The sequence below is a fragment of the Pristiophorus japonicus genome, chromosome 15 (genome assembly GCF_044704955.1).
Source record: "Pristiophorus japonicus isolate sPriJap1 chromosome 15, sPriJap1.hap1, whole genome shotgun sequence".
NCBI lineage: Eukaryota > Metazoa > Chordata > Chondrichthyes > Pristiophoridae > Pristiophorus > Pristiophorus japonicus.
Window position 1 is genome coordinate 18,682,013 of NC_091991.1, and position 72,089 is coordinate 18,754,101.

Consider the following 72,089-nt stretch of genomic DNA (forward strand, 5'->3'; position numbering starts at 1 on the left):
TAGCAATGCTGCACAAAAGGGACCCCAGCAAGTTACTGCCATCCAGCAAGTAACTGCCATCCAGCATTGCTATGCCAGGCACGGGGGGCATTTACATTTTAAAAGGCAGTCAGAAGAGCTGAGGCAGGGGTGGAGTTGGGCAATGTTACAAAGGTGGAAGTAGGTGTTCTTGGTGATAGTGCAGTAATGTGGTCGGAAGCTCCCTAAACCTCTCCGCCTTGCTACCTCCCTCTCTCGGCCTTTAAGATGCCCCTTAAAACTTACCTCTTTGACCAAGCTTTTGGTCATCTGTCCTAATACCTCCTTATGTGGATCGGTGTCAAATTTTGTTTGCTAACGCTCCTGTAAAGCACCTTGGGACATTTTACTATATTAAAGGCTCTATATAAATACAAGTTGTTATTGTTGTTGTTGAAATTGTATAAACACAGTTAAGAGATACTGGTTCACAAATAGAAATGACTTGTATGACAGCTGCCGTAACTTATTTATATCTGTGCCACTCATGACTTATATGGCCACATAACTTGTTTTTAATAAAGCACTGCTGATGCGCATGGTCTATGAGAATGCAAAAGAAATACTTTTACCTCTGTAAAGTAGAAAACTGTATAATGAATACCAGTACTGCCACATACAGAATTCACCTCTTATGTTTGCATAATTATTATTTATTGCTGAGATCTGCTTGACTTAAACTGACATGAATTGAAATTTTCAAATTGTTTTTCTGTACTCGTCTGTATCCGATTTCATTCTGTTTTTACTGTTGATGGAGACTATTGCCTGAAGTGAGGATTATAGTTTTTTGCTTCGGTAATTTTTCTAATTTTCGAGTGATCTCATCTTCCAGAGATCAGTCTTTATGAAATGCCTGACTTTACTGATGGCTGAGGCATTTTGCAGTGTGGAGTTGATTGTTTACTCCTAAATCCTTCAACATGTACCAGCAAACCAATCAAAGTATATCAAGAAATGAATTCACACACATTTGACTTTAAAACAAGAGTGACTAATCTCATTTTACACTTTTTAGTAACTTTTTCATTGCTCCTTTTCCCCTCTTCTTGAAGGCAGTGACATGCGCTGGGATAAGGGTCTAACATGGGCTGCTGGTACTTGTACAATGTGTTCTCGGGCAGTAATTTGCACAGGTTGTTCTACCAAACAAGTATCAAATGGGCTGAGCCGAGCCAAGCACCAGGAGGGCACCAATCATCACACACACCTCGCACACACAGGCACACTCATCAGCGGGGTTATCAGGATATTCATACTTGAATTCTTGAATATTATTAACTAAAAACGATTCACGGAAGCAGATTTTAATTAGTTCCTGCAGCGTTGATCAGTTACCGTCTTATACTGCCAAGTGGAGATCGGAAAGGATCCAGCGTGTATCTAAACAGGGGCTGCACTCAACCTTGATGGAACTGAGCTCATCGATCGTATCAGCAATGGATAAATAGAACTTGTGTGTTCTATCCACATAGCACCATTCACAACCGCAGGATGTTCCACAGCGCCTTACAGCCAATGAACTGCTTTTGAAGTGTAGTTATTTACAATGTACGGACATGGAAGTTAATTTTGGCACAGCAAGGTCACACAAAGAGCAATGAGATAAATGACAAGATAATTCTTTTCCATTCATTCCTGGGATGCGGGCGTCACTGGCAAGGCCAGCATTTATTGCCCATCCATAATTGCCCTTGAGAAGGTGGTGGTGAGCCCCCTTCTTGAACCGCTGCAGTCCGTGTGAAGGCACTCCCACAGTGTTGCCAGGGACGGAACTCCAGAATCCCGATCCAGGCACAATGAAGGAACGGTGATACATTTCCAAGTGTGTAATCTGGAGGGGAACTTGGAGATGGTGGTGTTCCCATGCGCCTGTTGCCCTTGTCCTGTTAGGTGGTAGAGGTCGCGGGTTTGGGAGGTGCTGCCGAAGAAGCCTTGGCGAGTTGCTGCAGTGCATCTTGTAGATGGTACACACTACAGCCACGGTGCGCCAGTGGTGCAGGGAGTGAATGTTTAAGTGCAGAGAGCGAATGCTTGGAGGTGGTGCGCTGCCTTCATAGAATTCTAGAAATATACAGCACGGAAGGAGACCATTTCGGCCCATTGTGTCCGCGCCGGCTGACAAAGAGCTATTCAGCCTAATCCCACTTTCCAGATTTTGGTCCGTAGCCCTGTAGGTTACGGCACTTCAAGTGCACATCCAAGTACTTTTTAAATGTGGTGAGGGTTTCTGCCTCTACCACCCTTTCAGGCAGTGAGTTCCAGACCCCACCATCCTCTGGGTGAAAAAATTACCCCTCAAATCCCCTCTAAACCTCCTACTAATTACTTTAAATCTAAGCCCTCTGGTTGTTGACTTCTCTGCTCAGGCAAATAGATCCTTCCTATCCACCCTATCTAGGCACCTCAATAAAGTTCACGGGGTTGGGGGTGATATATTAGCATAGATAGAGGATTGGCTAATGAACATAAAACAGAGAGTAGGGATAAATGGTTCATTCTCGGGTTGGCAATCAATAATTAGTGGGGTGCCGCAGGGTCAGTGCTGGGACCCCAACTATTTACAATCTATTTTAACGTCTTGGAAGAAGGGAACGAGTGTAACGTAGCCAAGTTTGTTGACGATACAAAGATGGGAGGAAAAGCAATGTGTGAAGAGGACACAAAAAAATCTGCAAAAGGGCATAGACAAGCTAAGTGAGTAGGCAAAAATTTGGCAGATGGAGTATAATGTTGGAAAGTGTGAGGTCATGCACTTTGGCAGAAAAAAATCAAAGAGCAAGTTATTATTTAAATGGAGAAAGATTGCAAAGTGCGGCAGTACAGCGAGACCTGGGGGTACTTGTGCATGAAACACAAATGGTTAGTATGCAGGTACAGCAAGTGATCAGGAAGGCCAATGGTATCTTTGCCTTTATTGCAAAAGGAATGGAGTATAAAAGCAGGGAAGTCTTGCTACAGTTATACAGGGTATTGGTGAGGCCACACCTGGAATACTGCATGCAGTTTTGGTTTCCATATTTACAAAAGAATAAACTTGCTTTGGAGGCAGTTCAGAGAAGGTTCACTAGGTTGATTCCGGAGATGAGGGGTTTGGCTTATGAGGAAAGGTTGAGTAGTTTGGGCCTCTACTCATTGGAATTCAGAAGAATGAGAGGTGATCTTATCGAAAAGTATAAGATTATGAGGGGGCTTGACAAAGTGGATGCAGAGAGGATGTTTCCAGAGATTGGGGAGATGAGAACTAGAGGGCATAATCTTAGAATAAGGGGCTGCCCATTTAAAACTGAGATGAGGAGAAATTTCTTCTCTCAGAGGGTTGTAAATCTGTGGAATTTGCTGTCTCAGAGAGCTGTGGAAGCCGGGTCATTGAATAAATTTAAGACTGAAATAGACAGTTTCTTAAACGATAAGGAAATAAGGGGTTATGGGGAGCAGGCAGGGAAGTGGACCTGAGTCCATGATCGGATCAGCCATGATCATATTAAATGTTGGAGCAAGCTCGAGGGGCCGTATGGCCTACTCCTGCTCCTATTTCTTATGTTCTTATGTTCTTATAAGGTTCCCCCTCAGCCTCCTCTGTTCCAAAGAAAACAACCCCAGTCTATTCAATCTTTCCTCATGGCTAAAATTCTCCAGTCCATGTAACATCCTCGTAAATCTCCTCTGTAACCTCTCTAGTGCAATCACATCTTTCCTGTAATGTGGTGACCAGAACTGCACGCAGCCTTCTTGAACCACTCCAGTCCGTGAGGTGAAGGTACTCCCACGGTGAGTTTGTCGTGGTTTGGTACAACTGAGTGCCCATTTCAGAGGACAGGTAAGCGTCAACCACATTGTTGTTGGATTGGAGTCACATGTAGGCCAGATCGGGTAAGGACGGCAGATTTCCTTCCCTAAAGGACAATAGTTATTACAACAATCCGGTAGTTTCATGGTCACCATTAAAGCTCTTAACTCCAGATGTACTTAATTAACTGAATTTAAATTTCAAAACTGCTGTGCTGAAATTCGAAATCATGTCTCTGGATCATTAATCAAGGCCTCTGGATTACTAGTCCAGCAACATAAACACTATGCTAGCGCATCCGATAATTGGTTTTGGTGATGTTGGTTGAAGGATAAATATTGGCCAGGATACTGGGAGAACTGTTGAGCACTCTTTTAACAATGTGTGTAACAATAGTGTGGGGAAGACTCCAGAGTTTAGCTGCAATGCACTGGACGTCTGCTGCAGGAGGTTCAGTGAGGGAGGATGCCCTTTTTTGGAACTGAAGGCTTTCCACCGACAGCAAATCTCAAGAAGTCTGTGTGTCGGTAGCCGAATGAGTCAGTGGAGTCTCCCAAGTCTGTTGTACCCGGGAGCTTCTGAGGAAGAGGTTTACTGTTATTCGGAGAGGTGCCAAGACAAGTGTGAGAAGTGTATACATACTGACTCCATGGAAGGCTTCAATATCCATGTTTCCGCCTGCACCCTTCTTGCAACACATTTATAGAACAGAAGGTTGACAGCACAGCAACAGAGGTAAAACATAGTATGAAGTTCAGCTGGCAAAGAATACTGCTTGCAGAAACAAAAGTCTGGCTCCCTGGGTGGGCAAAGGGAAGTGCTTAGAGTGCTTAGGTAGTTTCTTTCAATGTCTAATTTGTCCCATTACATAACACACAAGCTGCCAAGTTGCACTTGGCTCCGTGTTAGCATTCTGGCTTCTGAGTCCAAACGTTGTGGATTCCAGCCCCATTCCAAATCGTAACGGGCATTATTGTATGATTGCTGCATTGTCATTGATGGTATGTTTTAGATGAGGATTGTTTGTTCTGATATAAAAGATCATGGCCGCAACTTTCGGCTCCGGTTTTTCGGCGCTGCGGGTGCAGTTTTGTGTCCAAAATGGCATCTTGAGCAGCACATGCAGACTTCTGGTGCAGGCCGCGTCGGACTCCATTTTGGTGAAGGAGTTAGCATCGGCTCAGGGAGTGTGCGACAGAAGTATGCGGAGTGGACAGGCTGTGATATCAATCAGCGTGCAATGCTGATTGGACACCAGCACTGCCATTTTTGATCTCAACACTGGAGCCAACGTCCTCTCTTACCCTCGCACAGCTGAACATGGTTCAGCAGCAGGGTGAAGCCCCACCAGCGCGATTTAAAAGGATCATCACCCACTTACCAGGTTAGTAGCTGACTGATTTCTATTGGCTGTTGCTGAGTTTGCAGAAGTGTTTAGTGCTTTCTTGAGTTCTTTAAAGTGGCCTGAAATCTGCAGGGACTGGTGTGGCAAGTGACCAAGGACTTGGGACTGACTTACAAAGCTTCTGCTCAGAACAGTTGCTCCCAGGCACGGATGAATAGTTTGTATCCCCCCCACCCCCCCCGCCATAGCACGACAGGGAGAATGAGCAGAGGCAGCACAGAGCAGGCCAAACTGCCAGAAGGGGCAGGAGGAGGAGGGGGAGGGGGAGAAAGGCCCTCAGCAGGAAGCCATATCCACCCATGGAGCAATACTCTTACCACAAGCTCAGCAAGGAACAGTTGTGTGACATCTCCGCTTCACTAAGGAAATGCTCACTGAAATCTGCCACCTGTTGCTGGCAGAACTGCAGCCTCAGAGCAGGGCCAGTGGCTGTCAAAGAGACGTGGCCATGAATATTTATGTGTCGGGTTCCTTCCAGGCTAGAGAAGGTGATGTTTGTAAGATCTTCCAGTTCGCCGTCCACTGCTGGCCACTGCTGGCACTGTATGCAAAGCAGAGCTGGTCTCCAGTCGTCCTGGTTAGCCCTTGCCACTGGATAAAGGCCGAGCTCTGTCAAGCCCGTGTGGTGGCTGATGTGCAACGGTCACCACACGTTAAAAAAATCCACACACAGGCATCTTCCACCCCCTCAACTGGAGTTCAGGACTGGAATATTAGGTCCTTCCTTGAAACATCTGTGAACCCATGTGGAAGCAAGTCATCCTCATTCAAGGGACCGCCTGTGATGTATGCAAAGAGAGCTTAATACATTTCATTCCCTCTTGCTAGAGAGAAGCAAGCGGAGTGAGCACACAGCTTCGCAATGGTGCAGGGTGACAGTAACAGCATGCACGTCGTTTTGTGGGCGCCACACCTCATTTTTGAGGGATTCCACTCCCTCAATGTCCAGCTGCTGTGCGACCATATCAACGCATCATGCAGGTCAATGCTCGGTATCCTGGCAGCAGTCATGATGCCTTCATTCTGCGGCCGTCCGCTGTACTATCTGCACCTGAGCCACCACGACAAATCAGATTGTGGGTACTGGTGACGAGGCTATCCGCTGACCACCTGGCTCATGACGAGTGCGCAACCCGTCTCCTCGATCAGGGTAAGGATATGCAGGCGGGCTTGTTCACCTCCGGTCAGCTGCTGCTGCCTGCAGTTGTGTGCCACCTTGTCCTGCAAGAGAAAGGGACGTATTTCAGTGACTGTGGTGCAATGTGTTGCCTGTCAAGGTCGAATGGCTGGCAGCATGTGCAAGCCGTGAGATGTGAGCGTGAGGCTTGCAGCAGTGGTAAGTGTGTGAGGGTGAGATAGGACATATGAATGTGAGGTATGAGTCGTGGTTGATACAGATTGTCGGTAGGTGAGTGATGGGGGTGTGGTGAATTGAGCAGTGCGTGAGGCGAGTCGTGCAGTTGGTGGGATATAGCATTTGAAGACGCCTTCACTGCCCTTGTCCTTCAAGGGGTTTGGGAGGTGCTGCCGAAGAAGCCATGGCGAGTTGCTGCAGTGCATCTTGTAGATGGTAGACACTGCAGCCACGGTGCGCCGGTGGTGGAGAAGACCGCATTCCCCTGCAAGGGGTTTATTGAAATACAAAGTGCCACGGAACGAGTGGTACATTCATGGTCATTTGCAGGTTAGACTCAAAGCAGTGCGGCAATGAGCACAGAACAATGCTCTCTCATGGGTGCTGTGACTGGTGCTGTTCATACCTTGGGCATTTATCGACAGGCATCTGTCACACTGCCGGGATTTACAGACTGGGAGATCATTTCAAAAAAAGCAGTGCCAATGGGCTTTATAACAGATCCACCCTGCAGACGCCTCTCATAAGGTACCATGGCAGGACCAGCATCTACTGAAGTGGCATCCTCTCCAGGTATCTGCACCTTCTCCCAGTCCAGCTAGGTTTCTGAAAAGATTGAGAAAGCACCAGAGAGTTGGCCGACAGTGGGAGTCAATGCGTTATCTAACCTGGCTCCAGCTGCTGCAGGGATATTGCATGGCTCTGCACCCAGAGGTTCAAGACCATGACCATCTCAACAGGGCCATAGCACCCAATGGCAGCCTGCCACCAAAGTTGCTCCTCCCATGCAGGGAGCACTTTCACACAGTTTTAGATACAGCTTATCAGCAACACTGCTGTGAGGAGGAGAATCACGTCCTGTGCGATCGAATATGTCAGCAAAACCACAACTATGTAGAGAGGATAAAGAAAATTATGCAGAAAGTTCAACAAATACACACCGCCAAAAATGGAGCTCAAAAACTCTGCAAATTAAAACAGCAACCATTCATTGCTGGCACAACCAGACAGGAGATTCGGGTCTAGCTCTTTGCTAATTAAGACCGTAGGGCTGAAATTGCCTCTCTTTTTGCATCCCATTAGTGCCGCTGGGAGGCGGCAACAGGACGTAATTGCCTTTTCGCCCGGAGGTGGGTGGCGTTTGCGCCTGGGGTGAAACTGCCCCCAGGACGAAATTACCCCCGAGATTTTGGGGGCAATTTGAAGTTAGCGTCACGCCTCGCGATAAATTCCCCGTGCCGGCGCTCACCCGCCGATGACATCATCACCATGCGCACTGGCCCCTCACGACCCAGGAGCGGCCCTTAAAGGGAAGGCCGCGTGCACCCCGGGCCGGAATTTTATTTTCGTCGGCCGACACTTCCCTCAACCCTCGTCTTGACCGGGCCGCTATCTTGCAGCCCTGGCACTCCTCTTTGAATGCCGAGCCCCTGGCCCAATCGAGTTTGTCCCGGGTGGCCCAGTATGGCCAACAAAGAGCCATGCAGCGGCCCACCCCTTTAACTGAAGGGGAGGGGGTGTTGTGGTGCGTCAGCGTAACATGGGGCATCCGCGTAGCGCTGACTTCTCCATTATGGCGCTGATGCCTCGGGAGCGCCCCTCCAACGAGATAGAGCACCTGAGACAGCGCTCCACCTCATTTGAGGGGCGAAACGGGCAATTTCACGCTGAGGGTGGGATTTCCCGCCCAGGCGATAACTGACCCGCGCCCAGAAGGTTACCGCCCCTGAATGCGGGGAAATTTCGGTCCACATTTGTTTTTCAGTTAAATACTCAATAATGTACTTCCGGATATATTTTATCAAGCACAGTGCTGGCAGGATGAGTGTACATTGTTTCTTGGCGTGATTGTGCCTCTGGTAGTCTTGGTATCAGGGGATTAGTTGGGTCCAGGGACAGGGGCACGGCCTAGGTCACTAGTAGTCGTGTCTGCTGGGACCATTATCCTTCATGGTCAGTGGGTGTGTTGCTGTGCTGCAGAGGCTGTGGGGGCAGTTTGTGGTACCATCATGCCAAGAATGGGCCCCAGACGATTCAGTATTTCTCCAGTTCCTCACAGAGGTTGAGGGTCACTTGTTCTGATTGGGAAATTAAAGTTGTTAACGGGAAACTCCCACGACATTCCACAGTTGCAGTCAAATCGAAAAGTGAGCAGATCAGCCCGAAATTAATGAGCTGAATACACAGGAACATTTCAAAATATCACAAAAGTGGTACGGACCAGTATGGGCCTATGGAGGAAACGGGCAGTTATCAAGAGGTTCGAATGAATTCCCTTAACTTGGTACAGAGTACCCAGTAGTCTTCTTCATTCTGTGCACACTAGGAACAGTCTCTATATATCCCTCCCCCACAGGAATTAAAATCATAGAAGCCAAAATTGCCCCTTTCCTTAAGGCTTGTTACGCCCGAAAATTGGCGGCCATGCTGCGGAGTGGAGTGGCTGCCTCTGGCCCGGCTAAAACCCTCCCTGGTGGCCCAGTGGGTCGAAGTTTCAAAAACGCAGAGGCTCTCCCCTTTAAGCGAAGGGGAGAGCCATGGTGACGCGGCGCCGTGATGACGTCATCATGGCGGTGACTCCGCATCCCCCCCTCCGCCCCCAACCTCCGCCCCTCAGGTGTTGTCGCCGCCATGTTTTTGCCCCTCAGGTGTACAATATGACCGACTTCCGGATCAAAACAAAAAAAAAACCAAAGTGCGCAAGAGGCAACCTGACAGAAACTGCGGCAAAAAACAACGGAAACGGCGGGGGGGGGGGGGGGGGGGGGGGGAGTGCCGCATTTTGGGCGGTGGGCAATTTCTACCTCATAGAATCATAGGGGGTGGAAATTGCCCCCCCGCCGGAAACGGGGTGCAGCTACCATTGGATGCGGAGGCCTAGCCGGCGAAATTCAGCTCCTCGGGAGTTTTTCCCAGCGGGGCGGAAGTGAATCGTCATGGGGGCGGAAGTGGGAGCAGAGCAGAGTGGGCTTCACTCGCGGGGCGGAAGTGGGGGCGGGACAGAGTGTCTGCAGCTGAAGGTCATCAGCGTCACGCTGATGACATCATCGCGCTGGTGCGTCACAACATCTCTCCCCTTGTTGGGGTTTTTCCTTCTACTGTTGCTTGTGACCGGGCGCAACCTTCAGACTCTGGTGATTTGAGTTGCTATCACCAGTGGACCCCTTTTCTGCTTATACCCAATTACAGCTTAGTGATATGTTTGATACCACCAATAGGTCTGAGGCTGTTTATACCCAATTACAGCGTAGCGATATGTTTGATACCACCAATAGGTCTGAGGCTGTTTATACCCAATTACAGCGTAGCGATATGTTTGATACCACCAATAGGTCTGAGGCTGTTTATACCCAATTACAGCGTAGCGATATGTTTGATACCACCAATAGGTCTGAGGCTGTTTATACCCAATTACAGCGTAGCGATATGTTTGATATCACCATTAGGTCTGAGGCTGCTTATACCCAATTACAGCGTAGCGATATGTTTGATACCACCAATAGGTCTGAGGCTGCTTATACCCAATCGCAACCTTGACGTTTTGGGGCGTCCTGCACTCCTATCTGGTTCTGACCTCAGAATTTAGGTGGATAATGAGCTTCCCACAATAAAACACTCAGAAATGCAAAATACAAGAAATGTTCCTGGAAAAGTCAGGTAAGTCCTATTTTATTAAAGCCCAGGTGAGCGTTTAAACAAGGTTAAATTGCTAAAGACAACACAAAACTAATACACACATAATAAAATTGGTGCGAGGCCCCCAAAGTGTGGACCAAGTGAAATACAAGGTCGACGCACTGGCTTGTTGGAGGAACGAACACAACAAAATTCTACACAAGTTTAAAATCCTTATACCCACTCTATCACCCATCCCCTCCTTTACACCTAACTAGCCTAAGCTGACAGTTGGGAGAAGACTCCAGGGTGATACTCACAGTTTCCTTTGACGGGTAGAGTGGGTCCCACCTTAAATCGGATGTGCTCCGGTTATCCTCGGAGGTTGTATGGGCTCGCAGTTGTGTTTCTTTTCGGCCGGGTGAGTTGTCGGTGTGGACTGGGGTGAATGTTGCCTCCCTCGGTCACCTCGGTCGTCGGTTGTCCAGTCGGTGGGCCTCGGAGCGTGGTCCTGGTGGGTGGCCCGGTTGCTTAGGGCAAGGCTGGGCCCCCCCACCCCCCGCCCTTTTCCTCTTCCTTGGTTTTCGGTCGCTGGTTCAGCACACGGATGGAGTCGAGGTCCGCTGGTGGCAGTTGTCTTTGGCCGTTCCGAAGTCCTTTAGCCTGGGTCATTCTTTTGCGAGGCTGAGTCCCTCTCTCTTCCTTCGAGGTGTCGTCAGGTCCCCTTGTCTGTGTTCTTCAAGTGCTGCCAGCTCTCACATTTATACCCGGTTCGGTTCCGGCCTTTGTCGCGCCCAACCTGAATCAGTGTCTGATTGTTTGAGTCGAGGTGGGGATGAGGTGTTAAGTTAAAGCATTGTTTCTTGTACACTTCGGTGCCTGATAGTCTGGCTGGCTATTGTGTCAGGGTCGGGATGCACCAAGGCCTTTCCTATTGTCTTTATGTACATGGGTAATGGGCTGGTGATGGGCCCTTCTCCTTGATTAGCTCCAGGTAAGCTGTCTTTTACAAAATGGGCCGGGCATTCCCCATTGGTCGAGGATTTCTCTGCTTCTGGCCCGGCTCAATTCACTGACTGGCCGGCTCAGGATGCACTTTCCCGGGATTGGCTGGCTTCTCAGCCTGCCTGTGGCCCCCGAATTCACAAAGTGCCTGGCCACAGGCATCCTTCCCAGCCTGCCTTTCTTCCTGCGGCTTGCCTTGGCCAAAGTTCGATTAAAAGGGTGTGTGGGATGATCCCATGCTCTGTTTCCTTGTTACCGGGTGCCTTTTTTTTGCGTAGCACTGGATTTGCGACCCTTACACCCTTCAGTTAAAGGGGAGAGCCGCTGCGAACTCTGCATTCATTTTAGTTAGGTTTACTGGGCCACCAGGGAGGGTTCCGGCCGAGCCAACGGCCTGGCACCCAAGAGGGTATTGGTGGTCCGGCTGAACCCGGGGGGGGGGGGGCATAATTGCCGGGCCGACCCGGCAGTCGGCTGACAAAAAAACCCAACATGGCGGCCGCGGCAAAAGCTGTTGGGGGCACCGGCCTGCGGCGACGCCACTCCGCCAGGGCAATTTCAGGTAATGTGGCAATTTCGCGAGAGGGTCCACGCCAGACGGTAAAGGGTTGGCGCGTACACGGCACGGCAGGAAAACACGCGGCGTGGTTCTGAGGAAAGGCAATTTCTAAAATGGCGGCCCCTCCATGGAGAGTCGGCGGCCATTCCGCATGCGCCCCATGGCCGCCACTTCCCGGCAGTCAGAGGCCTTATCGAAAGGGGCAATATCGGCCCCTTAGAATCATAGAAATTTACAGCACGGAAGGAACCATTCGGCCCATTGTATCCGTGCCGGCCGACAAAGAGCTGTCCAGGCTAATCCCACTTTTCAGCCCTTGGTCCGTAACCTTCAGATGCATATCCAAGTACTTTTTAAATGCTATCAGGGTTTCTGCCTCTACCACCCTTTTAGGCGATGGGTTTCAGACCCCCACCACCCTCTGGGTGAAAACATTTCTCCTCAAATCCCCTCTAAACCTCCTAACGATTACTTTAAATATATGCCCCCTAGTTATTGACCCCTCTCCTGAGGCGATTAGGTCCTTCCTATTCACTCTATCCAGACCCCTCATAATTTTAAATACCTCAATAAGATCTCCCCTCAGCCTCCTCTGTTCCAAAGAAAACAACCCTAACCTATTCAATCTTTTCTCAAAGCTAAAATTCTCCAGTCTCGGCAACATCCTCATAAATCTCTTCTGGATCCTCTTTAGTGGCAATCATATCCTTCCTATAATGCAGTGACCAGAAATGTACGCAGTACACCAGCTGTGGCTTAACTAGTGTTTTAAACAGTTCAAGTATAAACTCCCTGCTCTTATATTCTATGCTTTGGCTATCGAAGACAAATATCCCATATGCCTTCTTAACCACCTTATCTACCAGTCCTGCTACCTTCAGGGATCTGTGGACATGCACTCCAAGGTCCCTCTGTTCCTCTACATTTCTCAGTGTGCCACCGTTTATTGTGCATTCCCTTGCTTTGGTAGCCTTCCCGAAGTGCATTATCTTTCGGTAATTGAAAAGTTTAGTAAAATGTTGTAACTTCTATAACAAGGAACAGCTCTGTGATTAGATATTCATCATCATTGGCAGTCCCTCAAAATCGAGGAAAACCTGCTTCTACTCTAAAAGTGAGTTCTCAGGTGTCTGTACAGTCCAATGCGGAAATTACAGTCTCTGTAACAGGTGGGACAGACAGTGGTTGAAGGAAAGGGTGATCGGGGAGCCTGGTTTGCCGCACGCTCCTTCTGCTGCCAGCGCTTGGTTTCTGCATTCTCTCGGATGCTCTTCCTCCATTTTGGCTGGTCTTGGGCCAGGGATTCACAAGTGCCAGTGAGGATGTTACACTTTATCAAGGAGGCTTTCAGGGTCTCCTTGAAGCGTTTCCTCTGCCCACCTGGGGCGCGCTTGCCAAGTAGGAGTTTCGAATAGAGCGCTTGCTTAGGGAGTTTTGTGTCGGGCATGCAGTCGATGTGGCCCGCCCAACGGAGCTGGTCGAGTGTGGTCAGTGCTTCGCTGCTAGGGATGTTGGCCTGAGTGAGAACACTGACGTTGGTGCTTCTATCCTCCCAGTGGATTTGCAGGATCTTACAGCGCTGGTGGCAGCGCTGGTGGTACTTCTCCAGCGAGTTGAGGTGTCTGCTATATATAGTCCACGTCTCTGAGCCATTTGGGAGGGCGGGTATCACTACTACCCTGTAGAACATAAGCTTGCTGCCAGATTTGAGGTCCTGGTCTTCAAACACTCTCTTCCTCAGGCGACCGAAGGCTGCGCTGACACACTGGAGGCGGTGTTGGACCTCGTCATCGATGTCTATCCTTGCTGATAGTAGACTCCCGAGGTATGGAAAATGGTTCACGTTGTCCAAGGCCGCGCCATGGATTTTGATGACTGGGGGCGGCAGTGCTGTGTGGTGAGGTCAGGTTGGTGGAGGATCTTTGTCTTACGGATGTTTAGTATAAGGCCCATGCTTTCGTATGCCTCGGTGAAGATGTTGACGATAGCTTGGAGTTTGCCTCTGAGTGTGCGCAGATGCAAGCGTCGTCTGCATACTATAGTTCGACAACAGAAGATGGGACTGTTATATATGAATAAAGAGTCTGACTGGATGCTGTGAACTCAAAGTAAAGTGTGACCATAATCTTTTATTGCAGGTCTCCAGAGTGCCTTTCCAGCCTGTGAGGCCTCCTTAAGTACCTGTGCTCCCAAGGAATTTTGGGATTCCTTGGGACTCCAGGGGATGAGCCCTCTGGTGGCTTCACAAGGTATATACAAGTTTACATACATAACAACACTCCCTCACCCCCAAAGTCAATAGTGTAACTATTTACAAGGTGAGTCGATCTGGGGCCTTTCTTTCCCTGGTTGATCATCTCGGTGTAAATGCTGGTTTTGGTGAATTGTTTGTTGGGCCCTCGCTGGGCTGCTGTGCAGCTGGCCTTGCTGGGCTGCCTGGTGTGTTGAGTCTTGCTGGGTTACTGTGGATGATGGGTTCTGCTTTGTGGTCAACCGCTGTGTCGGTTGCCACCGGTGTGTGTGCTGGGGGGCGGTCAAAGAAGGTAGGATCCAAAGTGGGTTGCTCAGGATAGTCCGTAAATCTGAGTTTGATTTGGTCCAAGTGTTTCCGGTGAATGAGTCCATTTGAAAGTTTGACCCGAAACACCCTGCTCCCCTCTTTGGCCATGACAGTGCCGAGAAGCCACTTGGGACCTTGTCCATAATTCAATACAAATACAGGATCATTAATTTCAATCTCGCGTGACACATTTGCGCTATCATGATATGCACTTTGTTGAAGCTGCCTGCTCTCTACCTGTTCATGTAGATCAGGATGAACTAACGAGAGCCTTGTCGTAATTGCCCTTTTCATGAGCAGTTCAGCAGGTGGGATCCCAGTGATTGAGTGGGGTCTCATGTGGTAGCTAAGCAGAACTCGGGATAGGCGAGTCTGCAGTGAGCCTTCAGTTACACTCTTCAAGCCTTGTTTGATAGTTTGCACTGCTCTCTTTGCCTGACCATTGGATGCTGGTTTGAACGGGACAGATGTAACATGTTTGATCCCGTTACGGGTCATGAACACTTTGAACTCAGAACTGGTAAAACATGGCCCATTGTCGCTCACCAGGGCATCAGGTAGTCCGTGTGTGGCAAACATGGCCCACAGGCTCTCAGTGGTGGCAGCGGACATGCTTGCCGACATTATCTCACATTCAATCCATTTGGAGTACACATCTACAACCACAAGGGACATTTTACCCCAAAACGGGCCTGCATAGTCGACACGGACCCTGGATCACGGCTTGGAGGGCCACAACCATAAACTTAGTGGCGCCTCCCTGGGTGCATTGCTTAACTGTGAGCATGTGATACATCTGTGCACGCAGGACTCAAAGTCCGCATCGATACCGGGCCACCGATCGTGGGATCTGGCTATTGCTTTCATCATTACAATGCCTGGGTGGGTACTGTGGAGGTCACTGATGAAAGTGTCTCTGTTCTTCTTGGGGACCACTACCCGATTGCCCCACAGAAGGCAGTCTGCCGTTATAGTCATTTCATCTTTGTGCCGCTGGTACGGCTTTATCTCTTCCTGCATTTCTATTGGGACACTGGACCAGCTCCCGTGAAGCACACAGTTTTTGACTAGGGACAGGTTCTAATCTGTCAGGCTGTGAAGGGTGATTGCTCACTCTCGAATACTTCCATAACAATGACTAACTCTGTGGGCTGCGCCATTTCCACCCCTTTACTGGGCAATGGCAGCTTACTGAGAGCATCGGCACAGTTTTCTGCCCGGCCTGTGGCGGATGGCATAGTTGTATGCGGAAAACGTGAGCGCCCATCTCTGGATGTGGACCGATGCACCGTATTTATCCCCTTACTTTCGGAAAACAGGGATATTAGTGGCTTATGGTCCGTTTCCAATTCAAATTTTAGCCCAAACAGATATTGATGCATTTTCTTTACCCCATAGACACATGTTAACGCTTCTTTTTCAATCATGCTTTCGGCTCTCTCAGCCTTAGAAAGACTTCTGGATGCATAAGCAACTGGTTGCAATTTCCCAGATTCATTAGCTTGTTGCAATACATACCCGACACCATATGACGACGCATCACATGCTAGTACCAAACGCTTACATGGATCATACAACACAAGCAATTTGTTTGAGCATAACCATTTTCTAGCTTTTACAAAGCTATTTTCTTGGTTTTTGCAACATACCCATTCATCTCCTTTACGCAGTAAAGCATGCAGTGGTTCTAACAGTGTGCTGAGACCCGGTAAGAAGTTACCAAAGTAGTTCAGGAGTCCTAGAAACGACCGTAGCTCCATCACGTTCTGTGGCCTCGGTGCGTTCTCGATTGCTTCCGCCTTTGAATTGGTGGGCCTGTTGCGTCCGCCGCAATTCTTCTCCCCAGGAACTCCACTTCAGGTGCCAGGAAAATGCACTTCGAGCATTTCAACCTGAGCCCCATGCAGTCGACAAAGAACCTCCTCCAGGTTCTGCAGATGCTCGACTGTGTCCCGACCTGTAACCAAGATGTCGTCCTGGAAGACCACCGTGCGTGGGACCGACTTCAGTAAGCTTTCCATGTTTCTCTAGAATATTGCCGCGGCTGATCGAATTCCAAACGGGCATCTGTTGTAAATGAAGAGACCTTTGTGCGTGTTGATACAGGTGAGGCCCTTTGATGATTCCTCCAGCTCCTGTGTCAGGTAGGCCAAGGTCAATCCAGCTTCGAGAACGTCTTTCCTCCCGCCAACGTAGCGAAAAGATTGTCAGCCTTTGGTAGTGCGTATTGATCCTGCAGAGAGAAACGATTGATAGTTACTTTGTAATCACCACAGATTCTCAATGTGCCGTCTCCCTTAAGGACTGGAACAATCGGACTGGCCCACTCGTTGAATTCGATCGGCGAAATGATGCCCTCTCGTTGCAGCCGATCCAACTCGATCTCTACCCTTTCTCTCATCATGTACGGTACTGCTCTTGCCTTGTGATGGATGGGTCACACCTCCGGAATTAGGTGGATCTGCACTTTTGCTCCTTGGAACTTCCCGATTCCTGGTTCAAACAGCGAAGGGAACTTGCTTAAGACCTGGGCACACGAAGTGTCATCAGCGGATGAGAGCGCTCGGATGTCGTCCCAGTTCCAGCGTATCTTTCCCAGCCAGCTCCTGCCGAGCAGAGCGTGGGACCATTGCCCGGTACCACCCAGAGTGGTAGCTTGTGCACCACTCCATCGTAAGAGACCTTTACAGTAGCACTGTCGATTACGGGAATTAATTACTTTGTGTAAGTTCTCAGTTTCATGCGAATGGCAGTCAAGACTGGCCTTGTGGCCTTGCTGCACCACAATTTTTCGAAAGTCTTTTTGCTCATAATGGACTGGCTCGCGCCCGTGTCCAGCTCCATTGACACCAGGAGTCCATTTAATTCTACCTTCAGCATTATCGGGAGACACCTTGTGGTAAATGCGTGCACCCCATATATCTCTGCCTCCTCGGTCTGAGGCTCTGGTTCGTCGTGATCCTCCTTTGCAACATGGTGGTTTGCAGGATTAACAGGGTTTGCAGCTCACCTGAGCATACATTGAAGGGCCCTATTGTTCCACACCCCTTGCAAACGTACCCTTTGAAGCGGCAAGAATGGAAACGATGATCACCCTCGCAGCGCCAACAAGGTTTTGCATTCATCACCCTTGATGGTGGACTCTGAGACATCTGCGGATGTGCAGCTGCTGGCATGTGGGGCCTGCCCTGTACGTTGCAATTTGAAAACAACATCACTTTGTTCACAGTACTTGTGGCAGCACTCGTGTGCTGAGAGATTTGCTGAGTATTGTCACTGGTGGCAATGAATGCCTGGGCTATCGCTATGGTCTTACTCTACAGTCAAAAGTTTGCGAAGTATCACTTCATGGCCAATGCCAAGTATGAAAAAGTCTCTGAGCATGTGCTCCAAATGTCCTTCAAAGTTGCAATGCCCTGCAAGGCGTCTTAGCTCGGCGACATAACTCACCATTTCCTGGCCTTCAAACCCTTTGTAGGTGCAGAACCGGTACCTCGCCATCAGAACTCTTTCCTTCGGGTTCAGATGCTCCCAGACCAGTTTGCACAAATCATCGTATGATTTCTCTGTGGGTTTCGCTGGAGCAAGCAGATTTTTCATGAGGCCATACGTTGGTGCCCCGCAGACGTTGAGGAGAATCGCCCTTCGTTTGGCAGCGTTCGCTTCTCCTTCCAGCTCATTGGCCATGAAGAATTGGTCGAGTCGCTCCACAAAAGTTTCCCAATCATTTCCCTCCAAGAATTTCTCCAGGATGTCCACTGTTCTCTGCATCATTGGGTTTGTCATCTGTATCTCGTCGCTAGTTGTTATATATGAATAAAGAGTCTGACTGGATGCTGTGAGCTCAAAGTAAAGTGTGACCGTAGTCTTATATTGCAGATCTCCAGAGTGCCTCTTGAGCCTGTGAGGCCTCCTTAAGTACCTGTGCTCCCAAGAGACTGTGGGATTCCCTGGGACTCCAGGGGATGAGCCCTCTGGTGGCTGTACAAGGTATATACAAGTTTACTCACATAACAGGGACAATGGCTTGAATCTAGCCTGGAGGCGTCGGAGGTTGAACAGGTTCCCATTGGTTCTATAGTTTAGTTCAACTCCACCGGGGAGCTTGATGTGATGGCGCAGCCCAGCTTGACCCTGGTCCGGCGTGGATTAGGTCTGTGGTGGATCCGCTGGTCAGGATCATGGCTTCATGTCGTCGTGGAGCAGGCGGAGGATGGTGACAATCTTTTTGGGGCAGCCGAAACGGAGGAGGATGCTCCATTGTCGCTCATGGTTGACAATGTCAAAGGCCTTTGTGAGGTCAAAGAAGGCCATGTACAAGGGTTGGTGCTGTTCTCTGCATTTCTCTTGTAGTTGTCACGCAGTGAAGGTCATGTTCATTGTACCCCTTAGTGGACGGAATCTGCATTGTGACTCTGGGAGGAGCTCTTCAGCCACAGGGAGAAGATGGTTGAGGAGGATTCCAACAATGACTTTCCCAGTGGCCGACAGCAGGGAGATTCCTCTGTAGTTGCCGCAGTCGGACTTGTCCCCTTTTTTGAAGATGGTCACAATTACGGCATCTCTGACATCACCTGGCATACTCTCCTCCTTCCAGATAAGAGAGATGAGGTCATGTATTCGTGCCAATAGTGCTTCTCCGCCATACTTTACTGCCTCAGCGGGGATTCCACCTGCTCCTGGTGCCTTGTCGTTCTTGAGCTGACGGATGGCTTTTTCTACCTCGTGCATGGCTGGGGTTTTGCTGAGATGGCGGCGGGCCGCATGCTGCGAGATGGAGTCGAGGACGCTCGTGTCGAAGGCAGACTCTCGGTTGAGGAGATCTTCGAAATGCTCCTTCCAGCGGGCCCTGACTGCCTCGGCGTCCACCTTGTGCTATGTTGTGCGCCCGGGATGGCAGCTTCCTAGGGAGCTCCACTGACCTTTTTCACCCGTGGCCATCAGAGGCCCTCTCTCTCTCCCCCCCCCACCCACCCCACCGCCCCCAATCTCCCCAATCCAGATGTCAGGAAGAGCTGCGGCCTCTCACGGACCTCCCAGGTTTGAACTCGCCGTCCCTTCGGCCCACCTGGAACTCGTGGCGCGTGGTGCGGGTAATGGCGGCAGCCTTCCTGTCCTCTCCATGCGGCTCACCAAGAAGCAAGATGGAGCGGGGAGCAGCCAAAAAAAGAAAACGGAGCCCCAGGGGCTCCCACCCTCACCCTCCACACCTCGGGCCCCTAACCACCTCTCCTGAAGGCGCTGCTCAGTGCTCAGCTCACGGCTCACAGCTCACCAATTAGATATTACCCTTGGACTATCATTAAAAAAATAACTGAGAAAATATTTGCAGCTGATTCATTTGAATATTTCAGCTTCATCTCAGTGCAATTTCTGGAAGATTGAAAAGTTGCATTGACAGTTTAAAAAAAAAATCACTTTTCTTATTATATTTCTGTGTGCCTGGATCATTATGGGGCTCCATCCATTTGAACGCAAAGGTATACCTGAAAATGGATTCCAACGGGATGCTCTGATGAGGAAAATTGGTTCCCTCCTCGCCGAGATTGAAATCGCCTTTTGCTGCTGACTTCAAAAGTCTCTCAGCACTCCAATATCTGGGCAGCTGTGCTCACAAACGTAATCCATTAGTGACCAGCTCTTTAAGAAGCCTGCGTGTAACCAACTCTGTTGCCCAACTTGAAGTCATCGGTTTTCACATTACCATGTCATGCCAGACAGAAAAAAAAAATTGGCAACAGAATTTGACAGTCCATTTCATCGCTGCACACTGTAGGATAGATTGTACACATTTACACACTTAGCAGGGAGCTTTGCATGCCAGGAGTGCATATCATAATTTGAGGATGGAGGCTATTGGGTTTCCACTGGATTTTTTGTTGCGAGGATGGAAAATTCAGCAGGGGCCCACAGGCCTCGGTGCCTGAATTTCCGTGTGCTTCCAGTGCGTGAAGCTCCCTGCCTGGATATTTGTACTTTTCTTTCTATTTATTACCCTTCCATTTCCTTCCCTCCTCCCCACCTCAATGATTCATGGTGGGGTACAGTTCCATGAGGCTGTCAAAAGATACTGCTGGCCACTGTAAATGATAGAAGCACGCTTGTAGCTTTGCAAATTGTACACGGCTCTGTTTATTGTGGAAAGAAAAGTCCACAGCGATTTTTTGTCAGAGTGGCAACCAACAATTCTTCTTCAGTTAAAGAGAAAAATTGAACAGCATCCAGAATGTCCCCTTTAATACAAAGCAGCAGATGTGGAGTGACCATTGCAGATGTTTATGCATCTCCTATATTGGTCTGAGGCCATCATGTGTATCGGTGCAAGCTTGTGTCCAACAGTCTATCCCCCGACCATCTGCTATTTTGTATTTTATCGAAAGACACCTTTATTTTGATTTGTGAGAAGTGACCGGGTGTGAGGTAACTTGTTAAGAACAATCCAGCTTGAAAGAATATCATTTTCAGAAAATATGAGAGGATAAAATGCGTTGTGCCTATATTACAATTCAATACTTAAATAGGTCATGTATTCTCATGATTCGGCAGTGTTTTTCCAGACATTCCTTGTTACTAGGTTCAGTGTTATAAAATTGTTAGTTTGAGGTAAATGGGGGAAGAAACATTTTGTACACTGCTCCCCTGAGGTGACAACATGCAGATCTACCTCGGCAATGTCATGAATGGAGAATCCGGCCCACCATTCTTGGTGTTATACAAGTGTGAGTTCTAAACCAAGGAACCAAAGATCCCCAGCCCTTCTGGCACACTCCCGCTGTAACTCGTGTAGAAGGGCTGCAAATTAGGCCGGGGTCTGGTATATCTGTGTCCCGGTGTTTCACAGCAGTTGCCTTTTGTCCTCGTGGTGACGCAGACTCCCATTGCTCCAAACAAGACCAGTGGAAGTAGTGGGGGGCACGTGACTGAGGGGTGGGGATTCCGAGCACAGCAGGTCCTGCTTCCCGGTCGTCTCAAAGGTCCAGCAGACCCTTGGCAGCCAGCACACTGAGTGAGACTGGGTATACCGGCTGCTCGATTGTCAGAAGGGGAGCCCAGGAATGGGTTGCTGCTGGGGCCCCAAAGAACAGCAGGTAAACTTTAATCTGGTGTCAACCTCATATCATCATCATCATAGGCAGTCCCTCGGAGTCGAGGATGACTTGCTTCCACTCTAAAAGTGAGTTCTCAGGTTGTTGAAGAGTCCAATGCGGGACCTACAGTCTCTGTCACAGGTGGGGCAAATTCTGGTTGAAGGAAAGGGTGGGTGGGGAGTCTGGTTTGCCAGACGCTCTTTCCGCCAGCTACGCTTGGTTTCTGCATGCTCTCGGCGATGAGACTCGAGGTACTCAGCGCCCTCCCGGATGCTCTTCCTCCACTTTGGGTGGTCTTGGGCCAGGGATTCCCATGTGCCGGTGGGGATGTTGCACTTTATCAAGGAAGCTTTGAGGATGTTCTTGAAATGTTTCCTTTGCCCGACTGGGGCTCGCTTGCTGTGTAGGAGCTCCGAGTAGAGCGCTTGTTTTTGGAGTCTTGTGTCGGGCATGCAGACAATGTGGCCCGCTCAGTGGAGTTGGTCGAGTGTGGTCAGTGCTTCGATGCTGGGAATGTTGGCCTGGGCGAGAACACTGTCATTGGTGCGTCTGTCCTCCCAGTGGATTTGCAGAATCTTGCGGAGCCAGCGCTGGTGGTACTTCTCCAGCACTTTGAGATGTCTGCTGTACATAGTCGATGATTCTGAGCCATTTAGGAGGGCGGGTATCACTACTGCCCTGTAGACCATGAGCTTGGTGCCAGATTTGAGGTCCTGGTCTTCAAATACTCTCTTCCTCAGGCGACCGAAGGCTGCGCTGGCACACTGAAGGCAGTGTTGGATCTTATCGTCGATGTCTACCCTTGCTGACAGTAGGCTCCCGAGGTATGGTCCACGTCAACACCAACTCAACCTCATAACGAAGGTGGTCACATGGGCACTGGCGGCTGCTTTCTGTGGGACGGCTCCATTTAGACCCCCAGTCTGGCATTTACATTAATAGGCCTTCCACTGACCCGGTGAACTTTGGTAGGGTCAGTATTGGAGGTCACAGGCTGGCCCGTGTACCCTCACGCTTATGTCACACGCAGCTGCTGCAGATAGTCAGCTCCAGTGTCTAGTAGGAAGATCCCTGCACAACTAAATTATAAGTGCATGATTTTATAAATCCATTTCATTTTGTTACAACTGGGGCACAGAGGAAATCAACCTGCTCCATTCCCAATCTATTGCAATCTAGCAGTGTCAAAGCATGAAATACAGCAACATGGGATGCCTGAGAAACACTTGGAAGTGTACAAAATTCTCCCTTAGGTAGAACATCGTTCCTTCCAAGCATAACACTAATATAGCAGATGGTACTTTCATCAATGTGCATCAGACTATATAACACATGTAATGCACTGGCAGGCAATGAGATAGAAATCATCCCTATATATTTTAAAGTTTAATTTCAATCAGGTTCGTCTCTCGTGTTGTCATTAACTGGATGTGATTTAGTGTCATGTTTTATAAACTGTTATATTTAGACACTTACACAGTTTTATTTTTATTACTGCTGGATCCAAATGTCACCAGAGCTTTTTATCTGAATCAAAGGAACCCTGACGTGTAAATTAGAATTCAGGAGACTTTTCGCTGGACTGCTGCAGCATTAGCAGATTTCATAGAATCGTTAGAATGATACAGTGCTGAAAGTGGACATTTGGCACATTTGTATTCACATTCCCCCCGCCGTCCAGTTTTCCATTTGATTTTCTCCTCCCCTGAAAGCAGTGACTCACTCAGTTAGAAGAGGTTTCCACAGGGTTACAGAAGCTTTCTCATAACTCTTCTAACTGATCATGGGAAGGGTGGGATGGAGGGGGCAGGTGGGGGGGGAGAGGCGGTTGGGGGGCAGATTTTAATCCAGGTTCTACGAGGATTTCTTTCCCCCTTTCTCTGAGTTCGAATAGCTCACTCTCGTACGCTACTCTGTCTAGCAATCTGGTTGACAACTGACAGAGTGCAAAACGACAGGTAAGTAATGAGCAGCTCTGTGACTTATGACCTAACTTATTGGGAGCTTTCTAGTCTCAAGATGAACTTCATGTTATAGCTGCTTAATGGTGACTAATCGAGGGGATTGTAACGGAACAAAACAGATGGGTTGGGGACGTGAGCCGTAGTTAAATTGTTGAACATGTGAGATCCAACCTGAACCCACTTCCAACTGGTTTTAACAGAGGCAGCACGGGCAGGTGACCAAGCCGCTCCTCTTTAACTGCATGTGGACGGGTTTCACACAATCCGTAAAACCCGGCAGGCAGAGACTGCTGGATCCAGGAAGTAAGTCCCTTTATACCTACCTCTGGGATCCAGGCCCCCTTCCTAACCCACCTCCCCTGCAATCGGAGAACCCCTCACGAGGACTCTAATCGTCCCCCAGGCCTCTGCTCTGCCCCTCCGCTGATAATGCTGAAGCTGGCCACAATCCTCCGGTGGATATCCGCAACCCTCCCCCGCTGATCCTTTCAACAGCCTGGCCCAATCGCTGGCTGACCACCCCCCCACCCCCATCCTTTCAACAGCCTGGCCCAATCGCTGGCTGACCACCCCCCCACCCCCATCCTTTCAACAGCCTGGCCCAATCCCTGGCTGACCACCCCCCCACCCCCATCCTTTCAACTGCCTGGCCCAATCCCTCCCTCCCTCCTCTGTGCGGCCGACTGCCGCAGGCCTACCCGCCCACAGCCCCTCAATGTTGCTGGTTGCGGGCGGGAAACCGAGGCCTCGCATGCAAATCAGGCCCTACCGTTAAAGTCATCAGGGCCTGCTGCCGAAACCCGGCGGTGTATCCACCGCCCCCCAATCCACCCTTCTCCTTAAAATCCAGCCCCAAGTGTGTGCAATGCTAGTGTGCGTGATACGTCCGGCCACCACTCTGAACTAAATCTGACCGTCACCAAGATCCAGGTCGGTGATTGGAGCGTGGGCAGGTACAGCAGGAGCGGCGAGGTCGGGGGCGAAGGAGCGGCGAGAGAATGTAGAGGGGTGTGATCGGGGCCCAGGGGTGGCGTGAGTTCGGGGCCAGGGGCCCAGGGGCAGCACGGGCCAGCCCACACTGCGATATGTGCGCGCGCACTGGGTCCGTGCAGCAGAGCTGGTCTCCAGTCGTCTTGGTTAATCCTTGCCACTGGATCAAGACCTAACTCTGTCAAGCCCGTGTGGTGGCTGGTGTGCAATGGCCACCACACGTTAAAAAAATCCACGCACAGGCATCTTCCACCCTTCAAGATTAAGTTCTGGACCTGGAATATTAGGTCTTTCATTGAAATATTTGTGAACTCATTCTTTTTTGGCATGGAAGTAAGTCACCCTTGCTTCGAGGGACTGCCTATGATGATGATGAATTAAGCAGTGGCATCGCTTCCTCATTCATTAAGACTGCTGTAATCTTTAAATGGCATGAAGCTGGATTTCATTAAATGGCTGGAGCATTCGCGAATCTAATGCTTAAAATTGATGCATTCCCATAACCAACAGAAAGGATAATGTTGTGAAAGACAATCTTGTTACATTTTGATATGTATTTCAAATTCATAGCCATAATTTTCCACAGCACTGTTTAGGCTATGACCAATATTGAATTAAACTCTGAAATTACAAAAAAAAGTTCAAATACATCCCACAATTGTCCTTTTTTCTTTTCCTCTTCCAAAGGTGCTCACTCTTATCAGGGGTGCTGCCTCCCGCACATCAACCAAATGACAATTCTTCATGTGTGACCCGAGAAAGTGGGCGTTGAGAGACCATTCAACAATGGAAGGCTTCATAACCAAGCCTATTCCAGTTACTGCCTGGCATCCACATGTGTCTATTTTCCAGAAGCAGTCACTGAATAGCGATCAGAAGCAGGGGGCCCTGGCTAGTTCCCCCCACTCCCCCATCTCACCTTCCCACCACAGAGGCACTGAAGCTAATTGCATCACAGCAATTGCTGCTCTATTTTAGATCAGCTATCTTGGCACAGACCAAGACCTTATGGTCTGTACGATTAGTACTTAAAGAACAATTCCACCCAAATATTTTTATTTTTTCCTTAAAATAACATTCCCAGGCTAAGCAATTGATTTTTTTAGAATTCCTCATGGATATTTGTGGCTGCCTATTTTTCCACAACTGTCCCCTTTGGGGGAATGTGTGCCTCTGGCATGTTTTGAATCACATATTTGTGGATTTTCCAGGTTATAAAAGGAGCCACAAGTCAGGAAGCAGTTCTCTACAGATCTTCCGTCTTTATATTCTCATGCGTCTTTTAACAGACTGGCTTGAAAATGGCTTATAGCTATTTAAACTGTGCTGTGTCATGTGACAATGAGTAGCTGAAGGCTGTCAGTGGGTTACCACACTATCTTTTCTGTCTGAACTTAGGCCAGACTGACAGAAAGTATCTCTGCTGTTAGCAAGAGTCTTAAAGGAAATATGTTTGGGCAGTCACAACTCAATTTCTGGTAGGCATAAGTAATTCAAACCACCCATAATTAGGCACCAACTGCCACTAACTGAAGTTTCAATTAGAAAGATCATAGGGTGTTTGGGCCAGTAAAGTCACACTGCAGACTCATTTTGAAATAAGGGCTAAAGGAGCTTTACGTGGCATCTCTCCGATGCTGTTACAAAAGTGAAACACTGCGGATGCTGGAATCTGAAATAAAAACAGGAAATGCCGTCACGAAGGATCACGGACCCGAAACATTAACTCTCTTTCTCTCTTCACAGATGCTGCCTGACCTGCTGAGATTTCCAGCATTTTCTGTTTTTATCTCCAATGCTATAGTTGACTCAGGAGTTCTTAAGGGTATCAGAGTGCAAACAAAATAAATCGTAGCACCAACATAGCTTGCTATGAAGAGCTCCCATTCTCCCAAAACAAAGGTGACCAATGAGTCCAATGCGGGATCTACAGTCTCCGTGGTTAAATGGACGGGTGGATGGGTTGCTTGGGTTGTCGTACGCTCCTTCCGCTGTTTGCGCTTGGCTTCCGCGTGCTCCCGGCAAAGAGACTCGAGCTGTTCGGCGCCTTCCCGGATGCGTCCCCTCCACTTTGAGTGGTCTTGGGCCAGGGATTCCCAGGTTTCGGAGGGAATGTTGCACTTTTTCAGGGAGGCTTTGAGGGTGTCCTTGAAGCGTTTCCTCTGCCCACCTGGGACTCGTTTGCCGTGTCGGAGCTCTGTGTGGAGCGCTTGTTTTGGGAGTCTAGTATCTTGTTTCTTGTTAGACAGTGTGCATCACCCTGGGTGCCATTTGTAATCAGATAAAGGCAACTATGTTGTAAATATTGTCGTTCATGGATGTCATTTTGATGAGGGGTTGACAGGGAGCTATCTGAGATGGTTTCTACATCCAGGAGCCTAATGTTACCTGTGTTGGTCAAGCTAACCATGGCCCTCACCTCTGATGTTACAGCGACTTGTAAACATTGATAGTAGATGCCATCTCCTGTACATGTTACTCAACTTTGCCTAAATGGGTCAATTGAATGACTACTGCATTGCTGATAGAAGTAGCTGGCTAAATAATCTTCCTCATGGTCCCACTGCAGCATCAAATAAAAGCTTTATACTGTAGCTGTGTTTCTCAGCCTACCAAGAATGTTTTGGATCGGATGAGCCCCAGTTGCAGTGAGTCTCATGCAATTTGGTTCAAAATGTTACCAATTTTGATGTATCTCACTGCTGGAGATAAACGCAGCTCAATATGTTTGAGAGGGTTTGTGCTCAGCTTCACTACTTTAGTTCATAAATCTCACTCCGAACAGTTCTCTGTTTTGACAGCTGTAGATTGAATGCATCTTTCCCTCTGAAAATCTCTAACCGACAAAGTTTTGCTCAGTGAATAGCAGTTACTGAAGGTCCAGGCCTCTGTTTCAATTGATGGCCTCTCTTCATTTTGATAGCACTATATACTAAATATTGTCTCCCTCACAGGTCTGTGAAATAATGCCCATCTGGCCAGTTGTTTTTGAGGGCCCAATATTTATTCCTAACTTTTCATTATCCCTTAAACCTCTTTTTTTAAAAGAAAGACTGCAGTGTCCCTCTATAACATAGGCATTCATGATATAATCCACAAGCCAACAGGCACTTGCTAATCTCTCTTGTGGCTCTTGGTAAGATGTATTCTAGCCATGCTTCCATGCCCTCCCCTTCCATGTTCTTCACAGCATTGAAAATTCTTCTCATGTTGCCAGCGTGGCAGGATATCTGTATGTGATAAATTTGTTCAGGTCTGTGCAGATTTCCCATGGCTGTTAGACAAGTCTGCACAATTTTCCATTCGTACAGATTTCCTGTCACACTGGTTCGCTCTCTTCCTCTCCGACTTGTGTCAGCTCACTCTCTCCCGCCATGCCACACTGATTCAGTACAGCTGTTTCTTTTCTTCCAGGTTCCCTCTTCTACTTCCACTTGTGCCACTTTCTCGAAGTTATCTCTCTCTCTCGGTCAACCACTACCATGTTTGCACTAAATCTCTCTCCTGTTCAGTGTCAGTGCTCTCTCTCACTCACTCCCTGTTTCTCCTGCCGAGTGATGCTACGCAGGTACCCCGCGCTGAAAAGGTATGCGCCCCTAGTCATATACTCCAAATTCAATAAGAATTGTGTATTGGGAATTATTTGGCTTCATTTGGTTTTGATCTCAGAGATAGTGTTATACTTACATCATTGTACCAGAAAGCTGACTGTAACTGAAGCAATCCCATAACAAGAGGCTCTTTTATAACACAAATTTTCACAGGATCTAAGGGACAATAACGCAAATAAGTGAGGAATTACATGGGCTGGAATTTTCAGAGATAAGAATGGGTGATTTAGAGATGTGGGGTGGGGGTGGGGGGGCGGGTGGGGAGAGAAAGTTGAAAAAATGTAAAACCTGACACAACCTGCCTGTGATATCTTCTGTACGACTTCACAAACACACAGGCTTTAAGATTACTGATCTGATTACTTCAGGAATCTGTTAAGTAACCTGTTCCCCCTTTATTGTTGTAAACAGCAATGGCTGCATTACCCCAGTAGTCCACTGGGTGGAGCTATATATTACACTTCTCCCTCCTTAATGAAGAAATACTTATAACAAACAATCATCATACATAACTTGCATGGTTATACATAACAAAAGATATGGACTTACTTTGCCATATTTACAAATCAAGCTGTGTTCTGTTTCGAAGAGGATAGCTTCGCTCTCAAATAGAACTTCCCAAACATGGTGTCGAATTTAAACTCATTCTCGGCTGATCCTGAGGAAAGTTTTCCTCCAAGGGATGCTCTTCAACTACATTTGAACTCGACAACTTCAGACTGTTTGTCTGCCTGACTCAGATTCAGACTTAAATTCTGATTTTCTCTTGGACTTGTTTCTAGTACGTTTGATGTAGGATATGCTACTGGTACTCTACTTGTATCAAAACTATCTGATGAATCAGAAATAATCAAATCATTCCAACTTTCAACTCCTTCCACATCTGTAGATAAAATATGATCAATGTGAACAAACCTAACCTGTCCACGATCAAACATCTTGACCAAATATGTGCGAGGACCACATATCTTCACCAGCCTTCCTGATAACCAATTTAACCATTTATGGTGATGATTCTTCACTCTTACCTTCTGATTTAATTTCACACTTTTCTCTCTTACTCTATCTCTATCATGATTCTCTTTCTGTCTGAATTGTTTCTCTTCTACTGACTGTGCCAAGTTTAACTTTAACACGAGAACCTGGTTCATGGCTGTCATTTAAGAAACAACTCTGCTCGTGTTCTACCAGCAGTTGTATGAGGAGAATTACGATACGTAATTAGAAAAGTAGCCAATCTGTGGTCCAATGACAACTGTCGTTTCTTTGGATTTGGATCCAATATCTGTTTGATGAGGGTACGTTTTACTATTTATACTGTGTGCTCTGCTGCACCATTTGAAGCAGGGTGGCATGGTGGAACCTTGGTATGTTTCACACCATCTTTGCTTATGAACTGTGCAAATTCTTCTGAACAAAATTGTGGTCCATTTTCAGACACAATTTCTTCTGCGAGACCATATGAAGAAAATAATCTTCGCAAAATGTCTAATGTTTTACTTATTGTTATTTTCCACATTGGAAACACCTCTACCTACTTCGAGTGGCTATCAATCACAATGAACAATTGCTGTCCTTCTAGCTCAGCAAAATCAAAATGTAACCTTTGCCACGTCCTGGGAGGCCATTTCTATGGCTGTAACGGTACTGATGGTGGTTTCTTGCTTACCGATTGACATGTTGTACACTGACTGACGATGTACTCTATATCATTATCTATACCTGGCCACCGTAAATAACTGCATGTAAAACTCTTGGTCAAGCACATTCGCAAATGCTGGTCATGAAGATCTCCAAATAATTTGGACCTGAATTTATTTGGTATAACCACTCTTGCACATAGAAACAAAGAAACATAGAAAATAGGTGCAGGAGTAGGCCATTTGGCCTTTCAAGCCTGCACCACTATTCAATATGATCATGGCTGATCATTTTTGCAACTTTAGTACCCCATTCCTGCTTTCTCTCCATACTCCTTGATCCCTTTAGCCATAAGGGCCACATCTAACTCCCTTTTGAATATATCTAATCAACTGGCTTCAACAACTCTCTGTGGTAGAGAATTCCACAGGTTCACAATTCTCTGAGTGAAGAAGTTTCTCCTCATCTCGGTCCTAAATGGCTTACCCCTTACCCTTAGACTGTGACCCCTTTTTCTGGACTTCCCCAACATCAGGAACATTCTTCCTGCATCTAACCTGTGCAATCCCGTCAGAATTTTATATGTTTCTGTGAGATCCCCTCTCATTCTTCTAAATTCCAGTGAATATAAGCCTAGTCGATCCAGTCTTTCTTCATATGTCAGTCCTGCCATCCCGGGAATCAGTCTGGTGAACCTTTACTGCACTCCCTTAATGGCAAGAATGTCCTTCCTCTGATTAGGAGACCAAAACTGTACACAGTATTCAACGTGTGGCCTCACCAAGGCCCTGTACAACTGCAGTAAGACCTCCCTGCTCCTGTACTCAAATCCTCTCGCTATGAAGGCCAACATGCCATTTGCCTTCTTCACCGCCTGCTGTACCTGCATGCCAACTTTCAATGACTGATGTACCATGACACCCAGGTCTCGTTGCACCTCCCCTTTTCCTAATCTGTCACCATTCAGATAATATTCTGCCTTCGTGTTTTTGCCACCAAAGTGGATAACCTCACATTTATCTACATTATACTGCATCTGCCATGCATTTGCCCACTCACCTAACCTGTCCAAATCACTCTGCAGTCTCTTAGCATCCTCCTCACAGCTCACACTTCCACCCAGTTCAGTGTCATCTGTAAACTTGGAGATATTACATTCAATTCCTTCGTCTAAATCATTAATGTGTAGTGTAAATAGCTGGAGTCCCAGCACTGAAACTTGCAGTACCCCATTAGTCACTGGCTGCCATTCTGAAAAGGACCCGTTTATTCCTATTCTTTGCTTCCTATATCTGCCAACCAGTTCTCTATCCACATTAATACTTACCTCCAATACCATGTGCTTTAATTTTGCACACTAATCACTTGTGTGGGACCTTATCAAAAGTCTTTTGAAAGTCCAAATACACCACATCCACTGGTTCTCCCTTGTCCACTCTACTAGTTACATCCTCAAAAAATTCTAGAAGATTTGTTAAGCATGATTTCCTTTTCATAAATCCATGCTGACTTGGACCGATCCTGTCACTGCTTTCCAAATGCACTGCTATTACATCTTTAATAATTGCTTCCTACATTTTCTCCACTACCAATGTCAGGTTAACCGGTCTATAATTACCTATTTTCTCTCTCCTTCCCTCCCTCTCACCCCACATGATACAATCTTTATCGACTGATAATTCATTCCAATGAATGAAGAATGGATGAATATCTTTCTCTGATGCATGGTTTGGCCAGCCATTTGTGATGTAATCATACACTTTGACATAACTGGGTCATGTTTGGTTGCTCTACCAATCTCTTCAGCTGTGACTGGCAATTCATCACTGTATGAAAAATACAACACTTCTTCCCTATTGGGTGTATCTTGTGATGGGGAAGACAATCTAGACACAGCATCAGCATTACTGTGATCAGCTGGTTGTCTGTATTCAATATCATACGAATATGCTGACAAAATCAAAACCCATCTTTGCATTCGGGCTGCAGTTAATGTTGGAACTGGGGACTTTGGATGGAGGATTGCTGTCAGGGGCGTATGGTCCATAACGATGGTAAACTTACGACCGTACAAGTATTTGTGGAACTTCTTCACCCCAAAATTTAATTCCAAAGCTTCCCTTTCGATTTGTGCATAATTATGCTCACTGGCACTGAGAGTGCATGAAGCAAAAGCGATTGGTCTCTCCTCCTTACATGAGAGATCACTGCCCCAACTCCAGATGGAGAGGCGACACATGCTAGCTTGATCTCCTTAGATACATCATAGTGAACTAAGATGATGCTCTCTACCAATTGGCTTTTACACTCCTTGAATGCTGCATCGCATTCTCCTGACCACTTCCAATGGACCTGTTTTTTCACCAGTTCATTTAGTGGATGTAAAACTGTAGCTAAATTTGGTAGGAACTTCGCATAATAATTCAAAAGACCCAAAAATGATCGAAATTCGGTGACATTCTTGGGAGTGGGTGCATTTCTAATTGCATCCAGCTTTTCCTTGGTTGGAAGTAAACCATCTTTGTCTACTCTGTGCCCTAAGTACTCCACTGAGTTTTGAAATAACTCACACTGTGAGCAGTCACTTGTACTCTGTGGTTCTCTAGCCGGTTGAGGACTTCATTCAATATGTTATTATGAATTTGCCTATTTGTTGCTGAAATTAGTATGTCATCTAAATAACATACTAACTTTTCGATGCCTTGCAAAATCTGGTTCATCACCTCTTGAAATATAGCGGGGGCGAAAGACACTCTAAATGGTAGCCTATTAAATTGATATAGGCCTAGATGAGTATTTATAGACTCGTCATCTAGTTCAAGTTGTAAGTAGGCATTTGTGAGATTTAACTTTGAGAAGATCTGACCACCTATTAACGTTGTGAACAAATCTTCTACATTTGGCAATGTATTGGAGTGATTACCCTCTAGAACTTGGTTTACGGTTACTTTATAATCACCACACAACCTTACCTTACGATTGGACTTACAAAGGGTTTAGCCCAATTACATAGATCTATCTGAGCGATAATGTTCTCGTCTCTCGTCTTTTGAGTTCTTGCTCAACTCTCTCCTTGAGTGCATATGGTACGGGACGTGGCTTGCAGTAAACTGGTCTAGCGTCCTTCTGTACCCTGACACTCGCCTTGAAGCCTTGGATTCACAGAACACCTTTGGATACTTCTTGATGACATCATCCTTCGATGCAAATCTCATTTCAACATGAAATATATCATTCCAACCCACCTTCAGTGATCCCAACCAATTCCTTCTTAGTAAGGCAGGCTTGTCACCTGCCACTACTGAGATGCAAGCTCTGAAATTGATCCTTGTATGGTGATACGACATACCACAGAAATTTGCTCTCCTGAGTAGCCGCGCAGCTCTATCTTAGATTTCTCACAATTTGTCGAGATATAGCAATTACGGTACTACGCTCATGGATGCACCAATGTTGATTTCCATGGGTATCTTGGTTGCTACAACATCTACTTGAATGATGGTACTTTTTGAATCGCTGTTAGATACGCTTGTGTTCCTGATGATGTGTATCTCTTCATCCTGCTGCTTTTCTTCCATGTTATGTAGTCTCTGGGGATTTCTACTTATAGCCTTGAAAGTTGGTTAACTCTTCAGTCGGCATGCCTTTGGAAGATGCCAAGTTTCCTGCAGAAGAAACACGCTGCCTCACATATGGACAACTTTGTGCAATGTGTTGTCCGAGGCACTGATAGCACGACTTCAATGTATTGTTATCTTCACCAGTTTCTGAGGCCTTGGGGCCCAACTGCCTTTTACTTTTAACCTGCAGGCGATTCACCTCGGTTGGCTGACAACTCGAAATGGTACAAAATTCTCAGGAATATTGGTCGGCCATATCCATTGATATAGCTGTCTGACAAGCTAAATCAAAAGTCAAGTTAGGAGTTGTCAACAACATTCTTCTGATCACTTCATTTTCCATCCCACAAGCAAAGCGGTCACGCAATGCTCGGTCCTGAAAGTTTCCGAAATGACAGTGAATACATAGCTTTTTTAATGCTACAATGTACTCACTGATACTTTTGGCAGTTAACTGATCTCATATTCTGAATCGCTAACTTTCAGCAATTTCCAGGGGCTCAGGACTTCTGCTTCAGTGATGTGTCCTTTGGTTTGATAAGCACAAGCAAAATTTTCAGGGTTTCATACACTTCAGTTAAGAAAATAGCTCCACCTGGTTATGGTTTACATCATCGGAGACTTTGATGATAGTATTTGCGGTGAAAAGCATTTCTAAGCGCTGCACATACACTGCAAAAGTTTCAAGGTGATGTTGAAACTCACCCAAGCGCCGTATTATCCCCATAGGTGCGGCCATTTGTACTCTGGCAATTCAGTCAAGTGTGCTTGTAATTTATCTTGGATTTTTTGCTGTTAATCAAAACAAAGAAGCCCTCAAAGTCTTTGTCGGTTGCTGAATCATCCACCAACAAAAATTTCAGCTAGGTTATCCAGAAATCCTAACCTTCGTCGTCAAATGTGATATCTTCTGTACGACCTTAGAAGCACACAGGCTTTAAGATGGCTGATAACTTCAGGAGCCTGTCAGGTGACCTGTTCCCTCTTTATTGCTTGTTAACAGCAATGGCTGCATTACCACAGTAGTCCACTGGATGGAGCTATATATATTACACCGCCTACTTTCACTTTTCCCTCAGGCAGGACGGGGGATGGCTGCTAACTCGCTGCCAAGAGGCAGGTTGGCAATTTAAATATTATAATGAGGTCTGAAGCCTCTACTTTAACCTGCTTTGCAGGTTTTACTGCAAGGGCCCGGGGATCCCGGGGCTCAGGATTCCCGATGACTGCAACGAGATGGCCTCGGCCTCGGGGAACAATGTTTGTGGGTGGGGAGGAATAGTAGCGCTCTCTCCAGGCCTCGGACCGCTTCCCACCCCCCCCCCCACCCCCATCCACCGCGGGAAACAGGACTCGGCCCCGGGGTCAGGAATCAGACCCTCAATGGGGAACGCATCCCTTCCGGGATTGGACCCATCAGCCCCCTCCAGCACCTGGCAACGCCCCCAGGGATCGCAATTCGCTCCACAGTGTTCCTCAGTATGGACCTAGGCAAGGACACTGCAGCCCACTTTCACCGTAGGGACAGCACTATCTCTGGCCTTCCTTAGCTCTATTGTCTCTGCGTTCTTTCAGGCCAGTATAGGGACCATCTGCAGTATCAGCTTAGGTGCTGCCGACACGTTGATCAGATGGGTGACTGATCAGGGTCAGAATGTAGTGGGGTTCCAGAGGGTGGTCATGAGATAGGTGGCCAGGCCGTATCTTTGACCCTAATCAGCCAGTCCTGGCCTTGACTTTGTCGCTGAAACATTCATGAGACTCTGCTATCACACAGGATGAAAGCATCATGTGTGTTCCCTGGATAACGGGCACTGAGGGTCAGGTTCAGAATGGCCAGCACATTCCTGTCCTGTCCTGTTGAATAGCGATAGCACAGCATGACTGTCCAGTTTAATCGCACTGTTCCACGTCCCAAGAGGGGCAGGGGTCATTGATGGCGGCCACGTGGCCAACCTGACATTCATGTGTCAGTTTATGACCATACATCAAGTAGGTAGGTTGTGTTACAATGATCTAATAATATAATGGGCTGGATTTTCAGCTAATTTGCATCTCGTTTAGTGTCTCAGCGGGGCATTAAGTGCTGTTGCTGGGGGTGATGCCGGGCGAACTGGATTTAGTGTCAGGACAGAAGATTCTGCTATTGGTCTGTGCTGGCACAAAAACTTACCGTCCCGCCCTCCGTTTTCAGCATGGTTATGATGTCAATCATTATGCAAGGCTGTGCTAGCACCCTGGATAGAACTTTCGGCCCTAACGCCTCATTTAACGACCGCCCCAGAAAACGCCTGAAAAAATTGGGCGGTCCCAGGGTCCAGTAGGTGCTACTGATGGCATATTTAAAGGGTGGCTGGAGGATCTTGTATCGCAGTTGTCAGTGACTGCTGTGGTTGTGCACGGAACGCTGCGTGAGGCTGCGAGTTGCAAACGCCACTTTTATATGCCCTGACATTGCGCTTACCAGGTCAGTGAAAGATTTCAATGGGGGCTATTGGTAGGCGGCTTCAAGCTGGAAGAAGGGTTCTCGGCCATGATGGGCCATGGATTCGAAGAGGTCGCAGATGTATGGGGAGGAGGCCATACCCCACACGTGTTTACAGGGAATATCGCTCATACCGCCACATCTCTGAGGCGCAGTGAGTTAGAAGGCTGTGCTTCCGAAAAGAAGTGCTGACAGAGATATACCAGCTCCTAGAGCCTACCAGCGCCAACACTGCCATCGAGGTGAAGGCGACTGTGGCAATGGCCTTCTATGCCTCTGGCTCCTTTCAGGGGACATATGCAGCATCTCTTAGCCTGCTGCACATTACATAAGAACATAGGAATTAGGAACAGGAGTAGGCCATCTAGCCCCTCGAGCCTGCTCCGCCATTCATTGCTGCATTCAGCAGGTTAAAAGGGCACTGTACACATGCATAATTGTCTTCATAAAGTTCCCAATGAACAGGGACAGCCAGAATGAGAGGGCTCTTGGGTTTGGACGATTTGCAGGCTTCCCCAAGGTTCAAGGTGCCATTGACTGCACACACGTCACCTTGCAAGCACCATTACACAATACAGAGGTCTTCAGAAACGGAAAGGGATACCACTCCCTAAACGTACAGCTGGTCTGCGACCACACACAGCGCATCTTCACAGTGAATGCCCGTTATCCAGAGAACACACATGATACTTTCATCTTGCACGAGAGCGGTGTCTCACGAATGTTTCAGCGATAAAGCCAAGGCCAGGGCTGGCTGATTAGGGTCAAAGACCACCTGGCTCATGATCCCCATCCGGAACCGCACTACAGAAGCCGAGCAGTGCTATAATGAGATTCATTCAGCCACCCGCAACATTATCGAACTGACAATTGGCATGCTGAAGCAGCGCTTCCGATGCCTGGACCACTCTGGAGGCAGCCTTCAATACACCCCACAACAGGCCTCCGAATTACTTGTCATGTGCTCCATGCTACACAACTTAGCCATCATGAGGGGCCAGGCATTGCCAGTGGGCGTTGCAGGACCACCTCAGGAGGAGGAGTACGAGGAAGAGGAGCTTGGCGAGGAATCCATTACGGTGAGATCACAACCACAGGCGAGGCAGCGTGGAGATGTGGCCACAGCAGAAGCCTTATGTCGGCAGCTCATCATTGACTGGTTTGGTTCAATGGGGAAGGTGGGGTTGCATTAGTCTATGTCACCATTGCCAGCTAATCTACACTTAATTCTACAATGAGACACAAGACCCCAATGGCAAAGGTCAAACCAACATTTTTATAGACAACAATAATTAACAATGTTTCCCCCCCAAAAGCCCCAAACTATACAATGGTTAAAGTAAATGTAAATTAACACAAAACTGCTTCCTGCAGTGAAAAAAATGTAAATACACAGTAAACTGCTTCCTGCAGCAAGACAATTTAATATCAGTCAATTGTTATCACGCAACGATGTACAATTTTTTCAATGCTACATGCATCCATGAGCACCAACTTGTGCCAGGCCTTAATGACTCTTATCCACAATGCAGACGCCGTCTGAGGACGACCTGGACCCGCTCTTGCCCTGGAAGGCCCGGCTGAGAACTGCTGCACCTTATCATCGATGGGAGCAGTCACTGGTGGCTGGGGTGTGCAGCGTGTATGGTGCATGGTTGCCGAGTCTTTGGTGGGAGCCAGAATGCTGTCCTCCTGAGGAAGGACAGCACCTTCCATTTGCTGGGAGCCACTGACTCTCCGACGGGGCTGGACCTGAGCATCTGGAACACGATGTGTCTCCACAACTTGCTGGACTGCTTCGGCACTGTCCCTTCCGCGCTGCACAGTGAGGAATGCAGAGAGTATGGTCGCAGACATCGGCTGCATAACTTGACCAAGCTGAAGCAAAGCTTGTGCCTGCAATGTGCCCAAGTCTGTAACGTGATCAAGGGTATGCGCCACACACTCTGGAACGCCACTGCCGCTGCTCGGGGCCACCAGCCTCTGTGTCTGGGCAATGATGGCCTGGCTGGGCTCTCTAGTCACACTGACAACCTGTGAAGCTGCCTCTGCAACAGTCGTAGGAAGTTTGTCAATGCTCTCTGGGACCCGGCCCAATGCATCCATAAACTCACGGTGCATGCCTGTGCTGTGCCCTGGACATTTGCGCCAAGTCCAGTTCCACGTGTGCCTGCCGTTGAGCAGACCGACTTTGCCGACTCGCCCTCCGGAGAGCTGGCCTGCGAGACTCCCCTTTCGCACTGCGTTGCTGTACGCGACTGGGGCCAGGAGCCTCCGACTCCTCAAACCCCGGGAAATCTGCCTCGTCCCCAGACGTAGTGAGGCCAGACGGGGTAACTGGTGGGCTCCGAGGCTCCGGCAGGACACTCTTTTCTCCTCGCTCATTTTCTCCCCATGGCCAGATGTCGAGGGCTCCCTTGAACGATGCTGCACTTGTGGCTGGTCATCTGCAAGTAGAAAACAACAGATGTGTGGTTAGCAGCAAGGGAGGGGGCAGGGTAATAGGAGGAAGGTGGCATCGCACATGCTCATTTGAAGGCCCGCCGCCACTTCATTATAGGTCTCAATGCAGTCTCTTCAGTCACTCTATCCATTTACATACCCTCACTACCCAAAGGGGACTCAGCATCGCCCCCGGCAACTGTCCGAGCTGGTACACCTATGAGGGCCGACACCCGTTCCTCAACATCAGTCAGTGGCAATAATTGGGGCGGCCCTCTGCCTGTGCACAGCTGCTCCCTCCTATTGTGGAAGTGCTTCGACTGCAAAGAGAAACATAGGAAGGGTTCAGAAAGAGTTTCTCTGCTGTTGTGGCACATATGCCTACCATAGTACAACAGGTGATACTGTGCGAATTTTCTAGTGGTTTCCGTTCAATCTGTTTGGATGTTGCATGTGCTTTGTGAGGAATTGTTAGGAGGTTAGAGGGATGTTACATGGGGGCTGCGGGTGATCTTTCTGAAAGGCATAGCAGCAGACATCGGCTGCATAACTTGACCAAGCTGAAGCAAAGCTTGTGCCTGCGATGTGCCCGAGTCTGTAACGTGATCAAGCATACACGCCACACACTCTGGAACACCACTGCTCGAGGCCACCAGCCTCTGTGTCTGAACAATGATGGCCTCACTGGGCTCTCTAGTCACACTGACAACCTGTGAAGCTGCCTCTGTGACAGTCGCAGAAAGTTTGTTGATGCTCTCTGGGATCTGGAGGAAGGATGTAAATGATTGAGTTTATGTACATGGATCATTAGAAGCCAATGGGTGCAGAAGTAAGCTTTCATCTTTCATATGCATTGTGAAAGTCACCTCACAGACTGTTGAGAGGGAGCATATGCATGAAAAACTTCACATAGTATGTGAGATTCATGTTAGAAATAATGGAGGCATACATAAATTCAATGGTACTCATCCTGACGAACCTGGTAAGGTCGTTGAACTTTTTACGACACTGTGTGGCAGTTCAGGCTACAGTGTCTGCAGCAAGACACCTACTGAGTAATGTCCCTCCACAGTCTCTTAAATACAGGTGGGTGTGGTCTGGCTCCCCCAGCAAGATGGAGTGAGGACCACCTCCTCTCAACTGCGTTCACTAAGGCCTCACTCACCTCATTATTGAAGCGCCTGGCATGCTGCCTTCCCCCTGCTCCTCCATCTCTGCAGAAGTGGCTGAAGTGGAGCGGTTTATATGTGCATGACGCAGGAAGCTGCCATGCCCTGCATTAGCGTTTGTGACTGGGGAAGAAAACAATTCACCACACATGTGCAAAATGGCCACCCCCTTTAACGTCGCAAGTTTCGCCTCGGGCGTACAAAGTCAGTTGTGCAACACTTGACTTAACACCAACACTCCTCCAACTTACATTTTGCCGAAACTTGCTGTCGAAGGCGCAAACTATTATCAGGCGCTAACTTTAATGCTCCGCCGCGATTAACGCCCCGAAATTCATATAGCCAAAAATCCAGCCTGTGAAGTCTTTGCAAGATATGAGTGTGTCAAGGGTGTCAGTTGGAAGTTGTATCTTGTATGTGTATTGTGCAGGAGAATGAGCATGCATGACAAATCATCAAAAAGATGTAAGGTTGTGTGAAGGCAAGGCATGGGCCAGCAATAAATGAACAACAGCTTGACTGGCAACACTATGTGGCATGCTTACTTTGGAACATCAGCCCAGTAAATAACTGATGCATAGTCCTACCTTGTTGGTTTCCTTAAAGTGCATCACCTTCCTCTGCATCTATTCCAAGATTATGCAGCTAAGGAACGCGGGGTGAAGTTTCAGATTTACTGACCATCATTGGTTTATAATAAATTTATTATTTTTGTTCAAAATTGTAAACTAAAAGAAGTATTATAAAATTGGTCATTATAAACCAAAAATTACTTTAACTTTACACAGAAGAAATGGTACAACTATGTTTAAAATGGTAAATTTGCACCATGAACTGAGAATTCCATATTGTTTAGAACTGTTTTTCTGCAAGTGTAATTTTGCACAAAATCTTCTAAAAATGTTACAGAAAAGACCCACTGTCACAATAAGCCCACAGCATCCAGTCTCAGCATCCAGTGTAGAAAGTTGTTTTTTGAGCTCAGTGCCACCCTCAAAGCTGACAGCAGCATCAAAAATGTCCAATTTTATTCGGTTTTGCCATTTGCAATCTCCAAAAAACGGTCCAATTATATTTTGTTTGATAGGTTCGATGGTGAATAACACAGAAATTCCATAACTAATTCCATCACACTTTCTGCGTGGGGATCACAGAAATTAAACGACTTCAGATGGGTGATTTTTTTTTTTTGCAAGCACTGCTGATTTTGGCTTGTCCTGTTAAAATACAGTGCTATTGAAATTAGCGAGCCAGAAGGGAATGAAGCATAGCTCTTTACTCCACTGCCTCGATGCTGCTTGTAAGTAACCGCAAGGAGACAGCGTAGCAGAATCACATCGCTATTTCCCAAATAATCCAATAAGCCTTTGGGGTCTGACATTGATTTCTGCAAGAATCACTCTTTTTTACATGTTGTTGTGGCAGGAGGCAAATTTAATAGTTAGTACCCACAAGTAAGGGCTGCTACATTGTCAATAATGTAAACCAGCCTACCGATAGCATTTTGGAATTGGAACAGATAAGTGACATTTTCTATTAATGCTGCTTAATTACCTCAACCTTCTGCTGCTTTTCACTTAGAGCTGAAAAACTAAAGCTGAAGATCAGCTATGCCTTGCAGTCATCTCCCCACTCCTGTATCTGACATTTCAATTGAAAGTCACCATGCCATGTGTTAATCTTTTTAGCTTTCGTAGTCAAGAATTTTTTTCATGAATTTCAGCTATCTGCAATCTTCACAACTATTGAGATTTGTGTAAAGCTCGTGCACCTGAATGTAAATATTTTATGACTCCTTATGAAATGCCTGTGTTTAAAATGGACTGAAGATTTAATGAAATCGGTTACACATAAACAGTGATTTAAGTGGGCACTTGTGTCTGCAGCACCACTAGATGGCTCAAGTTGTAGGTTTCCTGCTCGACCTCAGCGCTTTAACGCGTGGTATCTAAGCGAGATTTCACGGCTCGGGAATTATCCTGAACGGAAATTTTCCAGGTAATAGCATTTTTCATTCTTCAAGGACCTAACATAATCAGTTGCAAGCATCCAATGATTATCGTTTCAAAGTAAATCAGCCATTTTGATGAAAAAATTCACAAAGCATTGGTCTATGAAAAGAGTATTGATGCGTTTTGCTATGTTTGTCATCTATCATCTTGAGAATAGTATAAAGTCTGCTCATCAATAAATATTAAAAGCACTGGTCTGTAAAGATACCTAAAACGACTGGGATTCTACCTTTCATTATTTGACCAGCAGCTATTAACAGCAAACAGAAAGCCAAAACAGTAGAGTATAAGTCAGAGGAAGTCATGCTTAAACTATACAGACCACACCTTGAGTGCCAGTTATGGTCAATGAGACACAGCGAGATAGTCAAGCTCAATGGAGAAGAGTCACAAAACTAATTCCTAGCATCAGAGCACCGAGTCATGAGGAAATACTGATCTCAAAGAGATTAATTAGACAAAGCTCCATGGCACTATCGAAGGTTGTAAATGGCATATTAATTACATAACATAGGAACATAACAAATAGGAGCAGGAGTCATCCAATTGGCCCCTCAAGCTTGCTCTGCCATTCAATAAGATCATGGCTGATCTGATCTTGGGCTCAGCTCCACTTCCCTTCCCGCTCCCCATAACCTTTCACTCCCTTATCGTTCAAAAATCTGTCCATTTCCACCTTAAATATATTCACCAAGACTTAATTCTGTCAAACCCATGTGGTGGTTGGTGTGCAACGATCACCACACGTTTAAAAAAAAACTCCAAGCACAGGCATCTTCCACCCTTCAAGATTTACTTCGGACCTGGAATTTTAGGTCCCTCATTGAAACACCTGTGAACTTTTTGACGTGGAAGCAAGTCATCCTTGATTCGAGGGACTGCCTATGATGATGATATTCAATGACTCAGCCTCCACAGCTCTCTGAGGCAGAGAATTCCACAGATTTGCGACTCTCTGAGAGAAGAAATTTCTCCTCATCTCAGTTCTTAAATGGGCGACACCTTATTCTTAAGGGGATAAAGGGTTATGGGGACTCCTTATTATAAGGGGATAAGGGGTTATGGGGAGCAGGCGGGGAAGTGGAGCTGAGTCCATGATCGGATCAGCCATGATCTTATTGAATGGCGGAGCAGGCTCAAGGGGCCGTATGGCCTACTTCTGTTCCTATTTCTTATGTTCTTAAGTTCTTATGGCCCCTAGTTCTAGGTTCCCACACGAGTGGAAACATCTTCTCTGCATCTACCTTGTTGAGCCCCCTCAGTATCTTATATGTTTCAATAAGATTACCTCTCATCTATAGGCCCAACCTACTCAACCTTCATAAGTCAATTGTTGTCTCGATTTTTCAAACGGAATCCATTAAAAATAGAAGGTTACTGTCAGCATTACAATCATAAAATCTAGGTTGGTGAATCCAGTAAACTACTTCAAATTACATTGTTACTGTACGACAAAGGAACACAAGTGAAAGGTAAATGTAATGCTGATATAAGAAGCTCTTCTTCGTACCTTGGGTAGGGTACTGGGGAATTGTAGATCCTTCCTCTGATGAGATTGGATGCCCCAATTGACATTCATCATCTTTATCTATCCACCGATTTTTACTGCAGTCAATACTCAAAAAATAGGGTAGGCAAATCATTATGTATAAATGTTCTGCCTTGTGGATTCAGCAATTGTAAAGTGGAGCTAAGATTGACTTTAGTAACTTCAAACCTTAGCAACATCCTACTGTGCACAAGGCAGTGTTGGTGGTGTGGGGTGGATCTACTGGTGTCTGAGGGAGAGTAGGTTTAATATTTCAGTTGTAGACCTTTCATCAGAATGCAGTGCTGGCAGGGAGAGGGTCTGGGCTATTGTGTTGTCCTGTTTTTTAAAAAAAAATAATTGTTTATCCACAGTGTTTTGCCAGCATTTTTTATTTTCAGACTTCCACGTGTAGAGATTTTTTTTCTCTTTCTCTAATTTACCCTGGTGTCTCCCCATGTCTTTCCCCTAGTTTCACATGCTTATTTCATTGCCTCAATGGGATGATTTTCTATATCATCTAACAGTTTTCTATCAAGCAGGTCATTTGACATCTGTAGGTTCAATTTTCCCCAAAGCATTTTTTTGGGGTACTTGAAGAGTTACGCCCATTTTTTGGGGGCCTAAGTACGGCAAAAAAAAATTCTGAGTTTCCCTGATGCATTTCTTCATTTTGGCGTGGCATAACCCGACCTTTAGTTTTGGGGGTGGAGCCTTGATCTGCAACTCGCATCTCTCTCTCTCTCTCTCTCTTGTGTGTGTGTGAGTGAACCGGGGACTGAGAATAGGACCGGACAGCTTTCGGGCGGGGTTGGAGATAAGTTGCTGCGATATATTTTTCAATTCTTTTAGTGTGTCTGGGCATCTGCTGCACCGATTTCCTTAACTCTCCGCAAAGTTTTTCTGGAGAAGCTACATACGCTGGCCTAAGCAGAACTGGAGTAACTCTCAGCTGGCCAAACTTGCCTAAATGAGCAGAATTGGCATAGGTGGCAGGTTATGCCCCCTTTGGCTGAAAAAAAAACTGACCTAAAATAATCGTAACTAACTGAGTTACGCTGGTACAAATTGATTGGGGAAACTGTGGTTTTTCATCTAAGGCCAAAAAGAGCAGTCTGCTCCAAAAAAACCTGTGCAAATTCCTGGGGAAAATTGAGTACATTTTTTTCTCTCTATTGCTTCCGACTTTAATTTTCAGTGCAGATGAATGATACGGGATTTGGTGCAGAGCGGGCTGGGCACAGGTGGAGTGTGCCTGCCGTCCGCTTGTTGTTGATGCCATGTGGCCCAAGCCATTTTGGGGCTATGGTCACCAACCTCCAAAATTGACTTGGAGCCTCCAGGAATTAAAAATGAATCTCCTAGGCACTGCTGCGAGAATCCCAGGAGGAAAACTATAGGAGCATTTAAAAAATGTTTGTTTTTTTCATTTTCTTTGAACACTTTCATTTAGTAGTTACAAAAATATTGGAGATGAGATGGGTGGGGAAATGGCTGTTTGACTGGTGGTCACGAATCATCCAGTTGGGTAACGAAGAGCCTGTTGACTTTTCAACTAGAACATGAGAACATAAGAATTGGGAGCAGAAGTAGGCTATTCGGCCCCTCAAGCCTGCTCCGCCATTCAATAAATTCATTGCTGATCTTCTAACTCAAATCCGCTTCTGCCCTATCCCCATATCCCTGGATTCCCTTAGTGTCCAAAAATAGAGAAGGGAAAGGCAGTGAGTCACAAGGATGGACATGCTGCGTGACCAATGGTGAGATCGCAGAGGTGGGATGGTTGGAGGCAGGAGGTCATGTGATGAAACCTCCTGGAATATGTCCAACCGCAGTTGGCAACCCTATTCGAGGCCTGGACTTGTACGTCAAATCGCTGCTCTGATGTGACTTGTCGATTGCGGAAGGCAAGCTTGGCTAGCTTTTATGCAGAGCAGGGTGACAGGCTGGGACTGAGGGAGGGTGGAGATCCCAGAGACCCCAATTGCAGTTTCGGAGTACAACTGAATAGAGCTCGCGCAGCGTATGTCCTGCCCATTTGTACTGGGTGTTGAGCGGTATAACCTGCGGTAAGGGACTGCTGGAAGCCGCTCAAAAAGCTTTCTAAACATTGTAGACCTTTACATTTTTGGGCCAAGAGGAGCAGCAATCCCCCACCTGGCCCCACAAAAATACTCCAGGCCCACTTTTGGCCTCAAAAAGGCTTGTTGGATTATTTGGGAAATAGCGATGTGATCCTGCTGCACTGCCTCATTGAGGTTACTTGTAGACAGCATGGAAGCAGCGAAGTAAGGAGCTCATCTTGATTCTTTACTGACACGCTAAAACACAGTGCTGTTGAAATCAGCAGTGCCTTGCAAAAATCACCCATCTAAAATAATTCCATTTTTGAGTTCCCGGACCAGAAAGCGTGATGAATTAATTATGCAATTTCTGTGTTATTCGCCTGTCAGACAAAATATAATTGGACTAGTTTTTGGAGATTGGCAACATCAAACTTCAATACAAAACTGCATTAAATTGGACATTTTAGATGCTTCTCTGAACTCGGAGATTGACACTTTGCAGTGTCGAATACTGTATTTTGCACCGAGACTATTCTGAAAACCTGGTACGTAAAGATTGTAGTCTTGTAGCTCTGGAGTGCAAACAACATATGTTTTACACTACTCCACATCTCATTTACATTTGTTTCTGTCTGTTTATTGCAGAAACAATTGGATTGATTTAGCAGATGCTTAATTAAGCTTTTGGCTTAATTAAACTTTTGAAAAGAACTAAAAGTAATTAAGAAGAGGAAAAGCAATGAAGCAAATAAAATTTAGATAGAACAGAAAACTAGACTCCAATTAATCTTGTAATTTAAAAAATTTATGAGCCTGCCAGAGATGTGTTGGGAAAAGAGAACTTTATTTCAAAATTATTTTCTGATATTCCACCCCTCCCCCCCTTGTAAGAACTCATTTTATAAAATAATTTAGTGTATTGTTTACAGCTTCACAAGCAAAATGATAAGCTGTAACAGAAGATTGTCACAGTAAAGCCAACATGTTAAAAAGCAATTTTAAAACTCGTCAAGTGATCCTTGTTTATATGGTTAATAATTCTGAAATGCAGCCAGAAATATGATCACAGATGAATTTCAGTCTTAGATATAGAAAATAATCAATTCTAGTTTTTAAAAGATATCAAGTATAATGAATAAAATTCATTTTGCAATTTGAAAGAAAGACTTGCATTCATATAGACCAACCATTTCATTTTACAGCCAATTAAGTACTTTTTGAAGTGTAGACACTGTTGTAATGTCGGAAATGCGGCAGCCATTTTGTGCACAGCAAGCTCCCACATATAGCAATGTGATAATGACCAGATCATCTGTTTTTTTAGTGATGTTGATCCCCTGCTCTTCTTCGAAATAGTGCCATGGGATCTTTTACATCCACCAGAGAGAGCTGGTGGGGCCTTGATTTAACGTCTCATCCCAAAGATGGCACCTCTGATCGTGCAGCGCTCCCTTGGTACCGCACTGGAGTGTCAGTTTTTGTGCTCAAGTCGCTGGAGTGGGACTTGAACCCACAACCTTCGGACTCAGAGACGAGGGTGCTACCAACTGAGTGATGTAAAGTGATGAGCACAGAAAGTTAAGTTAGAATAGACATCAGCATAATCTTTCAGTCCCCTCATTTCCATCCCACACTGCTCTCAATGTAAATTTACTATTCACCTTAGTCATGAAGTAACTTTATCTCGGTAGCAAATTATACATGGGGGAGAAACTCGGGAGCGCCCCATTTGGGGCACTAACTTTTAAAAGTCAAAAAATTAGTGGCAGGCGCCAATCTTTTTCTACTTAAAAAAAATTCGGGGTTAGTGCTCCAGGAAAGAAGTGGAGCACTAAACCGGGCACTCCACTTCCTTCCTGGAGTGCAAGAGGCTGAAGGCGGGGCGATAGGTGTGAAGCGCTGCCCCCTGGGCCCTGCAACGCTGCCGCATTGGAAGGCTCCTTGCCTCCCTTAAAGGGAAGGGTCATCGCTGCAGGCCCTGCAAAATCAAAAAACTTACCTGGACCCCGACGGCAGCCGTGATCCGGCCCGATAAGCCCGATTCACTGCAGCAGAGTGTCAGGCTGATCGATCGCAGGGTTGAAAGAGAGGATTTAAGATTTTTCACACTTACCTCGGCCACCTCGCCTTTCAGCATCGCCCGCGCAGCGCCCGGCCTCCCGATGAACGCCTCCTGCAGCTGCCGGTGTTTTTGCCACGCCATGCTGCGGGGAGCGAAACCCAAATTCGGATCCGGGGTGCAACCGGGGCGATGCGCACGGCGACGACATCACAATCTCCGGATGAAGGAGATTTGGGAGCAATGCCTTACTGCCGCTGCAAGCATCCCGCCGAATATGGCAGGAGTCGCTGTTATCGCCGCACCCGGTCGGTACCTGGTTACCGCCCCGTTATAGCCCCCCCCTCCAGAGGCGATAACAGGAGGCACTAAGGAGGACAATTTCTAGGCCTTTGATTGTTGTCTATCTTCTCTCTTTTATCATTTTCCTCCAAGCCTTTCTTCTGTTTATTTTCTACCTCTTCTATGTGTCTAACATCCAATTCCTTAGTTATTTCTTTGATTATCCCTGAAGGGTTTTATTTGTTACCGAAGCTATTAGTTTAAGTATTGCAGCTCTTTATTATGCTGTTCTCAAGCAGCAGCCAGAGGGCTCGAAGGCCCAACGATCTTGTGGGAACAGCAAAAACAACTTCACACTTTCCCTTCAGCTTGCTGCGAAGGTAACTTCAGTTTCTCTGATCTGAGACTTCTCCTGGAACCCCTGTGTAATGTATGTACATAAGATCTGACCACCAATAGGGGGGCACTACTGTCGGAGATCCTAGGGTCATAGGTACACTCGTGCTGGGCCCGGTATATAACCTGAACTTCACCTTTGTATCCTCACTTCTGGAAGCCATTAAAGACTGACCAGGTTACACCTGGTCACTGGCTGACAGTACGGAGTTCATTGTATCATTTCATACACCACACTCTGTATCTGGGAGCATCATCATTATATGTTTAGGAAACTAGCAGGGGACCAGAAACACCCATTCTGCCTCATTATCATTGCAACACTGGACCTGTGCTTATTGTTAGTGTGGGCCCTGCTTCCTCCTATATGGAAAAGGCATGGATCTCTGCCTCTTTTTTACTCACTTTGTTACTCAATAAATATGGGGAAGGGTCAGGAATATTGACCTTCGAGTCTAAAAGCTTAAGGAAACTGAATTTACATCAGTACAGAGATGGGGTGGCGGGGTAGAGATAGAGAGAGAAGAGCTCTATAACATTAGTGTTGAGGCAAAAGGTAATTTATTACATTGGAACTGTAATATTAAAGAGTTAGTCTCATCTATTTTCAATGGTGCATCACCTCTGTGAAGGAGGGAGAAAAGATTGACACAATGTGGTAACAAGTCTATTTTATTTCTTCCATGGAATATTTGCACTACATCTAACAATGCTGGTTGTGAAATTCCATGAGAGAGAGTTACCAGTCTCTCGCCATATCTGCGGCAGTATACTGGAGAAAACCTCAGAGATGGATGGAAATGGCCATTTCTCTGTGTTTCTGCTCATGTCCCACCGTCACCAAGCTTACTTCAACAACACCAACCTCCTACCACCCCTGAGAAGAACAAGAGATTTTTAACAAAGTAATAAGGTACGATGAACAAGCTTTGGAACTCCCTGCCTAAACCTCCCCGCCTCTCTTTTCCTCCTTCAAGTCACTCTTTAAAACCTACCTCTTTGACCAATTTTTTTGGTCACCTGTGCTAATTTCTACTCGTGCAGCTCGATGTCAAATTCTTTATTTCATAATACTCCTGTGAAGCGCCTTGGGATGTTTCACGACGTTACAGGTGCTATATAAATGCAAGTTGTTGTTTTGAACATACGAGCATACAAGAATGATGGGCAGGAAAAGACCAGCTGGCCTATCAAGCCTGTCCCACACTTATGATACCACCACCCTCTCAAGGGACAGGTTGATGAACAGCATTTGCTTAGGCACTTTACAGCCTTCGGGACTCAAAACAGAGTTGAACAATTTCAGACCATAACCACTGCTCCCATTTTTTCCAGACAGCAGCTGCTGGTAATGGTTCTGCTGTAGCCATTTGCAGCTCCTCTAGACCCATCCTTTGTTTCTTTACTTGTCCTATTACCACCCCTTTTTGCCTTGCACCTTCATCCCTTTTATCATTTAATCGCTCCTGTCTTCCACCCTGTCACGGACCTTCCCGTTTGATCTTGCCTCTTCTCCCTCTTTCCCTGCCTCTGTACTTGCTTAAAACCTGTTACATCTTTAACTTTTGCCAGTTCTGATGAAGGGTCATTGACCTTAAAACGTTAACTCTGTTCCTCTTTCCACAGATGCTGCCTGACCTGCTGAGTATTTCCAGCATTTTCTGTTTGTATGTCTTAAGTGACTCTAGGTGAATAATAAATGATGACTGAATGCCCTTTATTTGTATGTATGAATGAGTAATTGATCGCACTTATTAATTGCTGATTTTATGAAAACAAAAATATCATTTAATAAGAGATTTGTTTACAGGAATATATGAGTATTTACCAGGTAAAATTCATCAACTGATGACTAAATGCAACCTGTCTAAAATTACATACACTACAATGACCATTTGTAAAATAAGGACACCTGCAAAAAACTGACAGCTGATACCAATCCCCTAGGTGTCAGTAGTTCACAGGTTTCATTGCACATTGATATTTCATAACTTTTCTTTGAAATATACAGGCAACTCTCGATTATCCGGGTCCCTCGGGGATTGGGCTATGCCGGGTAAATGATTTCTCCGCTAGAGTGATTGACATTATAAAGTTAAAACCCAATGCATCCCGAGCCGAAAGGACTCTGAACGCACTGGCCTGATGCTTTCCCAGGCTGAAATGTTAAGTCCCATTACAATGGTTTCCCCGTTGGATCCGTGTGCGGATAATCGAGAGTTGCCTGTAATAAGAAATATGTTAAATTGTGGTGGCCTCAGAAAATTTAAATTCACAAAAGAAAAAATCCCACTGAATCACTCTCTTCAGAATGCTAATTGGATCAGTTTTAAGGTGGCGTGTTGTTTGGCTGTGTAGTGGTGTTCTCAACGCTCTAGAAACTCTGACTGCACATATTCAGACATCTCAATTATTTTACTTTTTCTGACGAGAGCAGAGCTGTAATGAATGGACAGTGATCATCGTTGCAAGTGGTTAAAGAGAAGGAAGTTCTGAAAGAAAACAGATTGACACGACTGTGTGAGTTCCCTAAAATCTCACTGTGTGGGCTAAATCCTTGTTATTCCTTTTTTCCAGGCCAAAAAGTGGGCGTATTTTACTATCTTGTTGAGAGAAATGCAAATGCAGCAAATTTTACATCGTAATGGAAAAACGTTGACAAGTTCCACACAAAGGCCATCAGCTGAACTCTAATCTATGGGGATTCCGGCCAAACCTGAGCAATGGATAAGAAATTGGCTGAAGGGTCGAAAATAAAGCGTACTTGTTCAAGTAACTGTGTCAGGATGGAGAGTACTGAGTAGGGTACTCAGGACCATTTGGGATCATTTATTACATCTAGCTTCATAAACTCAATGTAAAGCTATCAGATTTGTAGATGATTCCAAACTAGGTGGGTGCAGTGATATTGGAGAAAGGAGCTCAGAGATTTACAGAATGAGTTGGACAAAATAGTTAAGTGGGCAGAATGGCAGATGACATTTGATGAAGACAAGTGCAAAATAATGCACGAAGTAAGGGAAACTAGGCGCTGCAGCAATAGTGTTAAAAAGCTAAGGGTGAAAGTGAATGAGACCGAGGCTCGACTCGATGCTCGATATGTTTAACACAAATAGGAATGAGCACAGTCAATAGAATGTTTAACCAAAACATGTCAAGGGAAGCCTTAATCAAGTTGTACAGTGCTCTGATCGGAATAAAAATATAGGGACATAGGAACAAGAGAAGGCCATACAGCCTCTCAAGCCTGTTCCGCAAATGATCAGATGACATGGAGGTCTAAGTTATATGAAAAGGCTATTACGTAGTTAGTATTTACAGCATAAAAACAGGCCATTCGGCCCAACTGGGTCATGCTGGTGTTTATGCTCCACACAAACCTCCACCCACCTTATCCTATCATATCCTTCTATTCCTTTCTCCCTCATGTACTTAGCTGGCTTCCCTTAAAGGCACTATTCACCTCAACTATTCCATGTGCTAGCAAGCTCTATATTCTAACCACTCTCTGGGTAAATAGGTCTCTCCTGATTTACTTATTGGATTTATTAATGAGTACCTTATGTTTATGACCCTTGGTTTTAGACTCCCCACAAGTGGTAACATCTTCTCGACATCTACCCTATCAAACCCCTTCATAATTTTAAATATCTATTAGATTATCCTTCAGCCTTCTCTTTTCCAGAGAAAGAACCCCAGCATGTTCAGTCATTCTGGATACTTACAACCTCTCAATTCTGGTATCATTCTTATCAATCTATTTTGTACCTTCTCCAGTGTTCGTAATATGGAGACCAGAAATGTAATTCAAGTGTGATTGTTCAAGGTTCTATATACATTTAACATAACTTCTCTGCTTTGCAGTTCTCTTATTCTAGAAATGAACCCCAGTGCTTTGTTTGCATTTTCATGGTCTTGCTAACCTGCTTTTTACATTTTTTGGCCTTGAAAGGAGGCTATTGAAAGATGAATTTAGCGGATTGTAAGATAGTTAATGAAATAGAAAAGATAAATCCAGATTACTAATTTCAATTAAATTGCGAGAGTAGAATAAGGTTTCAAATTTGCAAAAGGATAGTTGCTTTGAATTTCCTGAACACTTTCCCTATACCTCTTAAAAATCCAACATAGGGAGAATAGTCACTCCTGTGCATTCCTTATAGATAAGTGTTTATGTTAGGTCAATAGCTGAAGGATTTCTGTTCAAGGTCGGTTACCAACAGGTCACCAACAGATGTTCGCATGCCCTTGTTAAGCAATTTTGCCGACGATGATATATAATAATACAACTTGGCACTGGTTCGGATTACTATTTTTCACAACTTTTCAAATATGTACTAAAAATACTGACACGCCAACTTGCGAGACTGTACTGTTAAAGAGCTGAGCTCGTGTGCCCTGGGGTATTCCATGCAACGTGTTAGCACTTGTAAATCCAATAAAAGTGCATGTAAATTTAAGTATAGTGACACTGTGGCTAATATTTCAATCAACTGAAATCATCTAATTATTCTTATGAGACAGGTCCATAATTCAATTCTAAAAAAAAAACTTGCTTTGACTTTGAGGAGGTGAGGGCTTTGGAACTGCTTGAAATCTTTTCATTGCACCATTCATTGCTTTTCTGGAATTGCTGATGAGCAGTCTCAAAGAGTCGCATCAAATAGCCAAAGAATCGTCAATGAAAGGAAATGGCATTGTCAAATCTTGCACTAAATTGGTCATTTATTACGATTCTGATAGCTTATTAACACTGATGAAAGACAATTACACATAAAACAATATTAAATTGCACCGATGAAACTGTAAAACATTAACCCTTAAAATGGAGTATTTTGTTGGAATAGGTTTTTTTGAGGTGGAGGTAACTTCCTAAAATTTATTCTTTGGATGTGGGCGTCGCTGGCAAGGCCGGCATTTATTGCCCATCCCTAGGACTGAGAAGAAGGTGTTTTTCCTTCTTGAAGCACTGCATTGCGGTATAACTGCCACTTCAGAGGGCAGTTAAGATTCAGTCACATTGGGATGGGACTGGAGTGAAATATAGGCCATACCGGGTAAGGACCGTGTTTTTCCTTCCCTAAAGACCATTCGTGAACTAGTTGGGTTTTTACAACCATCTGATAGCTTTATGGCCACTTTCACTGGTACCAGCTTTTTAGTGCCAGATTTTTTTTAACTGAATTCAAATGTTCAATTTGCTATGGTGGGATATGAAATCACATCCTCTGGATTATTAGTCCATTAATATCAGCCCTTATAGAGTATAAAAGCAGAGGAGTCCTGCTACAACAGTGCAGGGTATTGGTGAGGCTGGAGTACTGTGTACAGTTTTGGTCTCCGTATTTAAGGAAGGATATACTTGCATTGGAGGCTGTTCAGAGAAGGTTCACAAAGTTGATTCCGGAAATGAGGGGTTTGACTTATAAGGATAGGTTGAGTAGGTTGGGCCTGTACACATTGGAGTTCAGAAGAATGAGAGGTGATCTTATTGAAACTTATAAGATAATGAGGGGGCTCGACAAGGTGGATGCAGAGAAGATATTTCCACTCATAGGGGAAACTAACACTAGGGGACATAGTCTTAGAATAAGAGGCCGCCGATTTAAAACTGAGATGAGGAGAAATTTCTTCTCTCAGAGGGTTGTAAATCTGTGGAATACTCTGCCCCAGAGAGCTGTGGAGGCTGGCTCATTGAATATATTTAGGGCGGAAAAATGGCAGATTTTTTAGCGATAAGGGAGTAAAGGATTATGGAGAGCGGGCAGGGAAGTGGAGCTGAGTCCATGATTAGATCAACCATGATCGTATTGAGCAGACTTGAGGGGCCAAATGGCCTACTCCTGCTCCTATTTCTTATGTTCTTATGTTCTATTAAATTCATATATTTGTGCAAGCTGCTTCTGATTACTGCAAAGTGATATCTAGACCTTAGACCATCTGGAACCTAATAGCAGACTGTTGGGTTGAAGGCTGTTCATGTATTATTCCTAATCACAAACATTTTACATCCAACTGTTAAAGGTATTTTAATTTACCACTAACATTAACTTAATTATTCAAATTTCCTACTGTAGTGAATGAAAACAAACTAGTTGGCCTATGTAAATGAATGCAATATCAAGGATGAAGATGATGAACTTATATTTTATTTTTTGTATCAGTGATATAAAGCAAAAAGCTGAAAGGCACATTTATTGATAAAAAAAAGCTTGAATAACAGACACGAAAAGATACCAAAATACTCGAACAGCTATTGCTCTTAAAGTTTCTGAAATTAAAATAAATCTAGATTTCCATAAACACATCAGCAATCTAAATAGTCTTCAACTTTTGAGTTGATAGAATTGAAAAAGCATGGATACCATCTGAAGTGAGACAGTAGTGAACTTTTCATCACCAACACCTTGTTCCGCCAGAGAGACAAATACAAGGCATCGTGGCAACACCCTCACTCCAAACACTGGCACCTGCTCGACTATGTCATCGTCCGAGTCAGGGATCGCAAGGATGTGCGCATCACCCGCGCCATGACAGGATCTGACGACTGCTGGACGGATCACCGCCTAATCCGATCCATCATTGACATCAACATAGCCCCAAAGCGGAGGGGACAGTAGAAGCAGTGTCGCAAAAAAGTCAATGGCGGGGCACTTGAAGACCCAACTAAGAGAGCCCTATACAGTCAGCGCCTCACAGCTAACCTGGCGCTCCTTGATGACCCTGAGATGCAGAATGCCCACAGAGCTTGGTCTGCCCTCCAGGCCTCCATAACCAGTGCCTGCAAAGAGACGCTTGGTCAGTCAACCAGGAAACACCAAGACTGGTTTGATGAGAATGATCAGGAGATCCAAGAGCTAATAGATCGCAAGCGTAGGGCATTTCTGAGCCTTAAGCAACAACCCAACTCGGGAGCAGCAAGGCAGCATTACAGACGGCTCAAGGCTGAGGTCCGACAAAAAACCCGGGACCTAAAGAGCAGGTGGTGAGTGGAGAAAGCACAGGAGATACAGCAGCTGGCCGACAGCCACGATATGCGAGGATTCTTCATCGCAGTCAAGGCCACCTACGGTCCAAACTTCCAAGGCCCCACTGCTGGCCAAGAACGGGGAAACACTCATCAAGGACACCGAGGCTGTCAGGGCCCGCTGGAAGGAGCACTTCGAAGATCTCCTCAATCGAGACTCTGCCTTTGATTCAAGTGTTCTCGACTCCATCCCGCAGCATGCTACCCGCCACCACCTCAGTGAGACCGCAACACTGCACGAGGTAGAAAAAGCCATAAGACAGCTTAAGAACAACAAGGCTATGGGAACGGATGGAATCCCTGCTGAAGCACTGAAGTATGGTGGAGAGGAACTGTTGGCGTGCATACAGGACCTCATCTCTCTCATCTGGAGGGAGGAGAGCATGCCGGGAGATCTCAGAGATGCAGTGATCGTGACCATCTTTAGAAAAGGGGATAAGTCCGACTGTGGCAACTACAGAGAAATCTCCCTGCTATCAGCCATTGGGAAAGTCATCGCTAGAGTTCTCCTAAACTATCTTCTCCCTGTGGCCGAGGAGCTCCTCCTGGAGTCATAGTGTGGATTTCGTCCCCTACGGGGCACAACGGATATAATTTTTGCAGCACGACAGCTGCAGGAAAAAATTTAGCTTACACATGGCCTTCTTCGACCTTACAAAGGCCTTTGACACTGTCAATCGTGAGTGTCTATGGAGCATCCTCCTCCGTTTCAGATGCCCGCAAAAGTTCGTCACCATCCTCTGCCTGCTCCACGACGACATGCAGGCTGTGATCCTTACTAACAGATCCATTACAGACCCAATCCATGTCCGGACCGGGGTCAAACAGGGCTGCGTCATCGCTCCAACCCTCTTCTCAATCTTTCTCGCTGCCATGCTCCACCTTACAGTCAACAAGCTGGAGTGGAACTAAACTACAGACCAGTGGGAACCTGTTCAACTTTCGCCTTCTCCAGGCCAGGTCCAAGACCACCCCAACCTCTGTTGTCGAGCTACAGTACGCAGACGACGCCTGCGTCTGCGCACATACAGAAGCTGAACCCCAGGACATAGTCGACGTATTTACTGAGGAGTATGAAAGCATGGGCCTTACGCTAAACATCCGTAAGACAAAGGTCCTCCACCAGCCTGTCCTCTCCGCACAGCACTGCCCCACAGTCATCAAGATCCACAGCATGGCCCTGGACAACGTGGACCATTTCCCATACCTCAGGAGCCTCTTATCAACAAGAGCAGGCATTGACGACGAGATTCAACACCGCCTCCAGTGCGCCAGTGTAGCCTTTGGCTTCCTGAGGAAAAGAGTGTTCGAAGACCAGGCAGTCAAATCTGCCATCAGGCTCATGGTCTACAGGGCTGTAGTAATACCCGCTCTCCTGAATGGCTCAGAGACATGGACCATGTACAGTAGACACCTCAAGTCGCTGGAGAAGTATCACCAACAATGTCTCCGCAAGATCCTACAAATCTCCGAGGAGGACAGATGCACCAACATTAGCGTCCTCGTCCAGGCCAACATCCTCAGCATTGACGCACTGACCACACTTGATCAGCTTCGCAGGGCAGGCCACATTGTCCGCATGTCAGACACGAGGCTCCCAAAGCAAGCGCTCTACTCGGAATTCCTTCACGGCAAATGAGCCAAAGGTGGGCAGAGGAAACGTTACAAGAACACCCTCAAAGCCTCCCTGATAAAATGCAACATCCCCACTGATACCTGGAAGTCCTTGGCCAAAGACCGCCCTAAGTGAGGAAGTGCTTCCGGGAGGGTGCTGAGCACCTCGAGTCTCATTGCTGAGAGCATGCAGAAATCAAGTGCATGCAGCGGAAAGAGCGTGCAGCAAACCTGCCCCACTCTCCCTTACCCTCAACGACTATCTGTCCCACCTGTGACAGGGCCTGTGGTTCTCGTATTGGACTGTTCAGCCACCTGAGGACTCATTTTAAGAGTGGAAGCAAGTCTTCCTCGATTCTGAGGGACTGCCTATGATGATGATGATGAAATATTAGTTGGCCTGAGAATAGATCAGATACTATTTCTATTATCTGTACTGGAGAATTAGTGCCTTCAGAATCTGCCCAATCTGGCAAGTGTTTTTAAATTATTTTGAATTGTCTATTAAATAATAATGTAAAAGCACTATGTTTCTGTGAATATTCTTGCCAAAATTATTTTATATGGTCCTGCAAGTCCTGAATGTCCTATTGTCCAAGTTCTTTTCCTATTTTAGAAATGAGAGAAAACGTGTTTCTGGAGCAATGCTTCATTGCACCAACAGTTCACAATTAGACTTAATTCGGTCTGTCTATATAGTCATTTTTTTGTTTCTGTATTGACTGTCTTATTAATCTACAGCCAATCTGAATTGTCAGTTCACACTTTCAACCCAGTTCCTAGTGAACGTGAGCCCATCATCATCATCTTAGGCAGTCCTTCGGAGTCGAGGATGACTTACTTCCACATTAAAAATGAGTTCTCAGATGACTGATAAGACCGATGCGGGAACTGCAGTCTCTGTCGCAGTTTGGACAGACGGTGGTTGAAAGTACGTTGGTTGAAGTACCGGTTTGTTGAAGTGCTTGGGTTGTCATCCGTTCCTTCTGCTGTTTGCGCTTGCTCTCTGCGTGCTCCCGGTGAAGAGACTCGAAGTGTTTGGTGCCTTCCCGTATTATTCTCTTCCACTTTGAGTGAACTTGTGCCAGGGATTTCCAGGTGTTGATGGGGATGTTGAACTTCTTCAAGGAGGCCTTGAGGGTGTCCTTGAAGCATTTCCTCTGCCCACCTGGGGCGCGTTTGCCCTGTCGGAGCTCCGTGTAGAGCTCTTGCTTTGGGTGTCTCGTATCGGGCATATGGACGATGTGGCCCGTCCATCGGAGCTGATCGTGCGTGGTCAATGCTTCGATGCTGAGGATGTTGGCCTGGGCAAGAACACTGCTTTTGGTGCGCCTATCCTGCCAATGGATTTGCGGGATCTTCCGGAGGCAATGTTGGTGGTACTTCTCCAGTGCTTTGATGTGTCTGCTGTATATAGTCCATGTCTCAGAAGCATATATGAGGGCAGGTATCACTATTGCTCTGTAGTCCATGAGCTTTGTGCCAGTTTTATGGTTTTGGTGTTCAAACACTCTCTTCCTCATGTGACCAAATGCTGCACTGGCACACTGAAGGCGGTGTTGGACCTCATCATCGATGTCTGCCCTTGTTGACAGTAGGCTCCTGAGGTATGGAAGATGGTTCACGTTGTCCAAGGCCTCATCAAGGATTTTGATAATCGGCGGGGAGAGGGGCAGTGTTGTGTGGCGGGAGCAGATTGATAAAGCACCATTGTTTTATGGATGTTTAGTGTAAGGCCCATGCTCTCGTATGCTACGGTGAACGTGTTGACGATGGTTTGAAGTTCGTCCTTTGAGTGAGCACAGACGCAAGTGTCATCTGCGTACTGTAATTCAATGACAGAGGATGGCACGACCTTGGATCTGGTCTGAAAGCGATGGAGGTTGAACAGTTTCCCGCTTGTTCTGTAGATTATCTCCAGTCCAGCAGGAAGCTTACTGACGGTGAGATGTAGCTTTGCAGCAAGGAAGATCGAGAAGACCGTTGGTGCAATGACATAGCCTTGCTTCACCCTGGTTTGTACGTGAATTGGGTCTGTGGTAGATCCATTGGTTAGGACACGTCTTGCATGTCATCATGAAGTAGGTGCAGGATGGTGACAAATCTTTGAGGACAACCGAATTTGAAGAATACGCTCCATAATCTCTCACGGTTGACAGTGTCAAAGGCCTTTGTGGGGTCAAAGAAGGCCATGTACAGAGGTTGGTGTTGTTCCCTGCATTCCTTTTGAATTTGTCGCGCAATGACGATCATATCCATTGTACCCCTTAGTGGGCAGAAACCGCATTGCGACTCTGGGAGGAGCTCGTCTGCCACAGAAGGCGGTTGAGGAGGATTCTTGCAATAACTTTTCCTGTGGTAGGCAGCAAGGAAATTCCTCTGTAGTTACCGCAATCGGACTTATCCCCTTTCTCGACGATGGTCACAATTACGGCATCTCTGAGATCCCCTGCCATGCTCTCCTCCTTCCAATTAAGAGAAACGACCTCATGTATTCACGCCAATAGTGCTTCTCCACCATGTTTAGTGCTTCGACGGGTATTCCATCTCTCCTGAGGCCTTGTTGTTCTTCAGTTGTCGAATGGCCTTTTCAACCTCAGGAAAGTTTGGGGCTGTACTGAGATGGTGGCGCATAGCATGCTGTGGGATGGAGTCGAGTCTCGGTTAAGGAGATCTTCAAAGTGCTCCTTTCAGCGGGCACTGACTGCCTCTCTGTCCTTGGTGAGAACTTCTCTGTTCTTCGACCACAATGGGCTAGGACTTTGGGTACTTGGGCCGTAGGTGGTCTTTACTACACTGAAGAATCCATGCACATCGTAGTTATCGACAAGTTGCTGGATCTCCTGTGCTTTCTCCACCTACCATCTGTTCTTTAGGTCGCAAGTTTTTTGTTGGACCTTGGCCTTCAGACGTCTGTAGATCTGCTTTCTGCACTTGAATTGTCTTGCTGTTTCCAATTCAAGAATGCCTTGCGCTTGCAGCTTATTAACTCCTGGGTCTCCTGGTCATTCTCGTCGAACCAGTCTTGGTGTTTCCTGGTCGAATGACCGAGCGTCTACTCACAGGTCTTAATTATGGAGGCCTTGAGGGCAGACCAGTCGTTGTGAGCAACCTGCGTCTCGGGACCACTTTGAGTCGTCAGGTTGGTAGTGAGGCGCTGGCTGAATAGGGCTTTCTTGGCATGGTCTCTGAGTGCTCCAGCGTTGATTTTCCTGCGGCATTGTTTCTGTTGCCGCCGCTGTTTTTGGGCAACATTGATGGACATCACCAAACAGATTAGGCGGTGGTCCATCCAGCAGTTGTCAACTCCTGTCATGGCATGGGTGATGCGCATGTTCTTGTGATCCCTCCCTCGGATGATGACGTAGTCTAGCAGATGCCAGTGCTTGGATCGAGGGTGTTGCCATGAAACCTTGTACTTGTCTCTCTGACAGAACAAGGTGTTGGATATGACAAGGCCCTGTTCTAAGCATTTCGTCAGCAGGTTACTGTTGGAGTTGGCTTTCCCTACCACCTCTCTGCTGATCACAAATTCCCAGAGGCCTGTGTCTCCGGATCATTCATCCAGGCCTCTGGATTACTTGTCCAGTAACATAACCACTATGCTACCATTCCCGTCGCGGAAAACCCACTGGCAGTTAAAATCAGAGCCTAAATCTTCTTCAAAATAACTGAATCATCTAGAGATGTAGCCTAAAATCTGGAGAGTTGACAATTCAAGATAGACGGTCATCTCCGTTAGTGATGGAGGAGATGATATTTATTATTCTAGCAGTTACAAATAAATTCAGAAGCCTTATAAAGGATGCTGATCGCCCATGCAAATGGTACATCCTGTAAAAACAGATTGCAGGTCCCAAATGACATGGAGATGATGTATGTGCCAGTGATGTCTTTTAGTTACTGCAAGTACCACACATCAAAATCATTGCAAAATTTAATTAGAATTTCAAATATTAATTCAAAAAAATCTGTAATTTATTGAAATATTTTTTCCCAATTGCTCTCCAATCCCCCATTCCTAAAGCAGTTTCTTGTGGCTGACAATTCCTGGTAGAACGTGCAGCTCTTGGAGATTGGTTAAAAGTGCGGGTCCTGAAAAAGTCAATAAAGAAGTAAAACATCTTCTTTGGGTTGCGTTTGCCTCAATTGCTCAGAAGGGACAGTGGTATTTACAATGAAGTTCAAGTTTGCGTGGTTGAGCCATGCTGACTTAATGCTGGTGCCAAAAGTGCTTTCATTTCATTTCACTTGTCACCAGCAGTGTATAACTGCAATCAGCCTGCTTTCAAACTTACCTTCTTCAATTTCTAACTGATTGTACCGACGACAGTTCTGATCGAGGACCAAGAGCAGGAAGGAGCATCCTGCGCATGTGTTGAATGTACAAGTGTGGTCAGTGCTTCAATGCTGGGGATGATCAGCTTCGCTAGGCAGACCACATTGTTCACATGCCAGACACGAGACTCCCAAAGCAAGCGCTCTACTCGGAACTCCTTCATGGCAAACGAACCAAAGGTGGGCAGCAGAAAGGTTACAAGGACACCCTCAAAGCCTCGCTGATAAAATGCAACATTCCCACTGACACCTGGGAGTCCCTGGCCAAAGACCACCCTAAGTGGAGGAAGTGCATCCGGGGGGGCGCTGAGCTCCTCGCGTCTCGTCGAGAGCGTGCAGAAATCAAGCGCAGGCAGCAGGAAAGAGCTTGCTGTCCCACTCACCCTTTCCCTCAATGACTGTATGTCCCACCTGTGACAGAGACTGTGGTTCTCATATTGGACTGTACAGCCACCGAAGAACTCATGCTAAGAGTGGAAGCAAGTCTTCCTCGATTCTGAGGGACTGCCTATGATGGTGATGAATGTGCATTTGCAGATCCAATGCTCCCCCCCACCACACAGTGCTATGAACACGCAATATAGCCATGGCTACTTATTCATATCATTGCTGAAAAGCTGTCCCGATTGCTCTGATTGTTGCAGCATTAAACTGTAAAAAGGAAATTCCCACTCCCAGAACTATGTTAAGCACTTCAATAGGCTCATCATCTACTGACGGCACTGTGTGCACAGAGTTTCATAACATCATTCATTTACTCAATTAGAATATGGCTGATGCGTAGAATTTTTGTTAAGAATGAGATTAAAAAAGTGCCTGGTTCACGAAAAATATTGTTTGGTGCTGAAGCACAATTATTGAAATGTTGAACAATTAAACCGATAGTGATATGAACCATGCCATGACTGAATTAAGTACTCTGTCGAGTTAGACTACCACTATGGAAATGGCATGACTTTATCAGTTTAATGTAGATAAATATGAATTTAGAGATATGGTACATGCAGAGAGATTGCAGGATTAATAAGCAAATACTGCCAAAGATAGAACAGGAAAGAGACCCAGGAGACATAGGGGCTGAAATTCAGGGTCCTGTTAAGGCCTGTTAACGCCAGTTTGCGGCGGCCATGCGGCGGAATCCAATGGCCGCCGCTTTGCCGTCAACTGGCCGCCACGACCGAAATGAACCTAGCGAGTTTTTGGGGCGTTGTCCAATTCCACCCCGATCAGCCGATTTCCGTGGCGGTATGGGACTTGTGGCAGTGATGACGCAATCAAAGTGCGCCTCGCCCGCCTCTCCCGCCCCCGAACCGATTGTCAGCCATAAGAAGGCTGGCTGGTTAGTGACAGTGCCCCCGCCAGCATTTTGGGTCGGTGTACTGTTGGAGACCGGCAGCTTGCAATCGGGTTGTTGTTCAGCAAGCTGTTCGTGGATTTTTGTGGAAGTGTGAAAAAAAACAACAGCAGCCTTGTGGGGACTTTTGCTGAGTGAGCAAACCTTTTTCCCTCTCTCTCACTAGTTGTGGCCAGTGGGCGCCACTCTCTGCTCCACAGAGGCCATCAAATGAGGGTGGAGCCGACAGCCATAATGGGCTCAGTGTTGGCAGGGGAACGGCTGCTGCACATTGTCAGAGGCGTTGTCATCACCAACGGGTCCTGAGACAGCGGGCAAGGGAGGCAGCAGCCATGGCTGCCCAACATGTAGAAGGGCCTGCAGATGGCCGCAGACCTCAACGACCAAAGGCTGGCCAGGAGGCAGATGGCGTGAGGAGGAGGGTCACCAGATAGTGGGCGAGGAGCCTTGCCAGCAGCAGCCTGCAGAGGCTCTGCACCATCAGCAGGAAGAGGGAGAAGGCGCTCAGCCAGCTGGCATGGGAGGGGCCCACCAAGGAGGCCCTACCGTCCAAGGGTTTCCCGGCGTCGGTTCTCCTTCCTACAGCTCAGTAATGAGCAATGTGTGTGGAGGCTGCGACTCACGAAGGACATCCTGACTGAGCTGTGCAATATCCTGCGGCCAGATCTGGAACCTCACACAAGGCCAAGGACAGCTCTCAGCGTCGAGACAAAAGTGACGATAGCTCTGAACTATTACGCTATGGGCTCGTTCCAGTCTGCAAGTGCAATCCAATATCTCCCAATTCGCCGCCCACTGCTCCATCTGGCAGGTCACCAATGCGCTGTACAAGAGAAGACTCCAATATATCACCTTCCCCATGACCAGGGAGAAACTGTTGGAGCACCAGGCCAGATTTGTCCGGATTGCAGGGTTCCCCAGGGTGCAGGGGGCCATCAACTGCACACAGGTCGGATCTAGGGTGCCACAGCACCATCCAGAAATATTCATCAACAGAAAGGGATACCACTCCCTCAATGTGCGGCTGGTGTGTGACCACCAGCGAAGGATCCTGACAGTCGATGCCAGGTATTCCAGGCAGCAGCCATGATGCCTTCATCCTGCACCAGAGCAGTGTGCCTGCCCTCTTCACTGGCCCAAAACCAGGATCGTGGGCGGATGCTTGGGGATAAGGGATATCCCCTGTCCACTTGGCTGCTCACTCCACTTCGCAGCCCCAGGACTGTGGCCGAACATGCCTATAACGACGCTCACCAGGTGCATCATTGAGCACTGCATTGGGATGCTGAAAGAAAAGTTCCGTTGCCTGGACCGCTCTGGTGGCGCTTTGCAGTACTCGCCTGAACGGGTCCCCATCTTTGTGGTCGCCTGCTGCCGCTGCATAACCTGGCTGTCACGAGGGGACAGCAGCTGGAGGTCGATCCAGCAGTACCATTGCAGGAGGAGGCGCAGGAGGAGCAGGAGGACCAGGATGCGCGTGGCGAGGCACCCAGGAGGCGTCGTTGCCATCCCAACCCTGCAAGGGAAGTGCAGACGCATCTGATTGCTGCTAGATTCAGATAACTTCATCCCCACATGAGCCTTCAGCTTTTACTTTCCATGGCCATCCCAATGAGTGCCTTGATACATAACTGTCCACCGTCACATGATACGCCTGACAGATATAAGTACAAAACATAAAGATTTAATACATTATCAAAATAACTAACACAACAAAAAAACAGTGCGGAAAAGTAACATCTATACATCATTTCCCTTGTGCATCTCCTCATCACCCCTCTTAAGCGTATCTACTGCTATGCCTCAGTCTCTCCCCTGTGGCTGCCTCTTGGGTCTGGGAAGGCTGCTGTCTTCCCTGTGTGGAAGCTGCAAATGTCCTTGTCGGACGCCCTCGAGCAGCTTTGGGCCTGGAAGGCCCGGCTTCAGACTGGTCAGCACCCTCCTGGGAGGGTTCAGTCTGGCTTGGCTCTGGCGAGCCCATGAGTGGAGGCATTGGCGGAGTGACAGGTCTGGGGCCAGGAATGCTGCGATCCTGAGGGAGCACATCATCCGCATCCTGGCCCGAGGAGCCTGAGTCACTCATCGGGGGCGGCCGGATACCACCACCACCAATCTGAGGGAGCTCAGGTTGATACAGTGGTGCCACTCCGGAAGGCCCCCGTGGGTCATGGTGGACCCAGTCGCGAAAGCAACAGTGAGATGTCAGGTGGTGTCGAGCTGAGACTGCATGCGAGCAGCCAGAGTCTCAAAGACACCAGATATGACAGCGGTAAGACGCTCCGCGGCCTGTTCACAGAGTGCATGAGCATTCTGAGCTTCCAGGGGCCGCGGCCATCCTCTCCAATCCAGCAGACTCCCTCACGCTCCTCACCACTTCCGACAGCCTCTCTGGTACCCTTGTCAGTGCCCCCAACATCTGGGAATGCATGGCCTCCACCCTTCTCTCATAAGACCCAACATCGATGGGCTCGTCTGAGTCCTCCTCAGCATAACTCCGGTGCGGACTCACCTCCCAGAGTGATGGCGCCCAAGGAAGCTTAGCCCCTCACCATGGTGCAGCCCGCCAGGCCCCGGTGCAACACCCAGTGCAGACCCCTGTACTATGTGAACTAGATCGGACTGCATACTCCCAGTAGCTGAGCTGGCGCGTGTGGGTGGAAGCAGTGACGCGTTGGTGCCATCAGTGTCCTCCTCTTCCTCTTCATCATGGGACAGGTCCCCAAAAGATGGAGTGAGATCCAGGGTGTCAGCAATGCTGGATCCCTCAGTTTCGTCAATGCTGCCAGGATCTCTCTCAGTGCCACCAACGGTCTCCTCCAGGCCTCGCAACGGTGATTCAGGAGGATCCTGTCCCTCGCCTCGGCTGCCACTCGGCCTCTCATCTGCAACCATCAATGGGAGAAGGGCTGCTGTGGGGGCAAAATGGGGGATTAATGCATGGAGGCTGCAACTAGCAGACTTACGGAAGGAAAGGCCAGTGTGCAGTGTCACTTTCAGGGAGAGACAACATTAAAGGAGGGCCTCACTTACCCATGCTGCCCCCATCGGCATCGCCAGTACCAGAGGCCATAAACGGGAGAAGGGCTGAAATGAGAGGGAGGTGGGGGAATAACGCATGGAGGCTGCAACTAGCACACTTTCAGGGGGAAAGACACAATTGGAGCTGAAGCATTCAGGGAGAGATAGCATTAAAGGAGGCCCTTCACTGATCCATTACCAGTGGCATCACCAGTGCCGTGGGCCACAGGGAAGGCACCATGTCTGCCAACGAGCACCTCCACCCTCGCCTCCAACGGTGTGAGGATTTGAATGTCAGCCTGGCCACCACCTGCCCCCCTTAGCTCCATGAGCTAGTTTGGCCTGCAAGACAAAGAATGGTTGGTTTGTAGCATTGTGATGACGCTTCAGAAATGAGAGTACGAGTGTATGTCCCTGACATGCAGCTGTCGATGTGAGATGAGAGGGCCTCCATTGCGAGCAGATGCACAATTATATACATATATATAAAACGTATATATATATATATGTAGAGAGAGAGAGAGAGAGAGGCGTCAGCAATGAAATGCTGCTTCAGTGACCAAAGAGTGATGGTGGGAAATAAGAGAAAGATGAAGGAAAGGCTCACAGATAGAAGATGAGCAGTTGGTGCAACAGGTACTCACTTTCATCAAATGAATGACGTCGTTCAGCCTTTTCCTGCACTGGGTCGCCATTCGATTGTAGATGGAGAACACCGACACCTATACTGCGATCTCCCTCCAGGCATATTGAACACTTGATGAGTGGGTCTCCCTGAGTCCGGATAAAGGACTCGCCTTCTTCCCTTGACACCCTGAATGAGGGTCTCCAGCTCCGCGTCGGAAAATCGCCTTGCTTTCCTTCCTACAGCAGCAACAGCACCAGCCATGACCTTCACTGAAAGGCCTTCCCTCCTCAGGGCCGAGCTGCAAATCCTGCCCTTTAAGAAGGCCAGGGAGCAGCTGGCTCGTTGGTTGCAAATCACCATAAGGGTGAATTTCCCCGAGTCAACAGTGCCCCAATCAACCCACCACACCAATTCGGAGGGGGAATTAGCGTTGGAAGACATTTTTTTCAAAAAGGTGAATATCACTCCATTGGCTGCCGCAACCATAGCGGCGGTAATCGTGGGAAAAGGCGCTATAATGCGCCAGCTCTCTGTCGGCACGGAATTTCGGTCCCATAGTAAACAGATCTCTCAACACATCAAGGCTGCTGTCAAAAAACTAGGGATGTTAGGTTGCGTAAAAATAAAGTGTAGATCAAAGGAAATAATCCTAACACTAAATAGAGCATTGGTCAGACTACACATCAGGACTATTTAAATTGGTATGAGACAACAGAACATGGAGACAAGAGGGTATAAACTGAGAAGATGTAAACTCAGGTGTTATTTTAGGAGATATTATTGAAAATGTTGCTTCCAAAGGAAGTAGTTCAGATCTCTTCAAAGTTAAAATGGACAAGTATCTTGAAATGGAACACTATTGCAGGCAACTGTTAGAACAGCAAGAATGTAGATTATGTAGATGCACGAGGGACTCTTTTTTTGGTAGCCCCTCAGTCCTAGGCTGTACTGTATCCGTTCAGGGTGTGCAGAACACAAATATATTGCAACGGCCATTAATTTGGCCTAGTTGCATCTTGGTGCAGACCGTTCCCATGACAGGGCCCTTGTGTTGGCAAATGGCGGCAGAAACTGAAGTGTGCATGCAGGCTTGAGTGGCAAGCAGCTGCTGTCCTGGTCCTGAAGATCCAGAGGACCAGCTAGGAAATTTCTTATTTTATCCTTTGTGCTTCACCTCAGCTTGCTGGGCTCTTGTCCAATTGGAGGATGGACCTAGCACAACCCCTATTGTCTGCTTCTTTGTGTACCCACAATTCTTTGTTAATTCTCTAGATTGAATCCCTAATTTTCATCGTTCCAGCACTGCCAGCTGCACTTTCAGTAGCCTACGACAGCTCGGAATTCGCTCCTAAACCACTCTGTCACTCTTTCCTCTTTTAAGATGCTCCTTAAAACCTTTCCCTTTGACCAAAACATTTGGCCACCTGTTCTAATATCTACCTAATACGCCGCTCGGTGTCAAATTTTGTTTGGTAACGCTCCGGTGAAGCGCCTTGGGACATTTTACTACATTAAAGGTGTTATATAAATGCAAGTTGTTGATTGCTATGTTTTGACTATATTGATAGACATCTAAGTTTAGCAGCGGTATATATCACCGGTCTAATCATTACATGCTGCAAGTTTATCTTGGTGAAACAAAATGAATGAAGTCTTTATTTATTATGTCTATTTCTGAAAATAAATTATATACACAACATTTAATTACGAAGCTGTTAAATCACTTTGCAATTGCTGTGGCTGCTGAGTTGTTAAAAATGATAAAAAGCCGAATACTTGTGACCCAATTCAGGTTTAAGCTGCTAGCAAGTTTCAACTGGCTATATTTTAAAATCTATTTTCATTATACTTCCATGCCTAGGCACAGATGCTGTTACTGATACCTGTGTTGCTTATTTGCACAAGCTTCACGTGGACTTTAAAATAGTACCCCTCATCCTTTCTTCGCCAACATGCCGCCTCTAGGTGACATCATTTGCAGATATGGTGGGGGTGGCCAATTTTAACCCTACGCGCCCGGCAGAAACCAAGTAAGTGGGCAATTATAATCGCCCAAGGTACTAACCCAAGGTGCAGCCACTGTGAGCTGACAGGTTCCAATTATCACCTGTTTGCTCAGTAGGGGCAAGGACATCTGCCCCAGGGTCCAATGGGGTCCTTTTTAATACATGCACACTGCCTCTCGATGTCGTTATGTGGACATGATTACAATTTTTATTGGGTGGGCTGACAGGGAAATGTCAGCGAGTTTTCCTCCAGGCCATCCTAGAGGCAAAGAGAATCAGGGCCAGAAGAGGCTGGAAGATGTCAGTTTTAAAATGTCTTCCTTTATTTCTCCATGGGGCCAGGAGGAGCAGGTAGGTGCTTCTTTTGGACCCACAAGGAAAGCTTAGGCCTCCCCCGGGCCTTATTTCAAGAGCAGTGGGATTCCCTTATTACACTGAAGTTCATCAGTCAGAAACTGGTCTGGTGGTAAAATCAGAGTCATATAGTCAGCTTCCACATGTGTGCTGACCAACACCTCTCTCGACCTCTGCTTCCTTTGTGAATTCAAATAGGCCATTCTGAAGCCCCCTTTGCAAAATTGGTCTACCCCGAACGCAGCCACTCCATTTAGGAAAACACGGTCTCTTTGTGGCCAAACCAATGGTCCTTAAAGGGACCGCTGGAAGCCGCCGCCAAAAATGTAAGTTTTATTTGTTTTAAAGAAAAATTTACCTGAATATGGAGACGGGGGGACCAAGCATGATCTCCCGGATTCATCATCATCATCATAGGCAGCCCATCGGAATCGAGGAAGACTTGCTTCCACTCTAAACATGAGTCCTTAAGCGGCTGAACAGTCCAATATGAGAACCACAGTCCCTGACACAGGTGGGACAGATAGTCGTTGAGGGAAAGGGAGGGTGGGACTGGTTTGCCACATGCTCTTTCTGCTGCCTGCGCTTGGTTTCTGCATGCTCTCGGTGATGAGACTCGAGGTGCTCAGCGCCCGCCCGGATGCACTTCCTCCACTGAGGGCGGTCTTTGGCCAGGGGACTCCCAGGTGTCAGTGGCGATGTCACACTTTATCAGGGAGGCTTTGAGGGTGTCCTTGTAATGTTTCCTCTGCCCACCTTTGGCTTGTTTGCCGTGAAGGTGTTCCGAGTAGAGCGATTGCTTTGGGAGTCTCGGTGTCTGGCATGCGGACAGTGTGGCCCTGCCCAGCGGAGCTGATCGAGTGTGGTCAGTGCTTCGATGCTGGGGATGTTGGCCTTGTTGAGGACGCTAACGATTTCACTGCAGCACCGAAGACCGTTTCTGTCCCCTGCTTGGCTCCCTCCTGATCGCTTTCTCCTCCCACTCCCGATCGCTGCCGGGACCTGCCCGAGAGCCGCTGCTGGCAGTGCAGTGGTTCGCAACCGAAATCCTCTTCACTGGCCACCTGCCTGTCGATCCCAGCAGCTGTCTGCAGCATGCGGCCTGATGCATATGAGGCCAGAGTCCCAATATCGGGTGTGGCTCGGGCCAACCCAATCCGGACCCCAGCTCGCAAACAGAGGCACAAACCAATTTCTCGGCCCCGGTGTCGTCTAGTAGAGATTTTAAAACAAAATCAGTTCAAATTCAACGTGCAATAAATTTATTCCATTGGAAATTGTTATCTTTATAATAATCGGTTACTCTTTATCCTTTCAGACACATTCAATGATAGTGGTGTACTGCCACAGCTACAGCCTAGGGGTATCGGGAATGGTTTCAGCTTGGATTTTTAGGTCTGTTTGACCTGAGCAGACCCCTCACCACCAGCCTTCAAATTCATATCCAAACAATTAAAAATGCTCAGACAAAGTCAATAGTGTGCTGGAAGCCTGGCGGAACTCCAAAGCTTTTTATCTGATGATGTTTATCAAGAAATTGGACCAAAAAAAAGCTGCCTTTTGAGAAATCCAAACTGAGTTGAATACAGCTCAGTCGCAGATTGACCTGCTCAGCATAGCCAAGTTATGCGGATTTGCATGTTAGTCCCAGTGCTGCAGTCACATTTGCCTAAACGCATCCTGTGCCTCCAGGACTTTGTACTTGGAGTGCAGAGACCCAGGTGGAAAAGCAAACTCTTCAGCTGGATGCTTGACAGAGCATTTGTTGCATTTAATGTGCAAGATAGATATGCACCATGAAGTCCACCTGTGTTTTATTATATCAGACATTTTCTGAAAACAGTTAATGCTATCAGGCCGATTTTAAAATTCGGCTGTCTCCTAGCCACCTGGTGCACTGTTGTATCTGTCTGAATGCATGAATCTTTGTCAGATTGTGTCATCTAAAATGTCAGCAGTCTTATTTCTGTAAGCAACATGAGATATATGTGTAGCATCTACAAAAAAGAACAGCAGTGATCTTTCAATACTCACTGAATATGCCTTCCAGCATTTCACACTTTGAGCTGTCATGAATACTTTATACCTGATTATTTTCAATTCGAGCCAGCCAGTCTGGATGATTGGTAATCATGCAAAATATTCAGGAGATGTGTGTTTATCTGACATTTGGCATTCAACCGTTTTGTTTTACTGTTGAATTTTCAGACCCTGGGATTTAAATTGCTAATGGATTCTGCTTGTTTTTTGTTCATCGTAGATCTGATATTCGGTATGATCTTACCTGAACCTTTCTTATTGATGTAAACGTAAACAGTTGCATCGATTTGGGAGGATTTGGATGCATATTTCCTTTTGAAATGGTTCTACTTCAGAACAACAACAAAACTTATCTTTGAAGTAGCTGGGGGAGAAATTCGCATCCTTTGTGCCTCCCATTAGCACCCCCGGCGGGAGGCACAAACGATTTCTCGCAGTGGCGCGCAGCCGCTACTGCGAAATTCTGCGGGAGTTAGCGGAGGCGCTAACTGGCAGCGCCCTGCTCCTGCCGTTAGCGACCGGTTTTTTGCCCCGTGGCGGAACTTTGGTAGCGCCCCGTGAAGCCGCTACGTGGTGCCCACGCCAGCCTCGCAGGACGCAAATCTGGCCGCACTCCACTCGCAGGGCGAAAATTAAAGGGGAGGTGTGGCGCGCAATTTTTTTTCCAGTGGCCGACTTACCGGTCGCGGCCTTGCCTCGCCGAATTCGTAGGGTCCGTGCCGCAATGTGCCAGCCCGGTACTCCGCTTCTGTGCCGGGCTTCTGCCATGGTACCCCACACCCCCAGTGGTGAAGTGGTGGCCCCTCGTTCCATTGCAGAGTTTGCAGTGCGCCCTCCCGTTTAAAGGAAGGCGAGGACCCTGTGCTCCCGCCAGCACTCTGCCCGCAAAATTTCCAGGACCCGCCCCCGAGATATGAAGTGGAGCGCGGAGCAGGGTGCTGCCACTTTGCGCCTCCGCTAACTCCCGCTTCCTCTCGGGCACGGTAACCCCATTTTCGCTGCCGGAGCGGGAATTCCGCACCTGGCGCAGGAAGTCCCACCTCGCCTCGGTTAACGCCCCCAAACGGGGCGCTAACGAATTTCGACCCTGCTGTCTTTAGCAAGTGAGCTGAGCGAGATTGAGGCAATGTTGGTGGCATCTGAATAAGACTTTTTGGCCCAGCTATTTATTTCCATTATCATCGGACTGGACAGCGGAAATATGTTGATCACTTTTGGTTTTGATTTGGTTGCTGAGTCAGACTGTGATGGTAAAAATTAAAAGTAGTGCTATATTGGGGAACATCAGTAGCACAGTGACTGGTTACCAGGAATACTAGATATTTTCATTTGGGATGTCAAGATGAATGGGTATTTCTGCGTTTATGCTTATGATCTTTTCTGTGGGATCTGAGTAACCATTTACTAAACATCAGAAATTTCAACTGCCTTAATTTTGACATTTTCATGCACTGGATACTACCTAATGCTTTCAATAGATGAAGGGATCTTGTCATTTGAAAATGTATCTGCTTTGTGAACTACTTTAAACAATAGGGTATCTAAATAATTACATTACCCCACTCTAGTCATTTGGTGCAGTTCAGTACTTTTCCGTGCTTACATTTTAGCACGATCATTGACATTTTATCTCATCGCAGTTGGCATAAGAACAAGATTCTTCATATCAGACAACATGGAAAAGTTATTTTCCAAGAATACTTTAAACACAGAGGCAACATTTCAAAATGCTGACAATTATACCATCAATTAGTATCAAGTAGAACATTGTGCATTGGCGATAAGGATACTTTTAGTAGTCATAATGCCACCCAACATATTCAGGTATCAGCAAGAGGTATATCACTGACCACGCCAGTAGAAAAAGCTATTCATACTTGAAGACCCCTTTTAATATAGATACCAACACATGAAAAACACTGACCAATGACTTACCAATTAAATAAATCGGCCTAGAAATTACACTGACCGACTTTAGTGCAATTGTATTGCATTCCTTTGCCTGCTGAATGTTAATCTATATTTTAAAATGGGTTAATGCCTGCCCTGAA